General features: G+C 42.8%; 5 protein-coding genes and 1 long non-coding RNA gene across 11 annotated transcripts in view; 3 read left to right on the top strand and 3 right to left on the bottom strand.

The window, feature by feature from the left end:
• Positions 1–5,830: 5,830 nt before the first annotated feature.
• LOC115599220 lies at positions 5,831–9,657 on the top strand. Its single transcript, XR_003988226.1, has 4 exons — positions 5,831–5,946; positions 7,907–7,985; positions 8,399–8,492; positions 9,583–9,657. It is a non-coding gene; the product is annotated as an uncharacterized LOC115599220 (long non-coding RNA).
• A 67-nt stretch (positions 9,658–9,724) lies between these two features.
• On the top strand, positions 9,725–24,349 carry UPB1 (beta-ureidopropionase 1). Of its 2 annotated transcripts, XM_008502779.2 has the most exons (10): positions 9,725–10,044; positions 10,704–10,875; positions 12,210–12,297; positions 12,960–13,054; positions 14,345–14,506; positions 18,476–18,645; positions 21,002–21,083; positions 21,927–21,969; positions 23,058–23,212; positions 24,104–24,349. In XM_008502779.2, exons 1-10 carry the CDS (start codon positions 9,944–9,946, stop codon positions 24,185–24,187), a joined length of 1,152 nt encoding a protein of 383 aa, XP_008501001.2. In that variant the 5' UTR covers positions 9,725–9,943; the 3' UTR covers positions 24,188–24,349. The 2 variants fall into 2 exon arrangements, with proteins under 2 accessions (XP_008501001.2, XP_030316519.1); XM_030460659.1 differs by lacking the exon at positions 14,345–14,506 and having other exon boundaries at positions 9,727–10,044; positions 24,104–24,348.
• A 761-nt stretch (positions 24,350–25,110) lies between these two features.
• GUCD1 (guanylyl cyclase domain containing 1) lies at positions 25,111–34,066 on the bottom strand. Its single transcript, XM_030460661.1, has 6 exons — positions 33,974–34,066; positions 32,537–32,621; positions 30,924–31,089; positions 30,074–30,165; positions 28,274–28,515; positions 25,111–27,765 (listed from the first exon to the last, which is right to left on the bottom strand). Exons 1-6 carry the CDS (start codon positions 34,008–34,010, stop codon positions 27,674–27,676), a joined length of 714 nt encoding a protein of 237 aa, XP_030316521.1. The 5' UTR covers positions 34,011–34,066; the 3' UTR covers positions 25,111–27,673.
• On the top strand, positions 33,614–38,173 carry SNRPD3 (small nuclear ribonucleoprotein D3 polypeptide). Of its 5 annotated transcripts, none has more exons than XM_030460664.1 (4): positions 33,614–33,665; positions 35,083–35,232; positions 35,974–36,166; positions 36,972–38,173. In XM_030460664.1, the coding sequence occupies exons 2-4, from the start codon at positions 35,107–35,109 to the stop codon at positions 37,031–37,033; spliced, it is 381 nt and encodes a 126-aa protein (XP_030316524.1). In that variant the 5' UTR covers positions 33,614–33,665; positions 35,083–35,106; the 3' UTR covers positions 37,034–38,173. The 5 variants fall into 5 exon arrangements, with proteins under 5 accessions (XP_030316524.1, XP_030316522.1, XP_030316523.1 ...); XM_030460662.1 differs by lacking the exon at positions 33,614–33,665 and adding an exon at positions 34,344–34,418; XM_030460663.1 differs by lacking the exon at positions 33,614–33,665 and adding an exon at positions 34,407–34,480.
• On the bottom strand, positions 34,036–34,957 carry LOC115599227 (basic proline-rich protein-like). The gene is made up of 2 exons (XM_030460698.1): positions 34,935–34,957; positions 34,036–34,801 (listed from the first exon to the last, which is right to left on the bottom strand). The coding sequence occupies exons 1-2, from the start codon at positions 34,955–34,957 to the stop codon at positions 34,036–34,038; spliced, it is 789 nt and encodes a 262-aa protein (XP_030316558.1).
• Positions 38,174–51,414: 13,241 nt separating the features above from the next.
• LRRC75B (leucine rich repeat containing 75B) overlaps positions 51,415–60,948 on the bottom strand; it is an 18,025-nt gene continuing 8,491 nt past the window's right edge. Inside the window, exon 4 of the mRNA XM_030460780.1 lies at positions 51,415–52,311. Within this exon, the coding sequence (XP_030316640.1) occupies positions 51,789–52,311 (523 nt within the window). The 3' untranslated portion in view covers positions 51,415–51,788. The remainder of the gene's footprint in view (positions 52,312–60,948) is intronic.

The following is a 60,948-nucleotide window of genomic DNA, read 5'->3' as shown; positions in this document are numbered from 1 at the left end:
TCTTCTAGGACTGGTAAGTCAAGATCTTGTGATTCAACATGCCTAGAGAATGGTTCTTTGTACCTGTAAGAAGTGAGGAACCCTTCCACTAAGATTTTGCTCCTAGCCTTAGGGAGAACTTTGGAATGGAAAACTGCAGCTTTGTGTACACAAAGCCTCCCAGGTAGATAGTGATGGTTTCTAAAGAGGGATTGCTTACAGTGGAAAAGTACAGTTATACCAGAAGCAAGCATTGAAGACCTGTAATAGTTAACATGAGATTAAGCATGTTGTGTGAACAGAGAAGCATGGACAGCAGATGTGGCAGCATATCACATTTTTGTACAAGTGAATCTTGAAAGTGTTGCAGTTCCTCAGGACCACAGCATAACCTCATGTTGCTTTGCAGTGCTGAGCAGCCCTTGGGTGTCATTGCTTCTTCCCTCCCAAGGCCTGAACATCTGGATTTATGGTGACAAAAGCAATCCAGTGAGGAAGGAAATGAAAGATGGTACCCTTGTGTTTTAGATAAGAGGCTGAGTCCACAGCACATTGTAAGAGACAGTCTGGCTCAGTCCCACACCACAGTAACAGTACCTCTGCTGGGAACTGCTGCTCACTGTGACTGCTGCTTAGCAGAACCAGCTTTAAGAGCCCCTCTGCTGTCATCTGTAAATGGTGATCCTCCAGGCACTCTTAATGGGAACTTCTTATATTAATCTCTACCATTCTGCCCAATGCCAGTTTGTTCATTAACTTTCTGCATTTTAGGTGCATGTCTGTTAATTCTCACCTACCACTGCCCACCAGTGTTCTCTGGGGAGAACATACAACCCTGGTGTAAAAGGACCACAAAAAACCCATAGCTGGAGGAAATGTAGCAGTAATAGAGATGAAGACTGTCTTCCTGGGACAATTATGAATTTTGGTGCCTTTGTCACCCAGAGCTGGTTCTTGGAGAGACTCAAGAGCTAATGCTCATATTGCTGCCAGTGATTTTGTTGAGTACTCCTCCAGGAGATCCTGTGCATCTTTGATACAGGCTCATTTGTGTGCTGGCTGCCTCCACCCCCACCTGTGGTGATTCCTCTCTCTCATCTCCCAGTGCCTTCTTACCCCTATCACATTCAAATGGCATCTCTTGAATACTCTTTGCTGACACAAGTTGCCCTAGTTGTCTTGTCTTACTTGTAGCTGCTGCAGGGGTTGGGAAGGCTTCTCAAGCAAGGAATGTTCAGTCCTTGGGGTCATGGAAACCAGCCAGGAATTTCTGCTCTCCCATTCCCAGGGGTATGAGGAGCCTGCAGAGAAAAACCAAAGGTGACCATTTCCTCAGTTTAAATGTCATTGACCTGAGCTGGAGATGTTTTCCAAGACTTTTTAAGATGAAGAGAGCAGTTTTGGAAATATGACTGATATCTTGATGGAGGAGAAGAAGTAATAATTTCAAATTATAGAGTCCTATTATACAATACAGGAAATTGTCATTTGAAAAAAGAAAGTATCAGACACTATCTCTTTCAAGCTTTTAGAGCTTTTCTTTCAGCCAAGTGTGTGCCTTATTCAGTGAGAGAGAGGTGATGTTAAATGGCCAGGTATAATTTCCTGCATGCATGAACACAAAATATCAAGATAGGCTAAAAAGTTAGCTGTATGCCATATGATCACTGAGGACAGGGGAAGGGGAAAGGAGATGATAGTTGGACCAAAGCTGTCTCTTTTCTGTAAGACTCTAAGACTGATATTTTAACAGTTCTCATGGGAGGAAGGACATGTTCAGCCTAATAGGATAATGGAATAATATGTTGAACATATCGGCTTTGACACAGACCAGCTGGTGGCTGTAGACACAAATAACCTAAGGAAAACAAATTTGAAATGTTTCAGGAAATGGCTATATGTATGAGGGGGAAGGGAGGGGGGCAGGAGGATGCCTTGTGTGGAAGAGAAAAAAGATAAAAGCCCCTCTCTGGCTGTGGGAGGAATGCCTCACTCATTCTTGGAAAGAACTACATTCCATTCTTAATGCTAATTGGGGCTATAAATTTAGTAGCCTTCTCATCTGGACCCACAAAACTCTGCACTGTGACCAAAGGTCCAGTATGGAGGCTAGTTGGTAAATAGAAAAATCCCCCATACCAGACAAAAATCCCCCCCTACAGTTACTGTTAGAAATTTAATCAGAAATTATTAGTACAGTAACTATTGCTTAGCAGGAAAATTTCTCCACCAGTAGGTCCTTCACAACCTTTTCCCTTCCTATTTTCTGCTGTCTTTGTGTTTCTAATTCATCTCTAACCAACTAGTTTAAACTCCAGTCTCATTAGACTTCTGAGAGCAATGATGGGTTAACATGGATGGCTTTTTTCTGTCTCTTTTTCCCTTCATAAAGCCACTCTCTGAGTTTTTTAGCCCAGTGAGATACTTGGGTGGAAGGTAATTACTCTTCTCAGAGCTTTGATTTTAGGCTCTCTGCAGACTGCAGCACACATTTTTTCAGCTGCTCCACTCTATTCACATGTGAATTATTTTCTTTGAAACTGTGAAAGATAGAATTGTACTTTTTGTTTCAAATTAAAGCTCAGATCCTGAACTGGACCACGTGAGGCAAACCACATCCAGTTGTTGGACTAATGCTCAAGCATATAGGTAATATGATTCCTTCAGTGCCTCCCTCAGGTCAAGAGTTACATATTGTGACTTCGGGCATTACCAAAGCTTGTTCTGTCCTTACAGCCCAGCTGGACAGATTTCACTATGTTGTGTGACAACCATAACAGAGGACTCAGCTTCACCCTGCTGTCACTAGGAACAACAAGACACAAAAGATGGTATCTGTGATGTAAACTGCTAACATCTAACTGTAAACCAGCCTTTGAAAGGTGCTGAAGACACCGAAGATCTTGAAGAGGCCAATCAACCCTTCTCCCCTTCATCACTGTGGATGCACTCCTGCCCTGTGGATTCACTCTCTGTCTTTCAAAAGTCTTTATCTCAGGCCATTACAAGCCAGTGAGCACTTGTATGTGCTCATGCAGGATAGTGGAATGTGTTAGACTCTTCATAAACACATCTTCCTTCTTCCTCATTTGCCAGTAGCATGTCAGCAGCAAGTATCACTTTCTTTTGCAGGCATGGCTCTGGTAAAAGGTACACTAATGAGACACACTCCATTGACGAGTTATTTCTGGCACAGACAGAGCTGGAAGGAAGTCAGCATTACACACACTTCTCTGGCCTGGGAAGATCTGAGAACCCTTTAAAAACTTGGCTCAGAAATGGCTATTTTCCTTTTATCTAGGAGATTTCTGCTTTCCTGTTAAGTTAATTAAACTTCTGTTTTGTCTTCCTCATGCCCTTTTGCCAGCATCTAGCCTTTTCATGAAGACACTAGTTCAGTAACCATCATTTATAGTGTCAAGCTTAGGTTACAAGTGTTTGTTTGCCAAGTGCAGCTGCAACCGTCTGCCCAGCTTCACATGTTGCTGGGAGCCAGAGATCTTTGCCTTCACTACTCAACTCTGCTGCTGAGGCCTCACAGTGTCCCCTCCTTGAGCTGTCCTTAAAGGATGTCATGCTCTGTCACCTCCCCACTTCTCTGAAAAAAAAGAGCTTGTTTACAGTGGACAACTGATCTGGATTGCAGTCGAGTCTGCAGTTCAAGTGAAAAACTACTTCTGGTTAGCACCTTGTATGAATGTTTTTGCTTTGCAATGAGTATGTTACTGAGAAATCAATTCTAAAGCAAATCAAAATATTTTAAAGCAGAAGTTTCCAGGCTGGAATTTTGGGAGTCTGAGATCCTGGGGGATACATCAACAAATTCAACAATTCAACCAACTGATAAATTCAACCAAAGGGTTGAAGCCCCCTTTCCCACATCTTAGCACAAAACTGCTCCCACATCATGTTACAGCAGAGGGGCCCCCCAGGCCCCCCTTTCTTTATTTATTTCCTGCCACCCAAATCACACTGCAGCCCAGTGGGAGCCATGGGTTGAAAAGCTATGGGGAGAGAGTAATGGGAAGCATTTTAATACATTCTGTCTTTGGGCCAGTCCATGCAGGCTGCACTGGAGGTCCTTCCCTGACAGTGCCTGAAGGTAAGAGATCTAAAAGGCTCTCTGTACTACTGCTGCTGGTAGGAAGGGTCCCATCCTTTGTGGGGGGCAGGCCCTACTACAATTTCTTGGTTCACAACCTGAATGCCTTCCTGAAAAGGCAAGATGTTGACTGTCAGTGGATGCTTTTATTTCTCTTGTGCTGCCAAGTGTGAAACAAAAGATTAATGTGGCCCTTTCTTGAACTGCTGCATGCAGGCTTTGACCTGCCTGGAGAATATTCAGTGCCTACCCTAAAAGTTCCTCATTAGGCATTCAGATCAATGGGATGGCTGAAGAAGCAAACCTCTTAAACCTCCTTGTTTATTTGTTTTGAATAACATCAACCCCATACAATGGAGAGCCAGAGTGGTATATTGAATTGTTTAATACTTTGTTACTGGCCAAGATGTTAGCCAGAGCTGTCTCACCCATAAATAATGGGGTTTGGGCCATCTAATAAGCTTGCCTGAAACAATTTACAGATTCTTGCATGAAATAATTTATTTTTCAGTGATGGTTTTTCCTTAAAGGCAACATAAGACTCCTGTATTCTGCATTTGTTGGATGGCTCTGAGGTAGCTTTTTGAGATCCCTTTACAGATCCTTTGCAGAGGGCTAAATGGCTGAAAATTGTGCTTTTCTGAATTTCAAATAACTTCCCATTGCTTTCAGGGGGACATCCTTATCAATGCTATCATATGCTTTTTCAAAGTTTATACAATTTGTATAGTGTCCACTCAGAGAGGAACTCCTTAAGGATTTTCAAGTTAGCCACATGACAAATTGAAGACCATCTCCCTCAAAACCAGATTATCCAATCCTAAATTAGATGTCTGCTAATTCCATTCTCTAACAATATTCTTGCCAGGAATTTGGGAGTATAGAAACATCATGTTCCAGACTCTGCCTCATTTCTCCAGCTCTTACACTTTTGTAATTTCTACAAGGATTGAAAAAGATCTTTCTCCTACTTTGAGGGGAGGGGTATCTTCCTCTTCCCAGATTATACCTAAAATTCATTCATTTTGGTATAGACTACTATCTGCTTTGATGAAGGATTAGAACACTATTTATAGTAGGTGCTTAAAGACCGGGCTTCCTGAAACCATGGAAAACAAATGAGCCAGATTTTCCTCTTTTGTTCTTTTAATAAACTGTCCGTGAGATTCTTGCCCTCCCCTCCTTTCCTGCTGGTTTACTTGCATTCTTATATGTTCAATGTTTTTATCTTCTGTCTTTGTTCCAGTTTATCAGCAATTTACACACAGTTGTTTCCCAGACTCCACAGCTTTAACAGCAAAAATAACACTGACCTTTTGAGCCCATGAGCAATCTTGGTGGTGGTAATTTAGCAGAAAGTTACAGTAAGGAACAAGAACCCTGCTCTTAAATGTTAGATCATTAAATGTGTTTTATGAGTGTTTATTACTTCTTTAATGCACTTCCTGTGCACCAGGGAGATAGTGATATTCCAGGGAAGAATGAACTTTCCAGTTGATAAAAGTGGTGAATTTGTGAATCTCTTCCAGTTTAAAGATGCATTTTCAGGTATGATGAGGTAAAGCAAGCAAAGAGGATGTTTCTAGGTAGAAAGACAGTAGTGCTAACAACAGAAGGACTCTTCCAAAGGTATGTTAACTCTTTGAAAACTGTGAACAGGGCTTTCCCTCTGGGGGGAGGGTAAGGTGATTAAAAACTCATGTTTCCCTCCCCAGATCTATGGCTGGTTATGGACTGCATCTGCCCCAGCCATGCCCAAGAGCAGACAAATTGTTAACTTCCTCTGTTTCCAGCCACTTCTCCCTCACCCAGCCTTCAGAACAGCAGGAAGCCAAGAGCAGAAGACATAAACCCAAGCATTTGAGGTTTGTAATTTGGCTCTCCTACTCTATAGGTGACTGTTACTGTGACTGGATTTTTGCAGAGCCCATGGGAAAGCCAGGGAATCTAAATGCAAAGCAGAATTTCCCATCCATATCAAAATCCTCAGCTTTACTTTAACTTAGGTTTAAGTACAGACACATTTCTAACAGTGATCAGAATACTTGTAAAGATTTAAGTAGAATTAGGGAACAAGCTCTTTGTTGTAACCAGTACAAAGTAAAAAAAACCAAAAAACCAACAAACCAAAAACCCATCAAAGTTAAGTGTTATTAGCAAGAAGTCATGGTACAAAGCAGTGACTTTACAACAGAGAATATTTGCTTTCCTACATCATAAAATCCTACACTCAATTGTCTCAATATATAAACTAAAGCAGAACAGAAAGAAGGTTTACCATTTTCCTCCTTTTAGCTGTGGGTTAAGTAGAATGAAGCTACTGTCTTTATCTTCCTCCTATATTTTAGAATTTTCACCTTTCTGACTTTTATTATGCTAATTACCTTTCCCTGCCTGTCTCTTACACTTGAAATGTTTTGAATCAGGTATGTTCCTGCATACTTGTTTTGTATCTCCATATGAAGCAAGGGAATCTGTATTTGAGATGAAGCAGTGTAAAGACCTATTTTGGTCATCTGTTTTGCAGGACAGCTCAGTACTTTTTGTGGCCTCTGGAAAAGGACAGCATAGAAGTTAATTTTAAAGAGTGTTGCAGCATCTACATACCAAGCTTAGCTAAAGTGTCAATATTATGTGGCTTTGCTGGACATCTCTGGGTCCATGTCCACCTAAATCCTTTGATGGGTGTAAGTAAAACGTAGGATGACCCTGTGGGTGATGTGAGACAGTTTATATATTAGGAACATGAGTTACTAATTTCTTTAGCTGCTCTGGGAAGCTCTGTGTGACCCATTTCAAGAGACAGGAGCAAAAGAAAGTGTCTGGAAACATGATTCACATGACACTAGCAGTGTTTGTAAGAAGCTGCATGTTTCAGAGGGAGTGTATGTACATACTGCTAACTTAGGAAGGAAAGACAGAAATGCTGCCTAAAAACCTGCCTACCAACTCTGGTACTTGATGCTGTTCAGCCTTTGCTCCTATCTTGAGTTACAGTGGAAAGATTTTGTTTGTTTATTTGAATATTTTCTTGGGTCTTTCCCAATTTTAGCATGAACTCTAGATTTTTGGCTCTCAAATTTAATCTCCATGGTCCTTCTGACTAATTCCAGGGTGCTATTGTGGGGTTTTACAGGAACTCTTGGGAACAGTCTTGCAGCACAGAGTGTGTGGACCAGCAATATCAAAAGCCAGTTTTAGCTCAGAGATGGTATGTGTACAATACAGGTTTTCAGCACAGAAGCACACATGAACTGCTTTCTGTTCAGCTTAAACTGTGTGGTCCTAACTATATCTGACTTTCTGGACCACCCTGACTGAGGGCAACAGAGGTGAAAATCATGCACATGTCAGAACAGCTTTGTAAAAATTTCCCCTTGTTTTAAAGAACTTCTGTTCCATAAAACATTTTCCTGTAAACCAGTTATTGCAGCATGGGTTCATAACAACAGGTTTAGTTATGTCCCAGAATTACTACTTGGTCTAGGTAATGCAAAACTGGGAAGAAGTTTAAATACAGAGGTTGGAAGAAGTCAAAACCAGAGCTGGGATCTGGATTCAAGCATCATAGTTAACAGATAATTGTAATGACTGAGGTGGAACATTCAGACTTAAATCCAAGCTCCCTAATATGCTTTGTCTGGGATATGGAAGGCATCTTCCTTTATTAAGTTACTTTCCTGCTCAACATTAACAATTCATGCTCTGAAGGTTTATTGTGTTGGCTGGAGTTATACCTTTCTGTATGCACAGTCCCTATGGAATAGCCTGGGCTCCTTTCATCATTATTAGTAATTCTAGACTTGTCATTTCCTATTCATGCAGCCTGGACCTCACTGTGCTGTTGCAGGATGGTTGATGTGGTGCACAGGAAATGTACTGTTTTTTCAGCTCTTAACTGCTGGTGAGTATTCTTTTCAGGGCCTTCAGTTTTATTGCCACAAAGTCCATTTCCTACATGTAGTACAATTTGTGAAATTACAAACAAACCAGGCACCAATAGAGAAGTCAGTGAAAGTTCACACTAAGAATAGAAGCTTGAAGAGAAAAGTTCAGTTATGTGACCTTCTTCAGGAGCTGGATACAAAATAGACCTGCTGTTTTTCCCCTTAATTTGTGGTTCAGGCAGAAAAGAAATTGAGTAGTTCCCAGAGAAACCCAGGTCCTTCTGTTTGTTCCTGTGAATCCTCAAAAAATGCTTTATCTGTTGACATCCTGAGTATGCTTCTATGGAAAAAAATTTACTTGGTCTCTTAATTTAACACCTGTATTGTCAGCTGAATTTTGCATTGATCTTCTGTTCTGCAATGTTTATAGATCCACCAGCCATGAACGTAACAAACTGTTACTGATGTGTACCTTTAAAATTGGCCACTAAAGCAAATTGGGATCATCAGATGAAAAATACCATGTAAGTGTCAGTCACAGCTTATTATTATCCTTCAGAAATACATTTGGGGGGAAAAAAAGAGTAATTACTAAGAATAGGTTTTTAGATCCCTGGTCATGAACAGAAAAAAGCTACACTGATGGTTAAGGGGCAAATATACAATGTTTTAGCTATCCAGACTGTTAGAAAGATCCTTCTTTCCAGATAATGGCTTTTTATTCTCTTTTGTATTCACCGTTTTTCTTTCATATGCAATCATTCCTACTTTTAGCTTACCTTGGAAATTCCTGACAGAAATTAAAATATTTTCTCCAATTTCTCTCTAAAGGAGTTAGTCAGTTCTTTAGGAGTTACTCCAAAAAATTTCTGCCTCTAGCAAAGCAGCAGAGCAGCACATGTGCCCTGCTGCAGTTGGCATCACTGCAACTTCTTGGGTTAAAAAAAGGGTAGATCAGAGCAAAAGAATCACATATCTCAAAATGGCTTGAAACCAGACTATGCCTGGGCACTTTCTGTCTAAAGTTAAATATTAGACAGTTTCTCTCTGACATTTTTTTTTTAAATTTAGCCTAGAAGGCTTAATATTTAACTCAAAATACTTAACAACTGCAGATGCTAAGTGCTGAGCGTTGTCCAGAAGATACATAAAAGCAGTACTTAAACTTGGTGATATATTTAGATACCTGTAGCCATCCATTTGAATGAGAAAAGCAGTTATCATGTTGAGAATTTGTTGCATTTTGAAGCAGGAATCACATCCACCAGTGCAGTGGGAATGACTGCTGTAAATGGGGTGTCCACTTGGTATCTGCAAAAGGAAACATCCTTTATTCAGATGCAACTTTTTTTTTTCGTCTCTGATTACAGTCTTAATTTGTTCAATCCTTTGTCTTGACATTTACTTTGGTTTTTGAATCAATTTCTAAATATATTTAGCCTCAAACCTGTGTTAAAGACAACACTATTTTATTACTTGCTCCTCTTTAACCTTATTGCAACTAAAATGGAACGCACCCCTGTGTGTGAAAAGCATCAATTTTGCCTCCTATTTCTCCGCATTTTTACTGAACGATACCGTTATGAAAAGCTCCTGAAACTGTTCTCCTTTCAGATGAGTTATTTCTGAGGGCGAAGAACTGGCCTAGAAGGGGCAAGTCGCCGGGAATGACCACCTTCCATGCCCCTTTAGCTCTGGGGGCGACTCGGGGTTTTCCCCAGAGCCCGGGGCGCCCATCCCCAGGGCAGGGACCTCTGCCCGGCGCCTCCGTTGTCCCCCGGTCCCTGCACCCTCGCCCCTCCGAGCCCGCCACAACCCCTGAGGTAAAAGGGGCGTGGCCCGCCAGGGGGGAAAGGTCGCGGGGGGGGTCCGCGCGCTTCGCTCGGTCTTGTCTGGTCCCGTCCCGTCCCGTCCGGACCTGTCCGATCCGATCCGGTCCGGTCTGATCTTGTCTTGTCTGGTCCCGGTCCCCACCATGGCGGGAGGCCTGGAGTCGGTGGAAGCGTGCTTGGAGCGGCACATTCCGCCCGAGGACCTCGCCGAGGTGAAGCGGATCCTCTACGGGGGCGAAGCGAGGTGCGCTGCAGGGACCGCATCCCCTCCCCGTCTCCCTGCGCAGGGCGGGGGGGGGTTCGTGTTCCGTCCAATTCCCCTGCTCCCCCTCGATCTCCGCGGGGATGTCCAGGCCGGGAGTGAGGGGGAAGGAGTCAATTTGATGATGAGTGGGAAGAACACAGGGGGTTTGGCTGGAAGGAAAGAGGAGGGTTGTTCTTGAGTGTGGAAAGCGTCAGGCTGTGGGGAGGTGACGGGGGTGGTTCGGAGGTAGCCCAGGTATGGGACGCAGGGAGGCACCGAGCTGGTATCAGAGGGTGGCTGTCTGGAATGAAAGAGCTGAGGGCGATGGTTAACACAGGGAACAACACGTGAGAGGAAAAGTGTTTATACGCGGGGATTAGCAAGTGAAAATTTGTACGTACATGTTCCTCCATTTCTGTAGCATGGTCTGGAAGTCATAATTACAGAGGAGACACTGGGTTTGGTGGAGGAGAGCAGTGAGGTTCACACACGAGCTGGCTACTGTCTGTTCTTTTTCTAATAGTTGTAATATAGGGACTTGGGAGCTCGGGTGTCTCTGCAGGGACAGGCAGTGCTTGTGATCCCTATGGCCTGACACATTCTGAGCAGAAAAGGAGAGTACCTCATCTTGAAATGTCTTTGTTTCCTGTTCAATCCAGAAAACTTAATTTACCAGCTGCTGCGCTGTCAGAAGCTCAGGAAAGGCATTTTGAGCTACAGGGCTATGGATTTGAAGCTGCTCCAGAGCAATTGAGAAGGCCACGGGTCGTTCGAGTAGGACTGGTTCAGAATAAAATTCCACTCCCCACAGTCACAGCCGTGGCAGTCCAGGTATAAACTGGGACCTGAGCCATAAGTGTGTAGCTCCTCCTGGACTGAGACATAACACACAATTGCTGATGTTGAAAACTCCCATCACGAAATGTCTGCTGATTGCCATGTTCATTATTCTTTGTATAGGAGTAGACTAAGGCTTATTACAAGGTGACAGTCAGTTCTTAGTATCTTGGGCACAAAAGCACCGAGATGACACATATATATATAGAAATAGCCTCCTAAAAGTAGCTTTAAAAAAGCAGAAGAAAATAAAAAATGTCTCTCTATCCTTGATAGAGAAAGGAGAGAGAATAAGGGAGAGAGAGACATTAAAGAGAGCGTCTGTTATTCGGTTTAATCGCCGGGCCAGTGTTAAACCGTGACAACCACATATAAAAAAAATATTTTATTTATATATTTGTACAGTGACAGGACAGAACACTTCTGAAGTAATTTGTTTTGAAAGATTGCCTGTTGCAGATGGGAGTACTTAGTTCAGTATATGAATCAAGTTTGTGGATTCTTTGTAGCATCTGTAAGAAGGCTGCTAGTAATATTAATGATTCTACCTTATATATAATTAGTTAACTATTTCTATGAATCAGTGTGTGGTTGCTGAGTTCATAGGTCACTGGTGGTCTGTCTTGTTTGCTTTTTTATATTGACATCTGAAAGTATGAAAAGTGCTACAGTATCCTTTAAGTAGGATACTCATGAAAAAAAAGTACTTTGAAACAAGCTTTTTTGACTAGTTAATAGAGATTTGATTTTTTTTAATAATAATCTGGTTGGCATTTAAGAAAGAGTGATTTAGAAAACAGTTTGGAATTAATAGCTTCCAGAGAGCATCCAAGTTCCACATGTGTGATCAGGATTTGGAAATAAACAAGGAAATGGACTGTCCTTGTCTAATATTTTGTGATTCTGAGTACTTGACAAGTCAAGTGATTAATGTTTACTTAACGTTGTATTGATTTACAATCAGTAGCAAAATTACAACTTTTGCTTATTCTGCTAAAAAAAATTAGCTATTTACTAAGCAGCTAAAAGCTAGTAAGTCAGTCAGCAATGAGTTGCCCTATATTTAAATGTCATTACTATAGAATTAGAATTCCATTGGGTTGCCTTCTCTATTTTCAGCACCTAAATGCTTTTAAAAAATCCATACCTAACTCTTTCTATTATGAGTCCTCAGGAATGATAATTTCTTGAGTCATTCCCCCTGAAAGCAATGGGACTAAGTATAGAACAAGATAAATCTAATGTTAACAAAGCTTGTAAGACCAGGCTATTAATATACACATCAGAACATACAGCTTTTTTTATAGCATGGCACTTCTTGCAATCAGGTGGCTGCCCTGCACAGACGAATTGAGGCAATTGTGGAAGTAGCTGCAATGTGTGGGGTGAACATAGTTTGTTTCCAGGAGGCTTGGAGTGAGTATTTTCTGTTATTCCTTCTAGATTGTCAATTCCTTCTACTTCTTTAACAAGTATCCTGTACTAGAAGCATGTCTAGTAAGTAAACATCAGAGATCTTCCAAGATATAACACTTTAACTGACTGATCTGCTTTCTAAAGGAAAAAAACCAGTTTCTGTTAGCCCAGCTGTATGGAGGGGGTATGTGAAGTCTGTTAAATTGAAGAATGATGTATTCTGCAAGTCATGTTTGTAGGTGTGCTCCTTCTTCATGTCATTCTTCATGATCCTTTTTTTTTTTTTTCACAGACAGATACTAATATTTTTTAAAATCTAATTTTAATTAAAATGGAGTCTTTGAGACAATGGAAGTGAAAACTAGAATGAAGGCCTAGATTTTGAAAACAGGTTATTCACAGTTTATTTAGTGCTTTGCTGTATTTTGTACTTTCACCCCCAGTTAGACTTCAGTAAGTGAGTTCTTTCTCTTCTGCTTTGCTCTGTCTGGGCCCAAAACTCCTTGCCCTTGTTAAAAATGTTTTTAAATAGCTTTTGCCTTTAAAGAAGGAAAAGAGTTGAATAATTTTTAAGTGTATACGTTTTTATCCTTTTCATGCAAACAGTGTATTGAGCGACATGAATATTCTTGTAAATTTTGTCTTGCACTGGTGTTTTCCAGCCATGCCCTTTGCCTTTTGTACTCGTGAGAAGCTTCCATGGACTGAATTTGCTGAGTCAGCAGAGGATGGGCCAACAACAAAATTCTGTCAAGAGGTAAGAAACCAACCAAGCAAAAAAACCCACATCCAGTCTCCAAACCCAGTTTTTAACTTCCACTGGTGAACATGGACTTCTTTATGTCTCGTGTCACTGAGAGAAAGAAAATAATAATAAAAAATTCACCTTGTTTGACAAATGCATGATACGTGGTGAAGCAGAAATGGACAACTCTGTTCAGTCTTTATTTTTTAAAACTACTTTGCTTTTATAGACTGACTTGTACCCTGGAGGGCACTGCCTATTTAGCTATTCCTGAATTCCACAAGGGAGGAATGGATCTTCATACAAATATTTCCAATTTCCATTTAAAAGGTGTTTATTGGCTAGAAGAGCTGAGAATTGAACAATGCTTGTGTGAAGGTGCAAGGAGAAGCATAGTGAGGCATTTCTGAACAAGGAACACTTTCACACAAAACCTTTTGCTATCTCTCTATGAAATGACACAAAACATAGGGGGGCTTCTTATGGACCCCAGGAGATTTGTTACTATCTGTGTCTTGTTTCTCCAGAGACTGTTGGCTGCAAGGGTAGCAGAGTTTATTTTTGGTTTCTGGCTGCTTTTTTTGTGAGGACTTTTACTTACTGTCTTTTACAAGCAATTGAAAAAACAAGACTGTTTTGATGTCAAATCTGCTCAGATATGCATTGACATGTTAAGCTTTTATAGACAGCATAATATCTATAGTTTGATGCTGAGCAAGTGTTTGTTGCTTCCCACTACAGAATTAGAACTTTGGAGAAATAAAATGATTTGAAGGCAAAGACAATGTGCTAGTAAACCAGTAGTCAGGACTTACTATATTTATCACTCACACTATGTTATTTAAAGTTTATAGTAAATCTGTAATTATATTTTACTTTTTAAAATCTTTCAATAACTGGTTTCAGCTAGCCATGGTGTCTTTGGTTCTGGTATACCATTGTGCTATATCAGAATAAAATAATGGGATAGGATCTGTCTCCACTTATACCTGTGAAGAGCTAGAGCTCAGCTTCTTAATTTGACCAGTGATGTTAGGGTGCTTTTTTTCCTGTTGCTACCTTGCAAGGATTGATATGTGAAGGATTCAGGTGGAAAATTCTCCATGGTGTGTTTATCTTTGATGAAGAAACTGTGGTGATGTGGGCATGCCAGTGTGGGTTGAGCATTAGCCCTTGATTAATGGTGAGAGTAGTGTACCAGATGAAAACTTTTTCTTAATTCTCCATCTTTGTGAACATGAAAATAATGTGTATGAAAATAATTACTTGTGGATAATGGAAGAATTGTGTTTATTTGTGTAGCTGGCAAAGAAGCACAATATGGTTGTGATATCTCCAATCCTGGAGCGAGATGACATTCATGGGGGAACTCTGTGGAATACAGCAGTGGTCATTTCTAATTCTGGAGCTGTTCTTGGCAAAAGTAGGAAAAATCATATTCCAAGGGTTGGAGATTTCAATGAGGTAAGATGCAGTATTGTGATTATCAACTAGACTTTGCAGTTCTTGTTCATGCCAGCATGTGTTGTATTGGGATTCATATTGGCAGGAAGCATAATGTATTTCTAAAAAATGTGGCTCATTAAGTGTCAGATTTTTCTCTGGTGAAGTTAGAGGAAGTTAATTTATGTAGAATAGGAGGTGATGACTCTTAAAGAACAAGTAACATTGAAAACTACGGAAGTATCAAGGACCTTTAAAACAAAATTCTGTATGTCATGGATTTGTCAGGTCAGTTGTGCATGATTGGCTCAGGTAGTTGTTTGGGGGTTTTTTGTGTGCATGTTAACTTTAATTTGAAAGGCAGTTGTTTCATGGTTCAGGTGAGAGCATTGTTTGTGGTCTTGGTTTCTGTTTCACTGTGAGGTTGTCTTGGAAATGACAGTTCTCCTTATGTTTCTTTGACACATCTATCTTTATTTCCCTGAATTCATTACATTTCTGACTGAGTTGCTGTCTTACAGCATTTGCTGTTGTTAATCACATGCTGACTCCCACTGAAGCCCCCAGCAGTTTTCAGGCTGTTCTCCAGAATCAGTTTCAGAAACTGAACTGATAGCAAAGGCAATGTCAGTAGAAAACTGGTAGGTCTGAAATGTGTTTATCCAGCCACAGAATTATCACAAGCAGAAAGATCAGGATTAAAAATTAACCAGAGTCTAAAAATACATTGTCTTACCAGACTAAATCTCTCCTTGTCAGCTATAATGACTAATTAACAGAAGCATTTCTTCTAAGCACTGGGAGTATAATACCTGCAGTTGCATTTGTTCCCTGACCGAATGCTGCAGTCACTAAACTGAGACTTCAGAATCCAAACTACTTTTTGATTAGTTTTTAAAGGTTGTTTTGTTTTTTTTTCTGTGCCTTTGAAACTTTGTGTTCAAAGACCTTTGAAAGGTTTGACCTGGGCTCCCAGACCTGATCAGACTGGTTTGTGGTTCTTCAGAGGAGGCTGTTAATAGGTTTCTAGACAATGGGTTTCTGGCACAAGCCTGTCAGTCACCGGTGCTGACTTTTATTGTTAGCAGTTCTTTTCATATTTAATTTTATTTTATCAGATCTGTCTGGTAGCTAGCAAAACAGTAACTAACAAATGCATTGAAAATACAAGCCCTAATAAAAATGGATTTTGGTTTTGATTTGCTCCCTGTGTAATCAAAACAAAAAATAAATTCCTGTTGCTTATGCTGAAACTGTAATGAAAGGCACCTAAGAAAAGAAAATATCTTTACTTTTCCATTTGAAGTGTAATAGTTTCATTAAGAGTTTTGAATAATTCCTGAAAGGACTTTTTTCATGTAGTTTAAATGCCAGAATTACCACAAAGCAATATATTTATATCTTGCAGGTATACTATAACATTTGATATTCCTTTTTGTATCTACTTCATTATAGAAGTCAGTAGTGTTTACCCAGAACAATGCTGTCTCTTTAGCTAGTTTTACTAGCAAAAAATTGAGTCCATTCTTCTGAGGCAAGTTCTGACAGAGGGACTTCAGAAACCACCAAGGCTACAGGAAAGGATTATGCTCATCTCTGTTACTTTAATGGTGTTTTCTTTATCAACAAAGTTAATTCCCAAGGAAGGGTTCAATTTGAAATTATTTTCTGTGTATTTTCTGGTAGAGCAGATATGGAAAGCAGCCTTGTTAAATCATCCTTGCTGAATTGGTGAGAACTAAGTGGAAAGGGGAAGGAGATTGGCCTGTAACCTATTCAGCCATGTGTGGGAGAGCATATAAATAAACAAAAATCAATCCTTCTTGAGACATTACAGTTTGTTGCTGTGGAGATGGTGGTGATCTCTGGTGAGGAATAAAGAAATAAGAACTGATGAATTCCCTGAAGCAATAGTATTTTTGTTTTTCTTCTCCTTTTGCAATAAAAGCTGACAATACAAGAAAAAAAAATGGAAATTTATTCCATCACTGGAATTGTTTTGGAAAAGCACTGTGTGTGTGTCCTCCACGTGGTGTGCTCTCTACAGACATGACAGGAGATAAAATCATTGCCCAAGTGACTTCAAATTCATGAGACCTGATAATCAATAGGAAACAAGAGATGTCACATATAGTGGGCATCCTGAACCTCCAGTCCTTCATGGTCTCAGAAGATATGAACCCCCTGTACCTGTTGTGCCATTTTCCTGCACTTAGATGAGGCCTGAGTTTGTTCCTCAGCTGTAGCTGTGCTTGCTTGAGACCTGATGTGGTTCTGCTTCGTTCAAGACCAACACCAGTCGTTGTTACAATGGACAGAGTTTCCATAAAAAGGGGATTGGTTTACAGCACATCTCTATGATAAGGCATTCTGCATTGGGTCAGGCTGGTGGGTTACACACCTTGCTTTCCTGACTCTGAGATCATCACCAAAAGTTATTATTAGGAATGAATCTGGCCACTCTGCAACCTTTATGCTCCCTCAGCCTCCATGGTTGTTGTATTAGGAATGTTGGCTCACACGCTCCTGTCTATTTTTATTTCTTATCTGTTTTTTTTAATCATTCACTTTTCCTGATCCCTTCTAAACCTGGTGGTAATACCTGCTTTCACAAAGAAGCAAATTTTAAACATGCATTGCCTGCTGCATGAAAAATGCTACTTTGGTTGAAAACAGGTACAAGAGTGTTAATTTCAGTCATTACCTGCTGCTGGGATTTTATCTTACCTACTTCCTCTGTGGTTTTGTAAATCTCACTAATAATACTGCTCTCAGAAGGCAGATTGTCTGCAGACTGAAAAGCCTTTTTAGTTGATCCTCACAGACTGCCCCATCCCCTTAATCGTTTCATTTGCTTTTGCTTATTCCATCTCTAGTGTATACTTAAAGCTGCAGCCACTGGAACTGCCCAGAGTGCTCAAGCCATGGGCACACAGAATTCTTATAAACCAGTAAATCAATGTTTCCTGTTATGTTTCAGTAGCCTTCCTGTTGATGTCTGAGATTTTCTTGGGGTTTTGACTATCACTGAACAGGCAACTCTTAGAGACTCCACACATACTTACTACATATATTTAGAAGAACCATTTCTATGCATTTCATTTAGAAATCTCAGTGAATGTTTGCCTTGATAGCTGTTAGCAATGCCCTGTTCTTCTCATCACTAGTGAGGAACTGTGCATTTCTAATTGCTTAGAAATGTTCAATAGGGGGACCTCTCTGGTGGCCAAGTGCTGAAGAAGGTAGCCCAGAGGGCCTTGAAGTTGCCCAGTACTGAGGAAGGGATCCAATTCTACATGTTTGAGAACATGTAAGATGAAAGGGTAAGATGCAAGTTCACAGCATATGATAAATGGATCTTTTAAGCCAACAGTTGGCTCCTCTTTCTCTAAGGAGTGTTCTCTAGATTTATCCTGTGATTTTTCCTAGTAGTAGTTTCAAGACTTCTGTTTATTTAGGGCAATAGACATATAGGAAATTGAAGGAACCAGTCTTAACTATACACTGGTATTTCCTTATAGCATTCATAAAATTACTGCAGGTCATTACTTAACAGGTGAGTATAGAGGAATTCCATGTTCTTTAAACAGTGTTCATCATCTCTGCCTTTAATCAGAATCAAAGGATTGTGATGACTTCAGGAAGACTTTACTATGTGGTGAAAGTACTAAGAATGCCTCAAGTTTGGCTGTTTTTGGGTCTGTCTCAAGCTTCTGTAGAAGTTTCTTGCGTTAATGGAAGTGTTTATGTTGATGTCAGACTGAGTGCACAGGTGTAGGATGAGTGAAGGGAAACAGAAAGCTTGAATTTGAGCTCAGCAGCCTTAGAGAGCCACTTTTAGCTGTGTACCCATTAAAGTGCAGCTGTGTAGTAGGTGAAAGGTGTTCTCACTCATGGTATAATGAAGCTGCTAATCAAACTGGGAAGTGTCAAAGCAATGTTGGAGGTATGTAGGTATTTTTGGTGGTTTGTTTGTCTGTTTGTTTGTAGTCTACTTACTATATGGAAGGAAATACAGGACACCCAGTGTTTCAGACACAGTATGGAACAATTGCTGTGAATATCTGCTATGGGCGTCATCACCCCCTGAACTGGTTTATGTACAGTATGAATGGAGCAGAGATCATCTTTAACCCCTCAGCCACTATTGGAACACTCAGGTAAAACAGGAACTGATTTAGGTTGTTACACACTTTCTGGATTAACTGAACCTCTGAGCCCCTCACTGAGACCTCAGGGGCACCTTGCCTGAGGTCTTAGAACCTGAGGTAGTGTCTCCTAGTTTTTCCTTCATGAAGGAATCTGCATTTTTTTCCACCTGGAGTTTTGGGCTCCCAGTCTGCTCATAGATTCTAACTCTCTCCTAGAACTGTATTTGTATGTCTGCAGGTCTTTTGTCTCTGAGACAGAGTTAAGCAGCATTCAGCTGGTGTTCTGAAGACTGATGAGAGTTTATTTATATTATCTATTTGATAATTTTGCTTTCTGATTGGCAGTAGCAATTTAAATTCAGACTTAGCTTGCCAGCTTGCATTGTGCACCTAGGAGCCAATAAGCATGGTATCAAATGGCAGTTTCTTAAGTTTTAGGAAGCTAACAGAAACATATTTCATTGCCTACAAGTACAACATCCAGAAGCAAACAAAAGAGAAGACATACTGATCTCTTATAATACTCAAAATTCTTTGCTGAGTATACAAGGTGATGGAGTTAGAAATGTAAGAGCAGTATCTTTTTTAGCATTTTTCATTTCTTTAGGATTTACCCAATCCCCTCTCTTTACCCACCTAATGTGAATTTGCAGTTTTTCTTTTTCTGTAAAAAGGTCCAAGATTATTAGTCTAATTTTTGTTGCCCAGCTAAAAACTTCTGAAGACATTGAGCATGGTGAAGAATAAATCAGAGCTATACAATTTTCATACCTGCAGCCAGTTCAGAAAACCATGTATTCATAAACCTGGGGAATAGAACTGTATATGAGATGCAGTATTCTGTCAATCAAACTACCTTTAATTGTTTTTGGCATAAAAGATAATTTTGGTTAAGTAACACTGGCAAATGTCCTTTGAAAAGAGTTGAATGAACACACAATGCTTTTGGGGCATTTATGTCACTACTAGAATAATGTTTGTGATGTTTGTCCACTTATAGCCCATTAACAGGAGAGCAAACAGAAATTACCCTGTTGTCATAGAACACTTCATTGGTACTCTGGGTGCTTCAGGCTCTCCTAATTACTGGCTTTCACTGGATTGTTTTTCAGCATATAATTTTTATTGCAGGAAGAGGACTCTTGAGGCCCATGTAAAAACTCTGGGGTCGCTTGTTGGCTATTGCCTTTTTTTCCTGTCTCTGTTCTGTGAAATTTTAATTTGCTGGAGCTTTTCAGTAAAATCCCTTTTTCTTAGGAGAGCTGCTTGCCAGACTCAAAGCAATTGTGAAAAGAGGCAATAAACAAAGTCTTTTCAGTCTAGTGACAGTCTCAAGATTCTTGAGTCTGACTGGGAGATTAATGAGTCAGATGCTTGCAACCTTGTCTTGGTACTCAGAATCTGGCAGGTACATGCTGTCACAGGAGTGTACAAATTGTATCACCTTTGTTTTGGAGCTCTGAGTACTTCCAGACTTCCTATTAACTAGTCTGATCCCTGTGTATCAAACTATTTGGTTAAAAAAAAAAAAAAAAAGATGGTTTCAGCTTTAAACATCGTTGTTTGGAAAAGAGGTAGAGGCTTGTTAAAGAGAAGGAATTTTTTATTCCTCATTTTTCAGTTTTAGTTCTATGTAAATTTAGTTACTAGTTTAGTAGACAATCGTTGGGAAGTCACTGGGATGCTTTGGTTAAACATGCTTTATTTTTTATTAAATCACCATGGGAAGATGACATTGCAAAGTGCTGTGAAAACTGTGGTTGGAAAAACAGAAGTAGGAAATTTTGGTGGAAATCGATTTTTCTTTTTCCCTTCATTTTTTATTACCTCATTTTCCTTTATTATTTTATTTATTATTATTTTTTCATTCACTTCTGCAAAAGCCTCTCATGGACCATTTCAGGAAAAGAAGATTCAACTTCTATGAACCTCTTACAGCTTTGCTGCAGAATGGAATGTGGAAGCACACATGTGAATCCTTTGTGTAATTTTGAGGGTAAAAACATTTTACATTTTAGTGGCTTTGAAAATCTTGATAGAAGTTTTTTTTTCTTTTTTTTTCTCTTTTTTTTTTCCCTCTTTTTTGTTGGTTTTTTTTTGTTTGTTTTTTGGGGTTTTTTGTCATGGCAAAGACATATTTACCAGGTTATCAGGTAGAACTGTTTGTACTTACATTTGAGCAGAAAATAATTATAGTGCTTGGCTGTAACTGCAGAGAGATTTTGATTGTATGAGCAAAGATTTGTCTTAGCAGCTACCTTTGGCTTCTTTGACACAAAATATACAGTGTGAGACAGCTGTAATCTAAATTTGGCTCTGAAGTAGGCAAGTGGTGAATACCTGCCTGCTCTTTTGTGTCTTGCAGTGAGTCACTGTGGCCAATCGAAGCCAGAAATGCTGCCATAGCCAACCACTGCTTTACCTGTCCCATCAACAGGGTAGGAACAGTATGTATCGGCATCTTGCTCTTTAATTTCATAGTTTAGGTATTTTAGCATGACTTAACTCAAGGTATTGGACAAAGAAGCACTAGGATGCATAGATTCTTTTACTGTAAAACTGCTGTATTAGCCCTTATAACAGGATTTGAAGATGGAGAGTGATAAAGAGGTCAAGAGCTGCCTTGTTGCTGGCAGGCTAATTTTTGGTTGCAGCTGCTTCCTGTTCTTGAATTGCTCTCTTTGTAATAGGCACTCACCCTTTTGCTAATCCTCCTGGTTTCTATGGTGAAATCAGTATTCTCTTAGTCAAAATGACTGAAAATTAAGTATATTCTAAAGTCAGTGGTACACGACTTGCTGCTGTTGTACAGATACTGCCTCTTTCTGGATGCTGAAATTCTAGAATGAAAATGAGAATTGCACACAATAGGTCATTCTTGCTTTCAGATTAGCACAAATACCCAGCATGTGCCTTCTTTTGCAAGGTTCCCTGCAAAAATCCAGACTTGTTCTTGCCATTGATGTTGAATACTTCAGCCTTCTCTTGTCATCTGCAAAGATGAGTTTGGTTTAATGTCTCTTCTGCCTCTTCTTTAAACTTATGAAACTGATAAGAGACCCATTCCCCGGTGTGTGTGAACAAGAAGCAGTGATACCAAAAGATCTTGTTTTCTGGCCATCATAGAAGCTGGGGCCCTCTGATGACTCCCTTTAGACAGTGCTGATAATATGCCAGAAAAATCTTCACAGAATTATATAAACTTCTGCACAAAATATGGTAGAGTAGCAAGGGGTTCTTGAACGAAAATGGAATTGTACTGCCACCTACGGATTCTTTTTATTTCACAGGAATACTACAAAAATGCCTTTACTTCAGGAGATGGTGGAAAAGGTACATTCAGAAATCCCATTCTGTAGTTCTAATAATTGTTAACTACAATATCTGAAAAAATGAGAGCTCTCCACCAAGTGTCTGTTCCATGGCAGCTCTGGCAGCTAGCCAGTGCCTTACTGAAGACTGGAGGAGCAGTTCCTGTTGGAAGGTGGTGATACTACAGCATGTGCTCACCAGCAGCTCAGACCTATGGTTTCTACATACTTTCAGATAACTGAGAGTTTTGAAGGCAATGCAGTATTGTAGGACTGGAAGACAGAAATCCCACAAACTAGCCTGTATTAGCAGTGCACCTGTGACATTTTATTTGTAGTTTTAAGATTATTAACAGTAGTAGCTTTAGCCTGAATCCCTGGCCAATCCATTTTGCCCTGTCATGGATTTGCTGGAGGTTTAAAGAGAGAATATTCAAATAAGGCCATGAGATTTACTTGTATGTACTTCACTTGTATGTTGAAACACTGTAATTTGTCCTGTGAGAAGCATGACTTCTGGCTTTATCTGGCATGGGTCTGAGCCTTCTTTTTTTTTTTTAAGCTAATTTTGGAGCTAGGTGTTAGTAGCAGCTGCATGAAGAAGATCAGTGGTACCCATTGCTTAGTGTGACAGATGTGGCTGAATTTTGCAATATAAAGTAGGTTTTATTAGGTACCTCAAACCCCAATGTTTTCACCTCTGACCCTGTAGTGAAAATTGACTTGGTGCATCTCTATCAGCTGTTTCAGAAATATGTGATCAAACAATTAGATTTCATGTAAATTCTAAATAAAAATCAGTGAAAGCAAAACCCTTACTTTAGTTCAGAGGCTTAACAGTAGGAAAGCATAATCATGCATTATTTAAAAGGCAGTGTGGTGAGGTTTTCCCTGTTAATTCACTATGTGTGAAAGCTGTGCCCTGCATGAAAGTAACTGCTAGTCAGAACCACAGTTATCTTGGGACAGTGTTGTGACTCTTCAGGATGGTATCTTGCTTAAAGCACATGAGTGAGCAACCACAAGAAGCTGAGCCAGGTTTTATGGGACATGTTAAGTTGTGTGTTTATTTTCAGATGGCATTACATGTGTTTTAAAAATTTCTTTAAGCACATCATGACTTGGGACATTTTTATGGCTCAAGTTACGTAGCTGCACCAGATGGCAGTAGGACCCCAGGACTCTCTCGCACTCAGGATGGGCTTCTGGTGGTAGAGATGGATCTAAATCTTTGTAGACAAGTCAGTGACAAATGGAATTTTAAGGTAAGCCTGCTCTTATAAATTAACAATAACTTATATTTGATATTAGAACAAACAAGCTTTCATATAGTCATATAATCTGACAATAGTTTAAAGGCAACCTTTTTTTTTTTTTTTTTAATAAATCCCAAGTTTAAGTTGCAGAACTAATTTAACAGGATATTCTGGAGGCTAAAGATAGAAATGGATTCAGAAAAGAAATAGCCAAATGCAGGGAACGTAGGCCAATACCTTTTAAATTAAAAACTTTGCCTCTAGGCTAAGTTTCAGCCTCCTAGCTGACTGTCACCCAAAGCAATGATAATTTTGTGTTATTAGTGGATAAAGTAAGATCAACCCAGATACTGTCAGGGGCACATAAGGAAACTTGCTCCTGGCAGCAAGGTTCTTCAGTTGTTAAGGACGTAATATAAAGGCATAATTACAGGTACTCTTCTTTGCCTTCACTGACATAACTGACTTAAAAGATAATGTTGTTGATGCATAAGACTGTAAGTTCACCTTTCACATTCAACTTTCAGCTATCCAGGATAACCAATATAGCCTTCTGTAATTAGTCAGCAGATATGACTGTCATTGAAGGAGAGCTGCAAAGCAGGAAAGTGTTAATTTTTAAGTTTTGCTTTTTAGAGTGGAAATGCACTTATCTTTTTTGTGTAGAAATACAGTTTTAGGCAACATAATGTGAGGGCTTTTTGTAAAAGTATATTGACTGGTGCTAAGGCACTGGAGATCTTGCATATTGAATTATTATTTGACTGTTTGGGGCCATTAAATAGTAATTAAAAAACAGTTAAATAGTTGTCACAAAAAACCCTAGTGGATATATGTATTTTCTGCTGAAGTGCTTTCATAGCTCACTAAAAGCACTGAATCTTTGTTTTTATTTTCCAGATGACTGGTAGATATGAAATGTATGCAGAGAAGCTCACTGAAGCAGTCCAGCCTTATTTTGTGCCCAATATAATCAAAGAGTAAGAGAGAGCATTTCATTACAATGAAATGTTACATGACAAATTAAAAGGTACTGTTTCATCATAGCTTTACTGTGGATCACAAGTGAATTTAATCTACTGTAACCAACTTTGAAATAATAGGATTCAAAACTGTTAAGTAAAATAATTGAAAAATGGTTTCTTTGGGTTTGGTTTTTTTTGTCATTTATACACTAATGAGTCTAAACTTCTGTTCTTTACTAGATGTATAACCAGCAGGAATACACTGATATAAAATGATGATGAAATTCAGCACTGTGTACTGGGATATATAGTTTTATGACATGATGGGTTCAGAGACCATAAATATGTTTACATAAGCTGTTCCCTGTCTTGCATTATGAGGCTGTATACTTCTGCTTTCCAGATTTTCCAGATTTTTTTTTTACTCAAATGCATAATTTAGGGAGCAAGGGAGTGTGAATGTTTTAATCTGTTTTTTTAAATGATAAGACAATTTGTTGTGAGGGACAGACAGAACTGGCTAAAGCTGCACTTCTGTTGAACAGAAGGCCACAGAGAATCTATTAAGGATCAGGATGGGTAATAAAACTACTTACCTGGAGCTGCACTCCAGTAGGATACTCAGTGGTTGCAAAGTATACAAAATAGCCTCTGTATATAGGTAGTAACAATACATCTGCTGTTCTCAGCTACTGGAGCATATTGAAATTTTGGTTTGTGCAATTCAGGTGATGCACTAAAAGGGTTCAGAATTTGCAGTATGAATACAATTTACAGCCTAGCCAACTCTGAGTTTATAGCTGTTTCACCTACTTGAACTCTTAATTCTTTTTCCCAAATTCCAGTTCAGCTGTGCCACTTCCAGTATCACCTCCAAGGAGTTTCCAACATTTGTCATAATAAACCAGTTAATAAATGCACTTGCTACATTTTGTTACAGGGTTATCTGTGACTTTAAACCTTTATTGAGAATGGCTTAATTACAAATAAAAATATATTTATGTATAAAATCCCTGCATGTAAAATACCCCTTCTTTGCTATTGACATCATGAAGGAAACAAAGTGACAAAACATTTTCAGAACGAGTAATTTGGTATACAGTCTTGCAACGGGAAACAAAGTTTCAGAAAACGTAAATATTTTGAATGTTGTGCAGTGAGTTGCTTTTTAAACTGAATTTGTGTCACGTAAGTACTCAGTCTTTTCACTTGGCTTTTGGTTCTTCCTTGTGTTTTCATCTCTCACAGCTCTCTTCTATTTGGCAGCTCTATGAGATCCTCTTGCAATACTGGAGCTCTCCTTTTGTCTTTATTACCTTGAACAGCTTTGTTCATCTTTCAGTCTTGTTGGAAGTATTTAAACCCTGGGTGCCAGACACCTAGCAGTCAATATTATTAAACCTATCTGTGCATTTCAGGCCACTTAGGATGCCCTTATATTATTGGTTTATGTATAAGCCCAAGATTTGTGTTTGGGTAACTGAACCAGTAAATGGTGAGTTACAAGCCTTTTGTAAGGATTGGTTTTATTTAGCTAACCAAGCCTGCTCTAAAGTAAATTGTGTGGCAGTTTAATCCTACCTGAAAGTGCATGGGTTAAGGAAGTACTCTACAACCTGTGGTTTACAAACCTGTTAAATAGCTTAGCTATTAGCAGCATAGCTGATACAATCTCTCTAAATCAAATATGAATTTGGACTTGGTCATAAAAATTCCCAGATCAGAAGCTTTATGGTGACTTATTCTGTAGGAGTTGGAAGGCATCATCTGTAACAGGTTTTGTACCTTTATTCTGGGATTCCACTGGTGGCACTAATGTTCTACTGCTCAAAAATCACATCCTAATTTTTACTGATTTTTCCAGCTGCAAGAGCTAGAATGTATTCTACCTTCAGCAGTGATAAGCAAAATCTGATAGGGTGAAAATTCCTGTTACATATTTTTTGTTAAGTTTTTAAAGGCTTCTGCATTTTTAGTGTCTGTTAGTATTTTTAGCCTTTGTACAAAGGAGCACTCTTGATACCACTAAGCACTCACTGAACACTTTTCAGATACTTTCCAGTGTCAAGAACTGATAAAATACAATATTTTCCCTTAAAATTTGTCATGCTGCAAGTAGATTCCTATTTTATTTCCAACACTACAATGTCCTTTTACTGTTATTCCACACAGTTCCAGAACTCAAATGGATTTCTATCTGAAACCATGCCAAAGGTGTGGTGTCTCTGTATTAAGTACAAAATAAAATTCTGCTGGCCTTACCATTGATTTTTTTTAACCCACTTTGACATAGGCAGCACTGGAGATCAAGACTTGTAGGAAACTGTGATGGATGAATCTGAAATAGGTGGCTATTTCCTATACTTTACAGTGCTTTTCAGCAAAGTAATTAAACCCAGGTAATCTATGAAAAGATTAATAATGGGCTGCTAACAGTTTCACTCCTTAACACCTGAATACAGCATCCACCTTAATCCAAGAGCTAGAAAATCTGAGTTCCTGCCTTTTTATTTCTAGCAAAGAGATGTTTGTATTCCCTCTTTTCTTTATTTCAGCTCTTCAAAGGTCACTGAACTAATACCAGTAGAAAAATTTGGCTCAAATTCAGCATCTTAGTTACAACCCAGTCTGTGCTATCAGGTATTTACAGTTTACACACTAAAAGTATATACCACGAGTGTGGATGATAAGTTTTCCTATTGGCTTAATAAGTTTTAAGTTTATATTTAAATGGATTCTGCTGGAACTGGCACATGTGAGTGGCATAACGTTCAGAGGTTTTCTGCAAAGAGCAAGAAAGACTTGTGGGTACAAATGAAACCTTTTCATTTAAGCTTTTTGAGCAATACCAGTAACTATGACTCCAAATCTGATGCAGTGGAATACATGCTAAACCTCCCTAAGGTGAATTTGTAAGTTAACTTGAGTAAACACGTTTCATTCCTACAATGCAGGCAATATTGATGAGCAGCAAGGCATTTTTGCTATTTAAAAGTGGTTTAAGTTAATATTTTTTCCTTCCATAATACTCTGCTAAACCTCAAATGCCTAGATTTAGGATGAAGATCAGCCCTTGATACTTTGACAGAGAGAGAAACAGGTATTGCCTCTTTTCCTGGTTGTATTTACCTAAACCTATACATGTGTTATCAAGTGTTACCAAGTTCATAAATTTGGTGCTTCTTTTTCATGTGTTTAGCTTGAAAATGAGCTCAAAGTGAAGAGTCTCTGGGCCATTGTTTTACAACTGCTGTCAGACGTGCAGTGTTGAAAATGAGGAAAAAAAAAAAAAGTGAGATGTACACCACAGAATCAGATTCCTCATCAGGGAAAAAAACCCAAAAGACAGCGTTGTGGTAGAGTCCTGTCAATGTCTATAAAGCTTCCCATGGTTAAGATCCCACTGCAGTTCAGGAGCAAGGTCCCTGCAGGGGGAGTCCTGAGACAAGCAGCCAGCTGCCATGCAGGCTGCACAGGAAAGGGCCCCAAGTATCAGGTGTGGATGTCAGCTGTCTGTGTAGATGAACAGAATATCTTCATCAGTGCCATAACTTGTCCTGGCTTCCTCAAAGTTACTGATGCTGGTGCAGCACGTTCCTGTTAAGGAGGAATAAAAATTAAAATTAATGTTAGTTAAATGTTAGTTATGTTAGTTTAAATGTTAGTTTAATGTTAGTTAAAATTAAAAATATGCCTGTGAAAGGCTCCGAGTCTAGCAGCCTCTACAGAGAAAACTGACATGCAGGCAAGAGCTATCATCTTAGATTACAGGTTTACTCAGGTAAATCTTTTAATCTCAAAGGCAGTTGCTCACTGAAGTAGTGCTGTAAATGGGTATAAATTGGCCATCCTGTTGTATGCTACACATTGTAAGAGTGCAGCATCTCTCAGTAACTCATCAGAAAACCAAACAAGTTTGCTAGAATGCATATTTTAGGGCCTCAAGTAAATCAAAGCACAGTGCAGCAGTAATTTAATTAATATGGAAAAAATCCTTCTGACAAATTGGTTAGTGATGCTGCACACCATGAGGGGAAGTCCTGTGTTACAGACATGGTAGCTATGAGATGGCTGAGAACCCACCCAAAAGGAACAGCCTACTCACGGTCAGCATAGGCAGGGTTGTTGTAGTAAATACTCCCTGAGGCTTTGTTGTAGCCACACAAAACAATGAAATGGCCCTGGTAGTCAGGATTCCTGCAGAAGCACTTCTGTCCAATGGGGAGGAAGCAGCAGTATTTGACAGGACTGGAGCAAAGATCACATAATAGCAGGACTGCATTCACTAGGACAATGGCTACATGGCCTTGGGACAGGTGGTTCTGGATGTCTTGTACAGTTACTGTGCTGCAGGAAAAAAGCAGACATTAATATTAACAAGGTGAGGAAAAAGACTGCTATAGAATGAAGTGTGTGGTGATGGACAGTACTTAAGCAGCTGGCATAGTTATTTTTGTATCACAGATACAACTTTTTGCTGCTGAACTCTGCAAGCTTTGCTACAGCCCCTACTGAAATGCAACGCAACAGCTCTGGATTCTGCAGTAATACAAATGTCATCTCAGAATGGGGCTGGCAGCTAAGTGATGAGAGACTTTTTTTGTGGGAAAATTATACATTAAGTGTTCTGTCTTGATTTTAGAAAAACTTATTTCTAAAGCACCAAGTCTTTAGTGGCTGAATGGTTAGATATTTTATGATCACTAACTAAAGACATGCCCAAATTCGCCTCTGTCACACAGGAATGTGTTTCTCCCAGTTGAAATTTTGGACTACCTGATTCTCTTGAGGTTCAAATTCTGTAGTACCTCCTACAGAGAATGAGTATTAACCAAACAAGCTATAATCTCATCTGTTAAAAGCTGTCCTTTGCTGAGCCCAGATGGTGTATTCTCTGTGCCTTAGAAGTTCATTCCTTGCATAATACATTCCACATGTCAGGGCTGTCTGTGCTACCTGAGTGAATTCCTGCTTTTTCATTTTTTCCAGTGTCACTTTGATGCCCCAACCTCAGCACTGCACAGGTTGATATGCCCTCTGTCCCTGTTTTGATCAAGGCCATGATCTAAAGGCTGCTAAATCAAGATGGACTGACTGTCCCTTCTGTCCTGTCACAGCCCTGGTGAAACAGATGGTGCCACACAGACTCTGTCTGTGTTAGAAAGCTCTGGTTAGAATTGTTAAGTATCAATGATTTTGGTAAATGAAAGCTGCATTACAGCATTTGAATGCTGCTGTGGCTGCCCTGTACTCTCTTCTTACTCCTAAAATTATTTATCCCATTTTGATATCAGAGATCCAAATCCAGCTTCACTCTGAAACAGGATGCAGCTCAGGTTGAACATGGACAGAGTAATTTCCCATGAAGAATATCACTGCTGACTGTGTAACAATTCTGCCTTCCCCCAACCCCTCCCTTGGGTTTGCAGCTCTTTCAGAGAGGTTCCTTATTTCATAATTTCTGTGGTGAAGGCTCATATGCTTGCCTTTTCTTTGCCTATCTGTCTGGGAACAGAGCTATAATGTTTGTATAGCTCTGGGAACAATGGGTTGTGTGCCCATGTAGCATTCACCTTAGTTGCAACAATGGCCAACAGGAATGCTGCAGGCACTCCCTACAGGGTTATTTTAATGGACAATGAAATTTAAAACCTAAACAATAGGCAACTCATATCAGCATTTTCAAATCACTTATTCTATCATGATTATTTTTCCTCAAACTTTGTTACTAACTTTTTATGTCCACTTGTGGTCTTGTTTTTTTTTTTGCAGACAGAGCAGAAAGACTTTAAAGAAAAGGATAATGCCCTGATTTCAGTCTTTTTCGCTAGTTTAGTTTGGTGACTCCAAGAAAAGCATAAGACCCACAGAATCTCCAGAGACAAAAAGGAAAGAGTAAGCTTACCACTTCTTTACCACCACCTTGCAGGCTTTGGCTTGTGCAAAGAGCTGATTCACTCGATTCTCTTCTGTGTCAAAGTGCTTTCTGTAAAATGACTGTGGAGATAACAGAAATTATGGACTGGAATGATGTTCAACTTAGGTAATCCATCACTTACAACCCTTGCTAGCAAGGGCCTGCATAAGTTGGAGATCTGGCTGTGGGATAAGAGATCTCTCCCTTAGTTTACTGGTAACAGGATAAGAATTCCTGCTCTAAATTACAAGTTTAAATGCACTCCTGCATTACTGTTGTAATTTCTATCCAGTGGCTATTCAGCTGCCTAGAGGAAAGAAGCCTGTCTGGTTTTTACTGGGCAGGAGCTTATATTGGAAAATCCATCACCACTACAGGCCCTTGGTGGCAGTCTTGAGGGAGGCCAAGCCCTCAGTGGCTGAGTTCCCCTCTCACTTCTAGAGGTGGTGTTTCCAGGTCAGGGCTGAAGCACTGTGGTGGGGAACGTGGGGAAGTAAAGCACTGCTGCTGCCTGGGCTGAACCTGTTCTGCAGATAGAGGGCTTCTGTCTCCAAGGCTATCAAATTGGCTGGAATTTGATAAATGAAAAATTTTCATGAGCACTACATGAAACTTTTTTCTTTAAATTGGTATTATTGAGTCAAAGATGTAAAATATTAGGGAACTAATAGGAAAATATTTAGCCTTGCCTTGGGAACTGATTTGTGACAGCTTGGGCAGTAGGCAAACCTTGTTTACAGGAACTGCAGTTAATTGTCTATAGCACAGCAGAACTTCTATACCCTGACACACAGCTTTTAAAGCTGTTTGCTGTCTCCCAGTAGATCAGAATACTAACCTGATTTTTGTAGCCCTTGTCCACTCCAAGTGTCTGGGTGCAAAATTTATGCTTAACACCAAAGTGCCGCATCAGGTAGGCCAGGTCAATAGTCCAGATACTCTTTGTTAACTGGAGTTCCTGGATGGCTTTCTGAAATTCATCATTGTCCAAATGGTTCAGGTACCTATAGTATTAGGAAAGGCAGGGGAAGGGAAGCACGTATCTTAGGAGAAGCAAAATGCACACTGTACCCCAAACCTTAACATCACAGGACATAAAAACTGAAACAATGGGCTTGGCTGAGAAACAACAACAACGAAAAATAACCCATAAAGGAGCCAGAAATTGAAGGGAAGGGAATGGAGTAGGGAGTATTTAACTGGATTTATTGCTGACTTTTTGAAATTGGCAATGTATGGGTATCTTGACTGTTTTATAGTGCTAGAAGTACAGGTGCTGTACAATAGGCAAAGCTATACTGAGCAGGTGTAGAACTCTGTCCTGAAGGGCTTACAGTCTACATGTACAAGCATATTAGAGCAAACAGAACAAAGTGTTAAAGACTAAAACTTGGATCACATAACAAATGCATTTCAAAAACTGGAACTGTAAGGAAGTCAGTAATATTCAAAGGAAGCTTTTCTTGGGAACTGATGGCACAAAAGGAAACAAAGGGGAGATGAAGTCAGGAGGAAGACTGGAACAGGTTTCAAAGGGATGGGGAGAGGCAGTTACAGAGAGTTCTGGAAGTCAGAAAACGAATGGAAGTAAATGGAGGGGAGGACTGGAATTGAGGATGCGGGGCAAACAAGGTCAGATTAGCAGGGTGAGAAGCTTAATCTTGGAAGCTGAGTTTGGGCAGACTGGAGTGGCAAAGAGGTAAAGGGAATAAAGAAGCAGAGGTTACAGTAGTCAAGATGGGAAATTACCAGCACACGGACTAACGTCTTGGCAGAAGGGATGGAGAGAAATGAAAATCTTCTGCTTCATATCTACTAAGTGGACATCTAAATAGGTATTTCTCCTGCACCTAAGCTCATGTTCCTCTGTGGAAGGAAAGAGGAGTTCAGCAGGATAGCTACTTGTTCAAAAAAAGAAAAACCAAAACAAAACCAAAAGAATCCCCAAAGGGCAATACAGTGCATTGTTCTGAGGCTGAAACTTCTGTACAAAAACATCCCACAGACTGGGTGCTCAGCAGGACAGAGATGGTTTATACTCATATATGGGGGTACACCTAACCAACACTGGAAAACAGAAAGGAATCGGGTGAATTGCTGTGTTAAGTATCAGTTCTGAATTTAAACAACAAGAAATAGAGATAACTGTTTATTAGTTTATGCATGCCAACCTGAAAAGTTCTTAAAGCTAATCAGATACTCTGCAAAACAGTCAATTATTCAAAAGGGTCTTAAATTAATCTTTGTTTCTATTTTCCTTTACGCCTGCTGGGGAGTTGTGGCAGGCCCAAGTAATTCTCCAAGGGTACCTGAGAATCTGTGGTCTCCTCAGACTAAATTAAACTCACAGATGCTTCAACACACCTCCTCTTCTCCCTGGACACTACTTCCTGCTACCCCTCTCCCATGGGATGGGATTTCCCACCTGTTCAAACCAGAACAGTTACTTACTGAAGCACCATCCTGGAGCAGGCTAGCCCACAGTCCCAGTGGTACAGCTGCTGGATGACTGGCACTTTCAGCTGGATGCAGTCAGCTGTAGTGAAAACACCTCATTGTGAGTAAAACAGCACAGATGTCAAACTGTTAAACTGAACGGTGAGATGAGATGCAACCAAGATCTCTAGGCCTTGAGCTCTTACCAGCTCCACAGATCTGAGCCTTTTCTATAGCTCTTCGTAAGGATTTTAATTTTAGGTTAACAAAGCTCACAAATGGCACCAGTTGGCCTTATCTATTAAATGTGAACACAGCAAAAGGAGAGGGGAAAAAGAACAATCTACTAAAAAGTCCCAGAATACAAGGAACTCCATTCCTCTGCATTTTTTTTATTTATTATTTTTACAGGGTTGGCAAGGTGGTGGTTTCAGTTTCAGAAACGCCCTTACCACTCCAGGGATGTGATGTGTTGTACCTCTATTGCTACTTCACCATGCATCAAAGTGAGTTAATCATAAAGAGCTTTTTCTAAATTACCTTACCTTTGATCTAGAAAAGACCTCTGAAAAGTTAACACCAGGTCAACTACATTTTAAGATGGAAATAAACATGCATTTGATGCCATGGGGACTGGCCTAGGTTTTACATAATTTTATTTATAAAACTTTTTGGATAATGTTGTTTGTAATTGGATGTTATTTTTAACAAAGCTGTAGTTTCATGTAGGGACAAGCCAGTGCAGATATTCTGGTCTCCTTCCAAATATTTTTTCTTAGTTGTGGCACTGTTTAGTCATGACTTTGAAGACCCATTTGTATATTCAGTCATTTTAATAATCTACATTAAATTACTCTTAAGTATCCTCAAGAAAAAATTAAAACCCAATTCCCAGATTCTCCTCAAACCCAGATCCATAAGTATTTTGTCATCATTTTTTCTTGGCATGTTATGGTTCTGTTCCCTTTCTGTTAATACCCAGAGCCTCTGTCAAGTCCCGAGAGAAACTGAAGAAGTTCTCGGGTTTTACGCGAAGACCTCCAAGGGTCATCACTTCAGTTTTCTTGGATGTTCATTCTCCAGTCATCCTGTTTCCCCAACACACCCGGAGGTTCTTCAGTGCTGTCAGTTGTCCCGAGATAAGGTACAACCCCGCGGGTGCCGTGGCTGTCAGCAGCACTGGGAGCCCCTGGAGCCGCTCGTTCTACATCGCGGCTGCTGCTGCTGCGGGAACTCCTGCTCCTCCCCAGGGGCCGCCCGCAACCGCCCTCTCCCCAGCCCGCCGCTCCCTCCCCGGGCCCGTTCTACCGGGGCCGACCCCGCCGCGGATCCCCGGCTCCCGCCCCGCCCCCGGGGCGCCCCGCGAAGGGCTCCGCCCGCCCCCGACCTGCGGCTGCTCCCGGAGGAGCTCTGGGGGGTGGGCAGGGAGCTGCCCTGCCGGGGAGCACTGACCTGGCGGCGGCTCCTCCGCCTCCCCCGGGCTCTTCATGGCGGCGGCGGGGCCTGCCGCCCGCTCACTGCCGGCCCCGCCGAGCCGGCCCCCCCGGCGGCGCGGCCCAGGGGCCCGGCATGCCTCGGCGCGGTGCTGGCTCCTCCCGGCCCCAGGGGCGGGGGCTGCGGGGGGCCGGGCCCCGCGCCGTCTGCCCCGCGCCGTCGCGGCGGTGCGGGCGGTGTCGGGCGGATGTGTGGGTGGGCAGGGGCCGGGGCAGGGGTAGGGGTAGGGGCATGGCGCGGGGCGGGACGCGCCGGCAGCCAACTCTGTCCCGGGAAGGGCGAAACGGCGGCGCGGGGGGCAAGGCGGCCCCGGGAAGGCGGAGCAGGGGCGGAGACGGTCCCGCCGCTGCTTTCCGGATCCGGTGCGCGGGGCAGGGCGGGAAGCTGCGGGCGGCCATTAACGGTGAGCGCGGGGCGGGAGGGCAGTGGTGGTGTTGCCGGCTCTGGGCGGGCTTCCCCGGAGTGGTACGGCTCCTCCTCGCTCTGCGGGCGCTGGGGGGGAGCATCCGAGGGGCGACGCATCCCCGGTAGCTCCGGGCTACTGGGCCTGAGGGGGCGAAGCGGTGGTGGGGTGGCCGCTGGTCTGCTGGGCCTCGGGGGCTGTGTGTGCTGTGCCTCTCGGGCTGTGCTCGGTTTTTGAGACGGGGCCATCCGCCACCCTCGGGGTAGGGCTGGGGGCCTTCTCCGGGGTTACGGTGCGGGCTGGGCTCCTCCCGCAGAGCCTGCGGGGTTGTTTGTGCGCCCCGCAGCTCCTGGGCTGGCGGTACCGCTGTGGTGCGCTTGGGGCTATTTGTGTTTGTGGTGCTCTCGGCAGTACAAGGTCCGTTTTCTAGTAGTTAAAAGTGAATTTCATAGGTTGGATGACTCTTGGAAAAGACTTACTTGTGCTGATAACTCTGTCTTTTCTTCCTGTCGTCACTGTTCCAGAAAGACTTTATGCATTGTCAAAGAATACGTATGTTTGTTTAAGAGAGCAAATCAGTACTTTACACCGGGAAAAAATCATACATTGTAAAAGCCTACTTGCAAAGCAACTTGTAGACAATTTTTTTTCTATTTTCTCTCAGGTGTAGAGCCACAGCACTGCAAGCATGTCGATTGGAGTGCCAATTAAAGTCCTCCATGAGGCTGAAGGCCATATTGTGACCTGTGAGACCAACACAGGAGAAGTTTATCGAGGCAAATTGATTGAAGCTGAAGACAACATGAATTGTCAGGTATACCTGCTTCAGAAAAGTGGAGAAAAAGCTGTCTGATCTGTGCCTGGACAGGCTGATTGCTAGCTTAGTGACAACATGAGTAAAAGACCACTGCTTTTAGTCTTGGGGTAAAGAAAACTGTACTGCTGCACGTACAATGTGTAGTGCAGTGGTTCCACAATTACTGAGCACTCCAAAGAGTGCTTATTCTTTCACTTTGACGGTCAGATGGGCATTCCTGTCAATAATATCCAGGTTCTTAAGACTCTGTTTTTTGAGTTACGTTTTTGTTGGAGTTCTTAGCTTAATGCTACTTGGGCATAAGAATAAACAAACCTTGATTTAAGGCATTGAAGCTTCTTCTTTAATGCACAATACTTCAGGCATACTGAGGGCTTAGTTTTGATTGACTTTAGACAAGTCATCGTTGAAATCAAAATGCTTCCATGACAGGATTATAACAGCTGTATGAAACCTGATTCAGTGTGAGAAAACAAAACTAACAAAGCTTATAAAACTGATTTGCAGACTGTGGAGAAAGCAGAAGTTCTTGGTCTGCTTGAATAGTAGCAGGTTTAGGATGACATTTAAGTGCTCCTGGGTGCCTTGTGTCGCAACTCCAGCTGAGAAAGCAGCATGCTTGGAATGTCTTTGGCTCTGGTACTAGAATCCTGTCTGCATGTTCTGTAGGCAAGAGGCACTGGGATACAGAGCTCTTTTAGAGGCCTCTGTGAGCACTGACTGATCTTTACTTTCCAGATGTCCAACATAACAGTGACGTACAGAGACGGACGAGTGGCACAGCTCGAGCAGGTGTACATCAGAGGTAGCAAGATACGGTTTCTCATTTTACCAGATATGTTGAAGAATGCTCCTATGCTAAAGAGCATGAAGAATAAAAACCAGGGTTCTGGAGCTGGGCGAGGAAAAGCAGCTATTCTCAAAGCTCAAGGTGTGTATGATTTTTTTTTTTTATGGTTCCATTTTGGTGTAGAAGAACTAGAAAACTGTCATTTCTATAACTGAGGAAATGGGAGCTGTAAGAAACTGAAAGATGACTGGTTCATACGTTGGTTTTTTCTCTGTTTCACCTTGCAGTGGGAGTGCCCAGTTACTTAAATGCTACAATAATTTAGATATATTAAGTAGCCTTGTTGAACAGGAAGTTCATATGAAACTTCATCTTCTGTTTTCCAGTCAATTTGTCTGCTAGCTGTTTGGAATACTTAGGGAACGATCCAAGTGTTCTTGTTAAGGTTTTTATCAAAAAAACAAATTCAGCTATGAAGAAGGTACTTAAGCTAATGGAAAGCTATAATTATTTGCCATTCTCTACTTCACTGTCATTTGTACCTTTCTCAAGGGGAACAGCCCAGTTCCAGAGTCCTCTGGTAATTTTAGGGTACGTGGGAGTGTAACATCTGGTTGAAACATACTGAGATCCATTGCAAAACCTTGGAAAACTGGGATTTTGTGTCTCTTGAGCTGCACATCTGACACATTTGTGTGTCAGATGAGAAGGAACACAAAGTGTGTGAATTTTGGCTACATCTGTCTAGAGTAACAAGATTAACCATTAATTTTAGTTCTTCTTACAGAAAATTCTTTCTTGTTAGATCACTTTCTGAATTTCATAGGATATCCTTGTGTCCTTGCCTCCAAGCAAGTGACTGTTGTTTATGTTTTGCTTGTCAGTTGTCCAGATAAATGTGTAGTTATGTCAAATTCATGTCATCCCTGATGTTTTCTTTCTTCAGTGGCTGCAAGAGGACGAGGCCGTGGTATGGGCCGTGGCAACATCTTCCAGAAGCGAAGATAATCTTGGTCTTGGCCAACGTGGTTGTTTGTTTTGGGTTTTGGTTTTTTTTTATTAGGGGGTATTAACTTGGCTACCTGTGCATTGGTGTCAGTTTTGTTTAATAAACGTTTCTGACAAAAATTTCTTGGCTTTTGTATGACAGGACTTCTCTGACATTGTAGGTCAGTTTCAAACTTAAATTTGCTCTGTTTGGGAAATAGTGGGACTTATATCTAGGTTTGACTACTTTGTATTTGTGTGTGACGTTGAGTTTTAATGATCATGTTTTCCTTTTTCTTCTTTGGTCCTGTTGCTTTTCTCTAAAGAATGTGAAGGTGTTCTTGGTGAAGAATTTTTAAGTAGTATGTTTTAAAGTCGTAGTAGCATTTGCCTTTATAGAACATGGAGCCAAACAGAGGCAGCTTCCTGAGAAGCAAAGTACTATGTTCTTTTGTTTTGTATGGACCTACAGTACATGGAGGGCCATCTTCAGAGCTGTGCATTGACCTTTTATTCTTGCATTTTGAATTTTACTCTTTAAGTACAGGGAGAGTTTTTCATTATGAACATAGAAGTTTGATAGCCTGAGTCTTTATTTGCAGTGAAAAATTTAAGTTCTCTTAGTTCACTTTTTTGTTTGTGGTGTTTTGGTTTTTTTCCCCTCTGTCTGGGAAAAGAAGACAGAATATAAAACAGGCATTTTCAAGGATAAATTTGAAATGTTTTGTACATTTGAACAGTAGTGCAGATGTATGGTGAAAGTCGTATTAATGGTTATCCATTAAATACAACTCAGTACAAATGCTAATCTTTTGAACAAAACTTAGGATCAGCTTTAGCTTTTGGTCTTAACATCTATACACAGTCATGGATTACCAGCTGATCTGCAGGAAGCCACGTGTAGTTGAAACTTTATTTTGCAAAAAGTAGAGTATGGCTGACTTACTGACTTAAAGGGTTGAGATATTTCAATGTAAAACTTCTGGACCTAATCACATACTTGCCTATAATGAATTACCAGTCTGTACATGTACAATATAGCTGGTCTTGCTTTTCTGCCCTGATGCTGTGAAGGCTCTCTTGTGTGCAGACATGAAAGTTGAACTAATGTAATAATTTGTTGAATTGTCTGTAAATAAAGCTGTATTTGGTCTCGCATGACTATGTGAAAAACCCTGCTATATGTTCTTATGATCCAGCCATGATCCTAAATAGTTGTATTAGAATCCTCCTGAAAATGTTTTTTAAGATGTGCTTGAGCTTAATTTAAAAAACATTGTAGTGTCTTACGTCTAAACTGAGGAACCTGTGCAAAAGTCAAAACACTTTTCACAAAACCCTGTTTGAAAACGTGACATGTGAGCCAGATTCATTGGCAGGAATGCGTTCTTGAAGACATTTCCAACTTAAAATGAACACTTTAGGGTTGTGAGTGATATTTATCAGGCCATTTCCTAAGAATATCTGCATAAAATACCAGCAAGTAAAACTGGTCTGCCTTTCTAATCACTAGTAGTAACAGCTGTTTGTACTGTTTGGAACTTTAATCATCAGTTTGGTTCTAGCTCTTAGTGTGGGAGAGAAGATATCTTTCACGGAATTTCCTCCCCCTGCCTAAGTAAAAGCTGACTGTCACAAGACTGAAGCTGAAGTTTATTTTGAGTCTTTGTACTGGATGCCCTCTGCAACAGGATTTTTAACACTAAAGAATTTGATCCTTTTGCTATACCGTGATCTTTCTGCTGACAATTGACCTGTCTGCCTGTAACATCTGATATACTACTGCTTGGGATCTCTGGAAAGGAGCTGCTAGGTAAGATTCCTCTTGACATCCACTGGCTTTGCTTGTTGGTATAGGATTGTATGCAAAATGTCTAATTCCCTGGTAGGTAGTGGGATGGCTATTTGAAGCAGACCTCTTTTATATGCAGGCTGTTCACTGGTTTTATTGCTTTCATTATACCAGGTTTCTGATTGTGTTGCTAATCAAGTTGTGATTTTTGTGCTTTGGAGTTACACCACTGTTACCAGGCAGAACAGGAATGGCACAATATGTGATTCTTCTCTGTCTAACTTGAGGTTAGTTATAGCAATGCTGCAAGATTTCATAGGATGCTTATTTTAGCAGCTAGAACTGCCTTTTACCAAAGCAAGTACCTCATAGAAACCTGAGATTTCTTAGTGCTACAATTAATTCCCTTAAATATGAAGTAATACAAGATGGAATGTGTGTGGAAAGGGATGCAAGCTGTTCTGTTTAGCCATGGTTGTCCTGGCCATGGCTAATGTAATGTACAGGGAGTGACAAAGTTCCTGTTACCTTGTTTAATAACAGGAGAGATGAGAAGTGTCCTCACAATCTGAGCAAAGAGAAGTTACCTTGTCAGACCTCAGAAACTAATGGTGAGGATTTCTGGACTATCCAGCACTTCCCAGCCCTCACAGCTCTGCTTCATTTTTTTGTAAAGCCTCCAGAATTATTAATATGTGGAAGTAAGGAACTAAGGCACAGAAGTCAGCCACAAAGACTGAAAGTCTTTTTTGGAAAAGAGTCAATATTTTGGCAAGGCAAAGGCCTTTACTCTTTAGGGTTTCCCATGGTGTTAATTAAAGCTGCCTGACATCAGTAGGTTTGTTGGGGGTTCTTTCCACTAGCAATGATTTGCTTACCTTTTCTGTTGTGTTTTTTTTTTAAGTTCCTGTTCCTTCTTCCTGTGCATTGCTGAACTGGTGTTCTTTTCCCTGAGACCTGCTTTCTGAAACAGTTTGTGGCATTCAGCAGGGCTTTGGGCAGGAGGACAGCCATGAATTTTGGAAAGAAACAGTAACTCTCCCCAGTAGATCTGGTGGAGAACAAACTGCAGTCTATGTGCTTTATGAGTTTTCTACCCTTCTGATGTTTCTCACCTTCTATATTTATGACTGTTTACTGAAAACACAGCAATGAAACTTTTTTAAAAACTTTTTTCACCCACTGTTGCCTTAGCTTTTAAGGTTTATTTAAAGCATGCAACACCTCTAATCCACGTCAGTTTTGAAGAAGATACTGGATTTTGCATAAATGAGAAGATTTGCGTGGTGAATTTGGCTAGAGTCTGTCTGGGATGAACTGCTTACCCTCTTCAGAAAAATACATGAGTTAAGTGTTGAGCAGTTTGAAGTTTCCCATTGGTAGGAATTTCAGCCCCCGCCAAGACAAACTCATTGCTTAGCAATTTCTGACTGGACTGAAGTGCTCGTTTGTTTCAGGCTGCTTTGAAGATCCCGCGGGCGATATGTATGTTGTTATCCTTATTTAAGAGTGGCATAAATCAGGATGTCCTAAGAAATGGTGTCCCGTCCACTAGATGGCTCTGTCGTGAAGAGGATGAATTCGGAAAACTCGGATGCTTTCATCCCACGCAGGTGCCGTTCTGCTCTCCAGAGCCGAGACCTTTCCGAGGGTACCCTGCGAAATATCAGTCTGCGAGGATTGTGTTATGGTTGAGAAAGGCTGGGTAGTGATACTGTGGCAAGCTATGATATCTCTTCTCTGAGTGTAATTCGTTGTAAAAGCTGTGTTTTCCAGGGTAACAATACCAACTCAAAGTTGCAGGAGAGGCAGCAGCCTCTTAATATCTGCCAGTGAAAGGCAAAAGTAAAGTCTCTCATGTCCTCCAGGAAACCTCTTCTAGAAGGGCAGAATGAAATGGAAAATGTGAATTTCTGGTGCTGGTGGTCAGGATAACAGTCCAGTCTGTATCTCTGCTACTTAAGCTTCACAGTGAGGATTCATTTAAAATAAAGATGATCTGTTTCCTCTTGCCGGTAAATGTGAGCAAAGATGGCAGGCTGCTATCCCAGTGGAGTAATGATTGGTAAGGTAGCAAAGGGTGGAATTCTGAGGCTTACAAGAAAGTGAATGATTTCATTGCTTATTTCTCAGTATGGGTTGAAATGGAGGAAGGGTTTTCCCTGGATTTTTTTGGTGTTTCCTGACAGAGGCAAAAATTCAGACCCAGACATGAAACTTACTGCAGCTAAGCTGATTTCATATGACAAGACCTGGTCTTCCTCCTATCACATTAGATAAAGCTAATTTTATGGGACTCTCCTGCCTTCAGTGTTTCCTTAGGAGGAGATATGGATATACCCTGTTTAAAGCATGCATGGTCCAGAATAGCTTTGAAATAAATGCTGATAGGGGCAGTGTGCTGCAGATTATTTTGCAAGTAAGATGATACTGTTCTCCACCTCCTCATCTGCTGAGGGACAGATCATGCCTGCAGACAGAAGAGCTCCCATGTGATTACAGCTTGCTGGTGCCTGAAGTAACCAATGCAGTGCTTGTCTGCAATTACCTTTCCAGATCAAGCTGCATTTTAACTGCTCCAGGCATCCTGTTGTTGCCTGTAATAACAGTTCTTGAATAGTGTCAAGATTACTATGAAGGTAATGAATAAGGGAGTACCCTCTCTTCATTCTGTTCCCCAAAACTAGAGTGTGGGATTATTTAACTTAGTGTGGAGGCTGACATTTGTGTGCACTATGACCAGTTGTTTCAGTGTGTTTTTACTCCACCTAATTCAGACATTGTATGAGAAGTATTTTGGTTTTGTGTGAATTGGTTGTTCCTAGTCGATGGGCTATTATTCCTGGCTCAGGGCCAGTCATTGCATAAGCAAGGATTGTGCAGTGCTCATTTGCTCAGCAGAGACAATCAGAGTCTATGAAAAGTGGAGATTTTCCAGCATCATTAATTCCGGGGAGAATGTTGAAGCCCTGGCAAAGGAACAGATTGTATCCAGAAGATGTGTAGTTATGCTGGGAGAAATCAAAGAACAGTAGAAAAACGCTATTATTGTTCTTTTGTTTGGTGAACTGCTTGCAGTGAACATTTAATTTGTTCTTCATTTTCCCCTGCCTGGGGACTTAAAATCTGATTGGGGGGTTGCCCTATTTCCATCTCAGTGGGGAGATGCTAGTACATATACTCCAGAGCAAACCACTCCTTGTTGTGAAGTAAAACTCCACACATTTTGTGCCTAAAATGTTAAAAGGGGGAGAGACAGAGCACTGAATATCAATAGCACTGAGTTGGTAATGCAGAGGGAAGGCACTGGGAATGCCTGGATCTGCAGGGAGAGGGTGCTTGATGTGGAAGTGTCCCCATAACTTGTTAATGCCTCCATGCTGTGAAGTGCCTAACTGCTGCTTTCATGGGTTTTTCTATACTTAACTGTTACATGGTATAAAGACATTCTCACCTCACATTTCACAAAGGGAGGTGGAGACCAAGTTATTAAAAGGCTCAGACCAGGATTTGAGGACAGATGTGCCCACAGTTCCAGCTGAAACCAATGAGCTGGCCACCTATGTACTTTTTGATACCTATCCTTAAGTGACTGACCTAACAGTGTCCCTGGAGCCCAAGGACTAAGTCTCCAGTGAGTGCTCCTAACTGCTGGATCATCCCCGAAGTGGTGGTCTCTGAGCATTACCTCCTGCATCAGTCTTCTCTTGAACAGTAAGCCACTTCATGGTAGTTTCTTGGAGTGGATAATTCTCAGGATAATCAGGCTGCTGTGCTGAAAGTGCCTCAGTGGTGCTTGGAAAAGTACAGTTTTAGTGTTTTCTCTTACAGCTGTTTTGTTCCCCTTTCTGATTTCTCTGCTGTCCTGCAACAAACATCAATCCTCCTTGTTAAGTAGTTCCAGTAGGACCTGCTGAATCTGTGCTGTCTTCATGTATCTTCATTCTCTTTCCTTAATTCCTCCCTGAATTTCATCCTCAAAGGACATCAACTGATGTTCCATTCTGGAGAAAAAGAGAATGTTAACTGTAAGTTCATAACAGCTGAAGGTGCAAACCTGCTATAGATTTCTGTGCTTCTGTCAACCATGTTTCCTCACTGTAGGTAGAAGTGAAAATTGTCTTTATGAAGAAGCACTTTCAGGGAAAGACATGAGATTGGGAATCTGGAGAAGAGGTTACAGTCTCTGCCTCTCTTCTGGAGGCTTGCAGGTAAGTTGCTTGACATGATAGTCATACTATTTTCCTTGCAAACATATGGGGAAGATAAGTCACTAATCAAATGATCTTGGATACTCTAATAAGAACACCTAGCAAATCACTATGCCCAGGTGCAACCAAAGGTGATCTTTAGAGGACTAGGCTATCCTCCTTTTGGGAGACTTGGGTCTGTTTCCAGGTCCACCCCACTTGGCAGAAAAGAACAGACAGCTGCACCACAAATGAGCATTGGTTTTGCATTCCAGTTTTGAATGTGTTGAGTACAATTCACATCTATAAATAAGAAGAGAGTTGACATCTAAAAATAGGAGCTGTTAAGGTTGTTGTCTTTGTGATTTTGGGGGAGAAGGGGTGAGTTTTTTGGGAGGCTGGGCAGTATTTAGCCCACATTAAAGTCACAGGTCGGGCCATAACTCTTATAAGCACACAGCCTCTTAAAGGTTTTGGATTACTGGAGCTGATGGCCTTAAGCAGACATGGTGTGAAGGTAAGAACATGATGATCCATTGACCCATGTGGAGGCATTTTAGGTTCCTTATTGCTATCTTTAGTGTCTTCTGAAATTGTAAGTAAACTGAAGGGTAAATAGTGGGTTTTTTTCCCCACCACAATATCCATCTGAGAAACAGAGTTTGAGTATGAAGATTTTTACTCCTTTATAACAAGAAGTGTTGCTGTTTGTTGCTTCCCAGTTGAAGGAGGTCCTTCCTGCTCTCATGCCTCTGGAACAGCTCCACAGAAAGATGTTTTTGGTTTTGTTTTTTTTCAAAGCTCAGTAGTTAGTCAATGTTGTTCCTCTTTGAAGAGCACTAAATGAAATGAACATCAGAGACATATTTGGAAGCAAACAGGAGTGTGTCATTTTGCCTGCAGTCTTGTTCACCTCTTGCTTTTGAGGACATTTTGGAAACTGAAGGTAGGGAATGCTGTGGTTTGGGAAAAGAGGGCATCAATACACACAGAAGAAATGTTTCTTCTTACTTTCCTCTGATTATCTGTTAGGATGTGCTGTCTGTTTTGTCTTTCCACTACAACCTTTTTTTTTCCCAGTTAATAAGCCAAATTTGACATGGAGATAGTGGATGAAGCTCTAGGGAACTCATTAGAGGTATTCCCTGTCAGAATTTTACTCTAAATACATGAAATTTAATCCTAAACCAAGGCAGATATTTATACCATGGGACATGCTGAAGCCTCTGGCAAAAGACTGCTGGGAGGGTCCAAGTAGAAGCCTTCACTTCACCTCTGCAATCTCATTTGAGCCTTGCTTTTAGTGTGCATTTCAAGTATCTGTTTTGAGAAAATGATCCTGTTCTCAGGCTGAAAGTAATGCTCTGAGACACACTGATCCCCGGGTCTGTTACACAGGGGATAATTCAGGCAGCAGCCCTAGCTTTGTTTTGTGACTCTGATCCCCAGTCCTACTTATATCTTAGCTCTTTCTCTCTCTTAACTCCAACCCCAGAGTTTTTTTACCTCTCAGGGCCTATCTCAGGACAGGCACAGGGCACCTTCCCAGCCACTCTCTTGCTCCCCCTCCTCAGGGAGAGAAGACTTGAGACATCACTTACTAATAACTGTCACGGACAAAACAGGCTTGACTTGGGTAGAATTAATTTATTACCAGTTTAAAAAGTTTGAATTGTGAGAAACAAAGACACAGCAACACCTTCCCACCCCCACCTTCTTCCCAGACTGTTTCCCTCCTTCATCCCTAAATCCTCCACCTCCCCAGCAGTGCAGGGGTTGTGGTCAGTCCATAACAAGTTGCTTCTCCTGCTCCTTCCTCCTCACCCCATTCACCTGCTGCAGCCCGGGGCCTTCCCACAGGTCACTGTTCCTTCAGGGCATGTCCCCGGCTCCACCATGGTCATCCCAGGGGCTGCAGGGGACTCTGCTCTGGTGTCTGGAGAACATCTTTCATGTCCTCCTTGCCCACCTCATGCTCTGCCTCCCCTTCAGGCCTTGGGCTGTTTCTCACACGTTTTTCCCTCATTCCTCACAGCTGTGAGGGGGGTTTGCCCTTTATTACATAAGCTTCCCCAGAGGGTGCCATCAGCTCTGGAGCTGGGTTCAGCTGTGCCTGGGGTGGTGCCCTTGCAGAACCGGCTGGAACCGGCTGTGCCAGCCCAAACCCCTCCTCAGGGAAGCCCCTGCAGCCTGACCAGCCCCTGGGCGCCCATAGTGCGGGTTGGATTTACCTCAGAAAAATATTCTGAGGCATCCAGCTGTCCCTGCTTGTAGGAGACAAGTGACTGCTGAGCTCCAGAGCACCTCTCCCAGGACGGCAAAATGTCCTCTCCTGTGGGACAGCTGAGGTTAGTGGTTGGGGATTGTGATTTTTCTGGCTTGGCTTTATTTCTGCAAAGTGTGAGGGACAGCAGGAACAGGAGGTAGGAGCCAGGCGTGGCTTCCTTCTCCTGCTTTACAGAGGATCTTTTTTTGTGTGTTACTACAAGGGAGACTACATTGAGGTCATCTGAAAATGGCCTGGAAAGGCAGCGAGTGCACGGGTTTGTAGGCAGTTCCGTGAGGTAACCATCTTGCCAAGGGACGGGAGCAGCACAGGCATCAGAAGTGCAAATGCTGACAGACAGTGCTGCTGCCTCCTCTGCTCCTGACTTTCCAGTCCAGAAGTTGACAAACCACTGGTCACTCCTGTTTGAGGGGAGGCAGGAGGTTTGGGGGCTGCTAGTGACAGGGTTGTGCCTTTGTAAAACACTTCTATTCATAATGGAGCTGAGGGATGGGTGAGCCCCGGGCTGAGGCACAAACTGAGGGACCTTACAGCTGGGCACCCTTTGGGCTGTCGCTGCTGAGTATGTGGTTGCATGTCAAAGTTACATGTTCCTTTGGTGTTTTCCATTTTACTCCCTTTCAATTGCAGTTTTTGAAAGACTAAAACCCCAAAAAGCTGTTGGTAAAATGAGCAGTTTGGTTCTGACTTATCCAGTCATTCAGTCACAGCAGAGTTCAGACAAAGGTGCAGACGTCAAACTGTTGGCTCTGCAAACCAAAAGATTTCAGGGGATCAAGAACAAAGCTTCGCTCAGAAGTCTGAAATGGAGACCCAAAGGCAGCTGCTGTTATTCTGAGGGGTGCCTTTTTCCAGATTTCTGTGCCATGTTTGTGCTGGATGAGACCAAATGTGTTTTAGGGGAGTTTTAGCAGATCTATGCAGGTTGAATAAGACCCATGTAGTTGTCCAATAGCTTTCCAAATGTGTCCCATCACTGTATCCAACCTGAGGCACATTGCCTCAAAAGTGGACTGGGAAGAATAATCATGCTAGAAGTGGAGGAACTGGCAGATCAGTAAGCAACAAAGAATCTATCCTCCACCCTTGTGACACACCTGCATGCAAGCTTAATAAACCTCATGTAGAAAGAAACGTCAGTGTTTTTGTGGTTCACTTGCTTTAGAGGCCAGTTTTTATGCAGCAGATGGAGTGCTGATCTCTGGGAAAAGAACTAAATGCATGTGGAAGAAAAGCTGACTTTCCTCTTCATTCTTCTCCTGGGGAAGGGTTAGTGTGTGGTTAGCATGTTTAGTGGCTATTCTGGTTTTGATTCATCATCACTGAACTGGAATTCTATCAAGTCAGAGAGGAACAGAAGAGAGTCATAAATGAGTACTTAGTCTCTCAAAGGAGATCTAGATGCAGTCATGGCTTCCCAGAGCACTGGCCTCAACTGAGAGTTTTCCGGTCTATTTTGTTTTGTGAACTACTTCTTGGCAGCCTTAAACCAGCTACTGCATCTATTTCAAGAGCACTTGTTTAATGCCAGAAAACTGCAAAACAGATTCTCTTGTCCATTGAGAATCATCCCCAACTGCTGGGAGCTGGGGTGGCTGGGCTCCCTGCCAGCTGTCCTTGAAGGCTGTTTTATACCTGCTATGCTGTCAAGATAGGATAGCAGTAAGAGTTTGTATTAAGACACAAGATTGCCTCTTCTGAGCCGTGAAACAAATGTGACCTGGTGGTGGACAGAGTGATCTCTAAAGGCAAAATGTTTAATCCTCTTTTGTTTCCTTTTGTAAGATAAAAATGTTTCTATTTTGTATCTTTAGTCAGCAGCTGTCCACTATCTGCCTGCCCCAAACAGTGCACACTCCTTTATCTTCCAAGTACTTGTGATGAGGATTGAATTTTAAGTTTAAAAAGAAAGAAGCCTTGGCAGTGCAGAAGGGCCTTCACAGGCTTTGAAGTGTGTGAAATAAAAATAGATCAGACAAGCCTGTACTTCCATCTGCTTTTTGCATCCTTACCTCAACAAAATTATTACTAGTTATTCAGACAAAGTCACAGGAATTGAAGGAGCCTTGTGGTGGCCTCTGTGCTAAGCATATTGCTACCTGGAGGACGCTAAGGTGGTTACTCTGAGTTTTGTGGTCAGAGGCTGAGGTAAAATAAAGGATGGAGGAGTGAGGGAAGTGTTGTCCAGTCAGGTAAGGAGGGAACAAGTGCATTTCTGTTCAAGTTACTGAAAAGGCCTGACCTCTTCCTTCTTCCTTTTTCTGTCTGGCACCAATGGCTTCATTCCCTGTGGTGCTGCATCCCCAGAAGTCTGCACCTCCCTGCAGCTGGGCTATGGGGGCTGGCTCTGCTAGAGCCCTCTGCCTGACCTAAGGCAGAGCCCCAGCTGACAGTGCTTATCAGCATTTCCAGGTGCCAGGTGTCTGTCTCCCTCTGCTCTGAGAGCTTGCAAAAGGGTGTGCTGTGCCAGGTAGGAAACTGCCTGCTGGGAGGGGTGCTGGGTCAGAAGCTGCTGTCAGCACAGACTGCTGGAGATGGAAGTTGGCTGTCTTGTGCCAGGCCACGATGGGATTGTAGTTCTGAGAAAGGGATCAAGCAATCCCAGGAGAATGAGGGTTTTCTGAGAGGTATTTTATAAAGTCTGGGAAAATTAAGATGGTGGGAAAGTGGGGCATGGTTTTGCACCTGGTGACCTCTCCTTCTAGAAAACTGCTTTTGAAAGGTGTTCTTAAATGTCCTACTTTGAGATCTGTTGTGAGACTGATTTCCTGGTGGGAGGTCAGGGGTAGGGAAGGGGCTGTGATACTATCCTGTGCAGCTGCAGCTTCCTCAGTGCTTTGTGACACAGGTCCCATCCCAGACTAACCATCTGCATCCTGCACAGGGAGGGCGGGAGGCTGGGAAACTGGAGATGACAGGGATAACCTGGTGTATGAGTCCTAGTAGTGGGGTGTTTGTACTGCTTGAAGTAGCTGAGGTTACAGCCCTGCACCAGCAAGTGCAGAACTGAGGAGAGTATTTATTCAGTGTGGCAGTGATCCATCTTTCTTGCTGTGTTATCTGGCAGGAGACAGAGGCTCACTGAAGGGCAGGCCCTGATTTAGGGGCATAACAAAGCTGTTGCCTCTGGGTATCAGTGAGGAGCCCTGAATTAGCAGCTCATCCCTATAATCCCCTTTGAGAGCCCTCAGCTTTCTCATTCTGCGCAAGGAAGGGCTCATTTGGTTTGTGTCATCCTCTCTGGTTTGTTAACTCAGCTTTTATGAAAATAAGTTTCATCTGGATTTGGCGTGCATCTCATCTGCAGGGGGGCACTGGGGTGCTTCACAGCTCTGGGGCTGGACATGAACCACTGTGTTCCTGCTGAGTCCTTCACCTGTCAGTGCAGTCAGCAGCTGGCAGGGAACAGCTGGGTGTGCCATGGTAGTTTCTTCACAGCTAGGCTGCAGCCTGTTGGGGTTCATCCAAGACACAGTGGCAGCTTTGTAGGCCAAGACCTCATAATTTGCATGTATTTATTCACAAACAGTTCTCCATGGGGAAGTTTCTATGAAAAAAACACAAACAAATGCATATGGAGGAATAATCAGGGATCCCACAGCTGCTCAGCTGAGCCAGTCCATGTCAAGCCATGCTTTATCTCCAGCTACTGGAGCTGCCAACTAGCAGCCAGGAATCACCAGTGATTAGCACAGAATTCCCTTGCAAGGGGCTGAATATCTCCTCTCCATTAGCACAGTTCAGACCAAAACCACAGCTTTCAACAGGGCTGGAAATAGGCTGCACAGATCCTTCCTGGGCCTGAGCCAGGAGCTTTGCAAGGAAGAACTGCATGGGTGGTAGGCTGCATGCTGAGGGTCTTGTCTTATTTTGGGGGGGTGTTGTGACTGTTATGGGAAAAGCTGTGAAGACGCATTGGTGCAGAGTCTAACAGAGAGAGTGTTGAGAGCCAAAGACCAATGCTCAGCACCCCTGCTCCTCTTTCTAGGTAATGCCACTGACTCACCATGCAGCTCCAGGTCTTCATTTAAATGCTTCGTGCCTGAGTTTTCTTCCTGGCACAGAGTGCTGCTCTACTTAGACTTTAAGAGTTTAAGCAGATCTCGCTGACATTTGAAATGCTTTTCATTTTTGCTGAAACATACTTTGGAAGGAAAAGAAGAAAACAATAATACCATCTCTCCTACAGCAGGGCAGGAAAAGGATACCACACTGAGAGGAGGAAAATGAGGTGTAAAAGTCAGGCAGTGACCTTTGGAAGCAGTGGTCTTTGTCTACTTGAGCCTTTACTTGAGCAAAACAGTCTCATGCTCCCCAAATAGTCTTTGTCAGAGCAGTTAGCTCTCCAGATTCACTAGAAGGGCATAAAAGTGGTTTTGGGTGACAACTGTGCAGAGGAACACAAAGTCCCTCCCCACTTGGGTTGTGCTGGGGCCTGGCTACCTTTGCACTCCTTGTTCCCCATCTTCCTGGACAAACCTCATATTCTGGCTATCTCAGAGGTTTTTCTCTTCCACCTCCACTGGATTAGGGCAACTAGCACCTAGTCCTAGCTCTGTTTGCTTTACTTTGTTTTATCTTCTGCTCTTTTTGGTCACCTTGATAGAGACTTTCCAACACTTTCATTTGCAAGTTAACACTGTGAAAGTTATGAGGTCCTGCTCCAGGGATGAGTATAAACAGGACTGAGTCCAGCATTTACAGCATCAGGTTGTAATACTCAGCACAGTGTCTCTAAACCCATCTTTCTTCCTTGGGGGACTGGTCTGACTTGGAGCTTTTGGTAGTTGGTAAGAGACACTGATACCTTGATACCTCCCAGTACCCTCACACTCTTGGTCCAAAGGGGATAAATCACTTGATAAATATCACAGATTTCCTTCTTGTGATGTTGTATAAAATCAGCAAGGAGCTTGAAAGGTTTATCTATTTCATGTGAATTTCTGTATCTTTGATTATGAGATTATTAATATATATTGCTTATATATGTTGAGACCTCCAGAGAGAATCAGCAGAGGAAGGCAAAACTTACCGTTGTTCATTTAGGAGGGCCAGGATTTATGTGGTGGTGTGGGGTTTTTTTGTTTGTTTTTTTTCTAATAAGTCTGATTTCTTTTAACTCCTCAAAAACATATCTGCTCCCTGAATCCCTGTGTGGAGAGATAATTGAGAGGACTTGGCTAATCAGCTATAATCTGATCAGTTTATTTGTATCATCACCATGCAACAGGAAGGGCAGCACCCTACCACATCCAGGTTCCACTTTCCTTAGACAAATGAACCTCCCACACCAGTGCAGGTGGTACGTGCTGATGCTCTCCTACACTGCTCAGACACTGCATGAGGACTTTTAGTCCATATTCTTCCAGTGTCTGGGCTAGTGGCTTGATCTGTCAACAACCCAGATACTGAGACTCCACAGTACTTCACCCTCATGTCCAAAAGAAAACATTTATTAAGTTTACATAGTGCATGAGCAAGGTGGAGAACACTACAAACACTGTATCAGTGGTTTGGTTTTTGGACAGCACTGGAAATGGTGATGCAGCTGCTCATGTCATGTCCCTGTTAGGAGGTATATGACACGCCATGAGGAGCCAAAGCTTTGCACTTCAGTTTGGGAAGTGCCCACCTTTGACATGTCCACTGCTTGCTCCTCTAGCGCCACAGTTCTGTGCTCAGCTGTCTACTTTTCCTCAATTTCACTTGGAACTTGTAATTTTAGTAAAAAAGCACATGTTTTTGAAACCAATCCTGCCAATCCACAAGACTGCTCCCCCTCCCATCCCATCCCAACTCATCCCATCCCCCATGCTCCCACCAACACATACCTCCTTCCCCTCCCTCTCACCCCGGTCACACAGCAAATATCCTGATGCTGCAGTTCCAAGCCATGTGTCCGCCCCAGCCTATGAAATCCAATGGTCTCTGACCAAGTCCCTTTGTTCACATGTCAATACAAAACACACAGTAGGAAAAAAACAAAACAAAAGGAGCCAGACACAAGAGGGAGACACACTGCCGGGCTCCAGCTCGGGTCTCTGAGCCCTTCAGCTAAGCTCCACAGCAGCTAGGCTCTTGGGATACCTCCTTCCACACTCAAGGCTGCAGGTCCCAAGATTTCCAAGGTGCATGGGAAAAGGAAGAAAGGAAGTAAACTACAAGTCTGTTTCTGTTTTAGGTTCCCCCATCCCTTTTGCTCAACCCAATGGCTGCTGGAGGATATTCTTGACTCTGAGAGGTCTTTTCCTGTCTTCCATTGAGACCCTGCCTGGGGACCAGGTTCACTGTAAGTCACTGGTTCCTCTCTGGAACATGGGCAATGGGTTTGGTAATGAGGGGAGGGAACAGAGCTTTTGTCTCACAGCAAGTGGGGGGGGAAGATGTCAGGGAAGGTGAGAGAAAAGAGCCAAAGGAAGCAGGTAAAGCTGACCCTCTGCTTGATGTTTGTACTCAAGACTTCTCCTTGGGGTGGCTTCAGTGTGCCAGCACCAGCCTGTTGTCCAGTCACCTCTCACAGCCTTGCTGAGAGAAAGCACGTGGCGGGGTGCTTTCTGCTGCTTCGTCCTCTGGCTGGCTGCCCTCCTGCCCGCTGGAGATCTCCGAGTCGCAGTCGAGCGCCTCATAGATGGTTGGCAGTGTGGTCTGCTGGCTGAGGCGCTTGCGCAGGCCCACGAGCAGCGGCTGTGGCATGGAGGAGACATCCACGTTGTTGCCAAGATCAACCCAAGCCAGGCAAGGGAACTTGTTCATGTCCTTCATGGCGTCGGTCAGCTCCTTCATGGTTGCCCGTGTCAGTCGGTTGCCATTGAGGGAAAGGTGAGTGAGCTTGGGTAGTGCCCAGAGGAAGGGCAGCAGCAGGCGAACCATGTCGTCGTTCAGCTCGGTGAAGCTCAGGTCCACAGAGGTGAGGTGGTCCCCGTTGTTCTGCAGGTAGTATGCCATGCGGTGGACATCTCGCATGGTGAGGGGAATCCCTGACAAATCCATGGAGTCCTGACTCACCTTCTTCTGCAGGCTGGTCTTCAGGCTGGGAAGGGGGAGAAAGATCATTAAGGGAACTGGTATCATCCATCTTTTACCCAAGTCACAGATCACCTGGGACAGGGAAGAACTCATTAAGAACATGGGCTAGAACATTAAGCAAAGGGTTAATAGAGCTCATTTGGGAAACAAGCACAAGGTTTGCACTATGCCTCTGGGCAGACTGTATCCTCAGGTTTTCCTGTATATTCTCAGCACTTACACATGAACTTTGCCAGAATTGGCTAAACATAGGATGCCAAAGTGTCTTCCACTAGCACATTTCAAAGGGTCTGTCTGTATCTGTGTGTACAGATGTTCATGCATGGAAAGCAAAAATAACCAAGGCAAGAAAATTTTTCAAGTGCACTGGTTTGGACTGTGTGGGCGCTGTTTGTGTGCCACCTCTTCAGGTGGATTTTGCAAATAGACTGTGTGGCAGGGCTGCTGCAGAGGACACCAGTGTTAAAAGGCTGATAAATGGGTATTTTATGAGGAAAGTATCTGCAGGCAAACTGCACTCCAGGAGTGGATTTACTGCATGTCCCTTTAAAAGCCTTCCCAAGCAGCCCATAGTCAGTAAGCAGCACCATTGGCTGCCTATTTGGGTCTCTGTGGTCAGCAGATCATCTGGGATCTGTTGCAGCTGTGAGGAGGCAAGGAGCACATAAGGGGGCTCAAAGAAACCCAGACAGATGGTGTCAGCCATTTCTTAGATCTGCTGCAGCTGTGAGGAGGTGGGGAAGTCATAAAGGGAGCTCAAAGAAATTGAGATGGTTTCAGCCATTTTGTTTGCTGTCTGCCTGGCAAGTGGAGTGAGGAAGAGGTAGGAAAACTTTACAGCAGGCAAAGCTGTGCTATGGGGCTGTTGGGTATGTGAAAGAAGATGAGATGTGGTGTTGTACAATGGACTGTGGGTTTCTGAGAGTGCTGTGAGAAGCAAGAACTGTGGGGTTATAGAAGCTGCTGGGGATATGTTGAAAGATCAAGGAGAAATGTATGTTGGTGTGAAGTAGGAGAGCCCAGTACCTTAGCATAAATGAGTCTTGCTGATCTTTCAGCCACATCTAACTTCAAGGATAAGGGAGACTTAGTAGAATCCCCTCTAGTGTTGTTAGTCATGTGCTCAGTTGATCTCGACGTGCCTTGCTGAGCTTGGGAGGAGCAGGGTGGGTCAAGAATTAACCACGAATATGAATGTCCCCACTCTTCCTATCTGGCTCTCTGTAGTGTCCTGCACACCTGTGTCACAGCCAGTCCCTGAGAGCAGTGGGGACATGGGGACATGCAATTCCCTCGGAGGAGGCTGCAGCACCACAGGAGCTCCCATGGCAGGTGAGAATGCCCTTATGAGCCTCAGTGTTGCCAGGCCCCTCTGTGGCTGCAGAGAGAATGTGATGCTGCCTCTACAGCTTTGCTTTACATATGCAGTCCATGGCATCCTGGAAACTCCAGTCCTGAATAATTCCCCCCCCAGCAAGTGTTAATAGGAGTGATTAAATGCAGATTAGTGCAACGGCCCCTTGTGCATGCACTCAAAAATGGCAAACCTGTAGCTGTGCTTCCTTGTAGGAGTGTGAGGTGGGAAGACCTCATGGCCTGCTCTGTCAATTCTCAAGCCCACAAATTCCTGCTCAGGGTTTAGCAGCACTCTGTTCAGGCTACTCCTGTGCATCCTTCTGCTTCCTGTGGGAATTCACTGTGCGAGGCTGCAAGCATGCATTTGAGCTCATGACCTCTCTTGATAGAGAGGTAATAAAAGCATGGACTAACTTATGTTCAGACCTAAATGTTTAAAATATCCTCATGATGTTTAGACTTTACATCACATACACTGCTCCTCAGTGGATCATGGGAGGAGTAAGGGGAGTAGTGCTTGTCTGTACTGTCAAACAGCAGATGCTGATGTACTGGTAGTTTATAACTGGTGTGGTTTATAACTGGTGTGAAAGAATGCAAGTGAGCTCTCCAAAGGGCCTTTGCTTGATGATTATCTCCAATATCAGGACCCCAGAGATAGGATTCTGAAGAATTAATGGCATTGCTCATAGCAGTGGTGCAGTTTAACTGCTGCAATAGCAGTAGGGTTTGTGAACTGTGTGTGCTGCAGTCTGGGTGGCAGTGGGATAGCCTTTATTTCCTGGTAATCCAAGAGATGCTTGCTATCATCCTAGGCTTCCTGGGAGACATATTTCTTCAGGTCTTCTGGAAAAACAATGTGTGCAATTTTTGTATAGTTTGGCACCAACCACTAGCAGTGGTGTAGCACAATGTGCCACAAAAGAGGCTTCAGCATATATAAAATCTTTTCAGAGACTGTCTCAAGGCTGGAAGAGTCTTGGATCTCCTTTATGCCATCTCCTATACAATATTATGCCTTTATCTGTGCTAGGTGTTTTATCTGGGCATTTGATATGAAGAATTTGTTCTAGCAAAACCAAGCATCAGAGGCACATTGGAAAGAAATGGCATTAGGTCAGATTAAGCCAGAAGAAATTAATCTGGAGAGTAAATGTGAATGTACAGGGGAAACAGCCCCCTGTACCCAGCAGGGGCTGATACAGGAGGAGAGACAAAAGCCTGCTCTGGCCCATGTTGGTGTAGAGTAAGACTTTGTTGGGGTGTGGGGGAATACAGAATAAGCAAGCATAGAATCACACCTATATTTACTTCAGTGCCTGTTTTATCCAAATGCAGCCTGGGCCTCCGGGAAATTCTCTTCCCTGGTGCTGTCAACCCATAACAGATCCCGGTGAGGGGGTAGAAAGGAGACATAAACATAGGGACACTCCCCCGGCCTCAAGCCTTATTCGAGTCTGTGCAAAGCCTCCTCTGACCTAGTAAGCCTTAGAGCTTCCAGTTTGGGATGGGAACCAGGCTGGAGTGGGGACCACTGGAGGGCACGTCTGAGCCGGCACCGCTCCCCCTGCTGGGCCTCAGCATTCAGGTGCCGTTTGTCCTACTGTGCCTGTAACAGCAGCTTTCTTCATAGGGTGGCAAGTTTGAATGGCTCTTGGAGTCCCCTTTTGAGTGACTTAACTCTGAGTGCAGACAGTGAAAGGAGATATGTCAAAAGGACAAAAGCAATTTGCTTGTCTGTCTCTGCCCCTTAAGCCTCCCCTCCTGTTGACTGCTATGGGGGACTGCAGCAGTTAAGTATGGATCGTGCTCTGACCAGACCAAGTACCTTCTGCTGCTCTTCCCAGCAACAAGCCAGTACCCCAAGGGGAGACCTTAATCAAGCAGACAAATTACATTTTCATAATTGATTCTTCAGACTGGTCTGCTCCTGGCTGAATGTGCTTAAATCCTCCAGCCTCTTGTCCTGTGCCAGGGCCCTCCCTCCTTTGCTGGCTTGTTTTCCTTTCCTTTCCTGTGTTTGCAGCTGCTTTTTGCCCTCATTTCTATACCTGCCAGGGTGACTCTGGTCCTTCTGTCTCAGCACTGTGGGCTCCTCCTGTGTTTAAGTTGTTGTCCTGCCTGTAAAAATAACTCCCTTAGGGATGTGTCTGTAGAAGTCTTGCCCTGGTGGACATAGCCCCTAATGCTGCAGCCAGGCCCTCAGCTCTCTGGTAAGTGCTGAAGCATGAGACCTGACTCTTCACGCATGCTTTGAACCCTGGCAGCTCTCCTCCTTGCCTGCTTCATGTTCTTGTGCAGCTCCAAGAGTTGCATCCACCATCTCTGGAGCAGGGCACAGAATAGCTGATGACTCCTCCTCTGTTGCTTTAGAGGGAAATATATCTGCTGGCAGAAACAGCACAGGGAGATGTGGGTAGATGCTTTCATCTGACACTTGGTATTTTTGGGGAGTTCTGCTAAGCTCTGTTTTTCTTGGGGTGGAGGGCAGGGGCACAATACACTGGACCCAAAGCTCTCTGACACTTGTGCTGCAGCTGAAAAAATGCCAGGGTTATTTCCAGGGAAATTGGTTATCTGTTATCCTCTAATTTCTGCAAGTAAAATCGGCTTAAAGCTTCAGCTGCAGAAGCTTTTTTCCTTTGTGTGAGACAAAGCAGCTACTTAGTGACATGGCTCTCCATGCCCATGGGAGTTGTGGGCAGAGGACTGCAAAGCACTGGAGGCTGGATTAACCTAATACTACTGCAACTGGCACTGTGTGTAGATTTATAATTGTGGGGATTTACATCTAACAGGGATCTGCACCCTGGATGCAGACTGTATTTGTATTATCTGCAGCAAGCTTAGAGAGGAAACAACCCTCCACTCCTTCTGATGCTGGAGAAATGGCTGCAAGTGAGAAATCCTGTGAAACTTTGGAGCAGGAAGCAAGGGCAGTCAGCAGCCTGTCCCCTACTGCCTGCCTGGAGCTAGGTGCAGCATCTGGTAAGGAATGGTGCTTGCCTGCCCTGCTATGTACAAGGGACCAGCACCCTGCTTGCAACCCTAGTCCAGCCCTTCTGAGGGAATGAGAGTTCATCTAGGTACATGAGCTTGTTTCTCACATCGAACAAGTAGTTCCTTGCATCATACCCAACTCCCTCATTAGGGTCTGGTCTTTTCTCCCACTTATCCCTTCTCTAGGTGCCCACTCTGCTCTTCAGTGGCCATTAGCCAGCAGTGTCCAGGTTGCGATCACCTCCAACAGCCTCTGCAGGTGCCTCTGCCTCCTGGTACTGCTGGGAACCCTGATCACGTGTAGTGTGTGGGTCTCTTTACACTGTAACATAAGGGGAGAGGACAGTTTCTGCCTCTCTACACAGTTTACTCACCAGCTCATGTCTGTCCAGCTGACATCTTCGTGAGCAGCAGCCTCTTAAAAACATTGTGTGAGGCAGTTCCTGTATTTCCATTTGATTATGGCCATGTGGCTTTAGTTAACTGACTGGTAGTCTCGAACTTGGCTTCCTGTCTCTAGAGCAGGAATGATGGTGCCTGTTTACCCTGTTGCATAAGGGTGACATGAAGCTCTAGTTAATATTCATCTCCTGCCATGTGAAGGCTAGGATCTAATCTGCCAGAGCAGTCATCTGCAGTCCTGAGTGATGTTTTCATGGGAAAAAACAAAACAAAACAAAACACCAACAAAGAGATAGAAAGCCCTTTAGAGCTGTTTCCTTGCAGTCTTGTGGACACAAGCACCTTCATTGCATTTTAAAAGTAAATCTAATGCTGCAATGTCTGAGCAGTGCACATCAGTGTCTGAGGAACAGAGCTATGAGCCCAGAAGGGGGATGCTCTGTTCACCCATCTTTGGATTAGCCAAGATGTTTCACAATGAAATTCACCCAAGTAAAACCATGGTGAGACTTGTGAAAAGGAAAGTGTAGCTGCATGCAGTTTGGGAATTATTAACCCCTTGCATAAAACTGCCTTTGTTCCCCTTTGTTCTTCCAGAACCAGTTAGTATGAAAAATCTGAGGGTTTTTCTCCATGCCAGGAACACCCTGCTTTTAAAGATCACTTCTGCTTTTAAAGATCACTCTGTATGCTGCCTGCTTGTTTTGTGGATTCAGGTTTGATCCTTTGCACTCAAGAAAGGAAGTAGTTCCACTGTAGTGGCCAGCTCTGGGGATGATGGAAGTGGATACATAGGTTTCCTGATGTGGCTTTGCCAAAACAGCTCAGTTGTAATTCACAGCTTGTTGATTGCAGGACTGGGCTGTGACCTAGGTCTGGCTTAAGTGGGGAGCAGGTTTGTGGTTAAGTTCTAGAGGAACATATCTGTGCATATCTGGAGCTCTCAGGTCTGATGCTTTGAGGACTCAGTCTATTTGTGAATACTGAGTATCTGGTTGAGCTCTATAGCATGAACAGTACAAGGCTACTTCTGCTTGATTGAAGTATAATTGGTTCTTAATAAAGATACAGTTCCAGATGTCCTGGCATTGCAGTGTATAGCAACAGGAGTGCTGGAAGAAATGTATCTTCTCCTTTTGGCTTTGTCAGTTTACGTGGGTGGCTCAGGTTTTGGGTCCCACTGGGAGCAGATGAGGATGTAACAACAGTTATTTTGTTTCTGACTCCCTGGGTTGCTGTTTAGCAGTGGGAGGGAACGCCTGATGTGTGATCCAGCTCCAGTCTTGGAGGTCCTTTCTATCTCCCACACCACATCTCTACAGCAGCCCAAACATAATTAAAACCTGGCAGATGCTCTAAGCATTCTGTATGGTTGGCCCTGTTAATTATCTCCTGGACCCATCTGACATGCTGCCAGAAAGAGGAAATCACATTTCAGAGGAGAACAAGAGGGTCCTGCATCAGCTTTGTAAAAGTCAGAAGCCAAAGCAAGGAGACCGCAAAAGCGAGAGGAGAATTCAGTTCCTGAGTGTGGTCTCCACCTCCCTGCTGTCCTAAATCCCCACTAGATTTTAGAAATGCCTTTGAAGTATTGCTGCTACACCTGTGCTTTTCATGGGACCTTGAGGGCAGGAAGGATACAAACCAAGGGCATGCGTTCAGAGACAGAGATTATGGTAAAATACTCTCACTAGCAGAGGGAAGTGGAGAATTCAGATCAGGTGAAAACATCCTGGCTGGACAAAATTAGGTCCTGATACCTGCAAACAAAGCAGCTTTTTCTTGCTTTCCTGCTACTGACAACATCCATTTTCTTGCAAAGACCTCAGATGCCAACTCTGCAGGTGCCTTTTGCTGCAGACTGCAAATCAGTTCCTCTCCACTCTTAAAAGAGAAAGCTCTGCTGTTTAATATTTAATGTAAATTATTTTGTGCCTTATGTAACACCTTGCAGCTGGGCCTGGCTGCCAGGCAGGGATGCCCATTTTAGATCTGTATTTCCTTCCATCTCACATTCCCTGGTTGCCCTCTCTCTGCTTGTGCTCACAGCTGCTCTCTGCCTGGCCAGTATTTTGGGCCTGACCTGTCTGTGTGGGATTTGGGTTCAGGGGGTCCAGAGCTCATCCTCTGGCTACAGTCCTCCTCTCTGTGTTGTTAGTGGTGAGTTTGTAGCAGGCAGTTCTCTGCTCTCCCTGGGCTGTGCAGTCAGAGCGAACACCTTCGCTTTTACAGTCTAGCCTGGAGTCCAATTGGAGAAGAGGTTTGGTCTGCTTGCAAACAGGAGTATGGAGGCAGAAGATTGAGTTAGTAGTGACAGAGAGGGATTTTTTTCCCTTGGAAATGCAGGGTTTCAGCAAAAGGGAGCTTGGAAAAGGATGGAGACGGCCATCAGCTCTCTTCATCTCCAACACTTATCTTTAAGCCTCTCTATCTTGGGAGGGGAAGGGGATGATGTCAGACCTGCTGTCTATATCCTGCATTTCCAGCACTCTGCAGGATCCCGTAGGGAAAATGTCATCTCACTGAGTGGGTGTGGAAAAGAACTCGCTCAGCTCTGGTCCCACAGTCTCGTTCTGTGCTGTGGTTCCCACCCGCAAACTGACAGGAACAGTCCTGTCCTGTGGGCTGCTTGGAGAGAGAGCAGTGAAACCCACACAGTGCTCAGGTTTGGTTGCAAAGTGGGGCTACAGGTATGAGAGGCAGATGGCCTGGAAATCATGGTATTAGGGATTTTTTTCCATAAGATGCACTGGGCATCTGCCTCAGAGACAAAATGAAAGGCACAATGGAAATGTCAGTTCCTGCAGGGAATTTTAAGCTGCTGCCACATGCATCAAAGACTGAAAGTCTCAGGAAAGCCCAAGACCATTCTCAGAGTGCTGCCAATTTTGCATTTCTTTTTAGCAATGCTGCATTTATACCTGTGAAGCTAGCGGAGCTGACATGAGCTCCTCTTTTCTTAGTCACTTCTCTGTCTTTTTTGCATTACTGGTGATCTGTGCCACAGGAACAGGCTTTGCTTGAAGAAAAGGGGAGGGTTTAAAAGAAGTAGGGGTGGCTTTTTGGTCTGCTTAGACAAGCCAGCAAGTGTTAAGGAGAGAAGAAATGTCAGTATCTGAACACGTTTGTGGAAAGCAGCTGCCATCCAGTAGCTGTCTGCGACCAGTGTGCTTGTGTCAGGTTCTCTGTGTGTAAGGCTCTGCATCATTCTGGGTCCCTCACCTGGTCCTGGCAGAGAAATGGGAGATAGTTAAGGATGGTCACCTCTCTGCCAGCCACCTCAAAGTGGTTCCTCCTGAATGGGGTGATCAGCTTGCTGTAGTACCTTGTTGTAGAGAAACAAGATAAACCAGGTGCCTTGAGTTGCCAATGAGTGGGTGTGAGTCCACCTGTGCCTGATTAGGACAGGCCCCATATTGGGCATGAGCAAGACCAGGGGGCCAATAAAGGTGGGACACACACCCACAGAGTAGAGCTCACTCTGGTGCAAGGCAATGGAGAAGCCAGCAGCTCGTTGAGCCTCAGGAGCAAGAAAGGCTCCTCCCGCTACATTTGGTGGAGAATGCGGGCAACTTGTGAAGAGCTGGCAACAGGAACATTCTTCCTGATTTGAAAAAGTGCCTGGGCTAACACTCTCCCTGAAAGGTATGACCAGCAAGCTCTTTGGATTGGAAACCCCTGAGCAGAGGGAAGCCAAGATAAGGATTCTCTCTTTGGAAACCCCTGAGCAGAGGGAAGCCAGGAGGATGGAATCCCATGAGGAAGGGTTAAAACCCGTGTATGGAATCCCATGAGGAAGGGTTAAATCCCGTAATCCCATGAGGAACCAGCAAGCTCTTTGGAAACCCCTGAGCAGAGGGAAGCCAAGATAAGGATTCTCTCT

Source organism: Calypte anna, chromosome 15 (genome assembly GCF_003957555.1).
Source record: "Calypte anna isolate BGI_N300 chromosome 15, bCalAnn1_v1.p, whole genome shotgun sequence".
NCBI classification, from domain to species: Eukaryota; Metazoa; Chordata; class Aves; order Apodiformes; family Trochilidae; genus Calypte; species Calypte anna.
Note: the sequence above shows the minus strand (reverse complement) of the source record. Positions and strands in the feature narration are given on the sequence as shown.

Excerpts from the sequence above, each read along its gene's own strand:
- SNRPD3 (XM_030460664.1), top strand. The coding sequence starts at position 35,107 with ATGTCGATTGGAGTGCCAATTAAAGTCCTCCATGAGGCTGAAGGCCAT. Across the intron at positions 35,233-35,973 it reads AAGACAACATGAATTGTCAG|ATGTCCAACATAACAGTGAC; the intron begins GTATACCTGCTT and ends TTTACTTTCCAG. Across the intron at positions 36,167-36,971 it reads AGCTATTCTCAAAGCTCAAG|TGGCTGCAAGAGGACGAGGC; the intron begins GTGTGTATGATT and ends TTCTTTCTTCAG.
- LOC115599227 (XM_030460698.1), bottom strand. The coding sequence starts at position 34,957 with ATGCATAAAGTCTTTCTGGAACA. Across the intron at positions 34,802-34,934 it reads CATAAAGTCTTTCTGGAACA|CCCCAAGCGCACCACAGCGG; the intron begins GTGACGACAGGA and ends AAACACAAATAG.
- GUCD1 (XM_030460661.1), bottom strand. The coding sequence starts at position 34,010 with ATGAAGAGCCCGGGGGAGGCGGAGGAGCCGCCGCCAG. Across the intron at positions 32,622-33,973 it reads GGCGGAGGAGCCGCCGCCAG|CTGACTGCATCCAGCTGAAA; the intron begins GTCAGTGCTCCC and ends TTTTCACTACAG. Across the intron at positions 27,766-28,273 it reads CAACCCTGCCTATGCTGACC|GAACGTGCTGCACCAGCATC; the intron begins GTGAGTAGGCTG and ends CCTCCTTAACAG.
- UPB1 (XM_008502779.2), top strand. The coding sequence starts at position 9,944 with ATGGCGGGAGGCCTGGAGTCGGTGGAAGCGTGCTTGGAGCGGCACATT. Across the intron at positions 14,507-18,475 it reads GGGTTGGAGATTTCAATGAG|TCTACTTACTATATGGAAGG; the intron begins GTAAGATGCAGT and ends GTTTGTTTGTAG. Across the intron at positions 21,084-21,926 it reads CCATCAACAGGGTAGGAACA|GAATACTACAAAAATGCCTT; the intron begins GTATGTATCGGC and ends TTTATTTCACAG.